The following is a 68,344-nucleotide window of genomic DNA, read 5'->3' as shown; positions in this document are numbered from 1 at the left end:
CCGCTTTTTAGGTCGGCCGCTTCCTTCTTTTCTTGTTACACTGCCCGTTTCACGAAAAACATTAACACAACGCTGAACTGCACTTTGAAAAATTTTGTACTCAACAACGCCGGGAAATTGATTTTGAAATTCTATGAAACATTCCTCAATAGAATACTTCCATATTCCATCAATCTTGCGTCCATTTCTAAAGTAGGACTCTATGATAAACACTTTTTGTTCTTGAGAAAACACCATTTTAAACGCTTTTTAAAACGAAAATATTCAAATTGATAGCGGCGATATAGCGCTTTGACAGATGACGTTTAAGTTCATTTGCTATACGCTACGCCCTACGTCCAAATTTTCAGAACCAACTTGACCACGTCTTTATTTGAACGCTCGTTAGAAGAAGAGAAAAGAGAAGATTTTTAACTATTTTTTCGATATATCTCGAAAAGTAACAAAGCAATCGATACTTACATAATCACTCCGATAATAATTTCTGTAAGTGCTTCTCTATTAATGCTTAGACTAATAAGAAAGTAGTAGTTTGTAGAAAATTAAAAGACGAATCATTCATCAGAAAATATTCATGTTTGTTACCGTAAAGCAGTGGCTTACTATTTTATTTAGAAAAATATACCACCGATGCCCTGTATCTCCGCCAATGGAACATGTAAATTTTAGGAAAAGCCCTCAGATTTTGGACAAATTTCAAATTATTTCAGTTAAGTACTAGTTTTTAAATTATTTAAAAAAATTAAAAATATTTTTTGAAGTGTAACACCCTGTATCTTTTTAACGAGCGTCCTAGATTAAAGTTTTATAGGAAAGAAAGACTTAAAATTCACCAAAAAATACGAGATTTCATTTTTGGTCACCATTTGTGAATCACCCTGTATAATAAAGGCGTAAAAACCACAGGTGTAACAAAGAACCCTTATTAACAAAGTCAAATATATCAATATTTTTCGAAAATTTTCTATGAAGAGTTTTAACTATTTTTTTCCGTGGGGTACATCGGTTTTCGTGTACTTATACCTATAAAATTACAATTAAATAGAAAACCTTCTATAGGTAATTCAATGTTTCGCTTTAATTCGCCGTAATTTAACTTCTATTCACAATTCATAATGTTCGTATAAGAATTAAGTCTTTATTACAGTTATAGTAATTATCTCTATACTTAGGTACTTATGAATATCGTATCGTATTGACTGTTATGACTGTTTGTCCTCAACATTTGGTACACCATTCCAAGAAAAAAAAGTTATCTTGTAGACCTCAGTAAACAGCACAGGTACGCTTTGATGCCCGTATTTGGTGTGTAACCCTCCGGCAATTACTGGAGATTTCAACGCTAAGTCAAAAGAGTGGCTTCCTTTGTAAAAAAAGTTAACACCTGGTGATTGTATCATTTGATATGTAGAACTACCTGTAACTTATAAAATGAATGACTGTACTAGGTATCGATTTCGAATCCTGTTGCTTATTATGTTGTACAAAAGAAAATTCTTCGATATTTATCGAAGGGTATACGACCATAACGAAGAGTAGAGTCACCAGAAGATAAAACAATAGAGTCTTCAGTGTCAGATAGAGACACGAGCAACAGCTATTTGTAATGGGTGTTCATTATCATGAACATAGGATCTTAAGGATTTTATCTGTTGGATTCACGTTTCTTATACATTGTAAAAAAAATCGGTGTGAGTGAAAGCAACAAAGGTATCTACGAAGTGATTTCATTGAGTGAAATTATTGAGTCCATTTTCACTCAATATGAAGCATTTTGATAATTTTACTCATTTGTGATATCATTCGAACTAAAAATGACTATTTTCACTCAAATATAGGTACCCGTTAAATAAATTCTCCAGATAAACTCGTATTTGGTGCACTTGTAGGTAAATCGAAGTAAATGTCCTTATTATTGAGTGACCCCACCCCATTCTATGGTTGCCGTGCGTTGTCTTTGTCTATTCCCATCGTCTCCATTAGGTCATCTCGTGGCGTGGTGTACGGCGTGTAGTGTTAGCGACAAGTATCCGTTTATCCGGATTATTTTAGTGACAATTGTGTTTAAATGCAGTTGTTTGATGACAATAATTAAAAACAATAATATATTTAGTCTCGATTACCTAATACATATTTGGTTAAATAAACGGATAGTTAGACTGTTACCTATACTTGTTATTTATTTATTTATTTTAATTACAATATCCAACGGGCAATGCCCAGTTACAGGATAAGGTTACAAACTAAAAAAAAAGTAATAAAAATAGGTGAAAGAGAAAAAAATTATTCTTAAAACAAAATAAATACCACAAAACATAATATCTAAAACAAACATGTAAAATACAGATAATATTAAAATTTGGATAAATTTGAAGAAGTGGTTTTCCAGATATTTAAAAAAATTGTTTTATTTTTGATAATTTCAACGCCCTGTATCTCATAAACGGTGTTCATAGAGCAAAGTGATGTTAATTTTTGTCGTTTAGTAGGTACTTTCCCGAAGTTTGTCTATTAAAATCTGGACCACCTTGTATAGACGGCGTACTCGTATATAGAGAACACAATTTTTTCAACTTTTTGAATCGCTATATCTCAGAAATTGTGATTCTTAGGAAAAAACTGTAGGGACACTTTTTATAGATAAATGCATGAGCTACAATTTTTGTCGGACCTATTTTTATGATAAAACCTACCGTTTGGCTGAAAAATGGAAAAAACCCATATTTACGAAATTTGACCTTGAATAAATTTTTTTGCAGATGTGGGATCGATGGAGACTTTTCACATTTCATTTATAATAATAAGCTTTATGCTAATTATTGTAACCTTGAATGTCTATTTTCATCGGGCTATAAGTCTGTTTTGGACCATTTGATTACCTACATCAAAGGAGTGTGTAAAGATTGTAAGAGCGAAGGTGTTAATAGTTTCAAACAGCTTTTTGGAGTTTAGTTTTGTCTTGAGGAACAGGCACAATCCCTTTTTGTATTGCTATTCAAGATCTTTGTTGTCTGTTTTGATTATTACCATTACATATTTGTCTCTTTGTTATTTCAGAGTAGGGCAGCCTTTCAGGACAGAAGCCTGCAACTGGTACTACAACAACTACCCCTCGCCGGACACCGTGTTCCGCGCCAAAAGATTCATGTGAGACGAAAATTAAAAGGGAAGGCAGTCGCGCAGTGACTGCCTTTCATTCTGACACCTTGTCAAAATTATTCGAAAAATTAACCATTTTTAAATTTTCGTGGAAATCATGGAAAAAATCGCTACGGAAAATTTATTTTTGTTGGAATTCCTCGTCGACAGCGTGGACCTGAACCCAAAGTGCGACTGCGGGGAGGGCGAGAGATGCGTCTCCTTCCAATTCCTGGACAACGCTCCCCTGGACGTCTGCGAGGAGGACTTCACCCCTCCAAGCAAGCAGCAAGAGAATGAAAAAGATCAACTCAAAAGCGGCAAATCCTGCCTGTTCTCCCTATCCCCGGACCAGGCCAACCGAGCCCTGAACCAATTTGACATCTACGTGACCATTCTGAAGAAGATGCCCGCCGGGTGGTTGCCCGAAAAAGTGGAAATTGGCGAGGCCTTGATATCGATCGCTAATCTCTTTTCCGAGCTGATAAACAGCGTCGAATCTTCAGATGGGACTACTCCAACCGCAAAGACGCTGAAAGATTCCTTCGATATAGTCAGTTCCACTGCAGAAAGGATAGGCAAGATTGGGGTTTACATCAGGATGTCCTGTTTCGGGAAACTGATAGTCACCCAGTTCCAAATGAACCTGGGGGACAAGTCTGTCCTGTTCAAGGATAAGGAGGGGAAGTCTTTGTACAGATACAAGAAGGCCGGCAAAGGTAAGGGGGTTTTATCTTTGTCATTTTTAGGGCTATTTTACAAAGTATATGTCTGTCTTTGCTCGCACGAAATACGTTTTTCAAAACTAACGAAAAATTTGCTATTTTTGGATTAAAAAAAAATGAAACATCTCTATGTTTTGTTGTCTATCCTAGAAAATTGTTCGGTGTTTATTTAGTGAATCTTACACTTTTAAGAAACAGGTTTTCTTTTAAAAAATGTAGGCGCATTTTAGGAAACACGTATAATACCGAAAATAAATTAATAAAGAATTTCATATTTGGAGGTTATGTCCAATTTTATGGTCTAGTAATTATAGAAATTAGGTTGATAAGACTGAGGCAAAAAGATATTCGAGATCTTATCAATTCGACTGTACTGCAGAAAATGGTATGGTAGTGCAGGAAAATTCAGTTCGCTCTATTATTTTGCGATTTAGCAGACGCAGAATTAGTGATTTTTAAGGTCTAAATAATCACTAATTATTCTTAAATACCTTAAAGCTTTTAAACAGGTTTAACTTGTAGCAAAGAAATGATGAGATTAATTTTATGAAAAATTACACACGTCCATAAGGGGTGACTAACTTTTTAAGGAATCAGACTATGCTTTCTCGACGCGTTGAATCATTAGGTTTTAGAGATATCCTAACCTAAGAGTGCGAATCGTAATCAGCGACCTTGAAAACCTGAAGAATCAGTGTGGATTATAACCTCAAATATAGCGAAAATCCGTTTTCCGCACTTCTAGGTTAGGATATCTCGAAAACCTGACGTTATGCAGCGATTCTGAGATCGGAATAAGTTTATGTGCAAGTTTAAATTAAATCCTACTAGACAGGTTTGCTTTCAATTAATGAATTTGATGGAAAATCTATTAAACTTGTGTAAACTTGTTTGGATTTTAACATTATCAATTAAAGAGTATTACTTAAATAGTTTTATAAATACAACCAATCCGATTTTGAGGCTACTGTTGTATCGGATGCATTTTTGACGCAATATTTACACAGGCTACTTAAAATTTGAATTTAATATCATTATCATACCCAGAACCGTTTTGACATTTTTATTTAGAGTTTAGATTTGTAGATAAATATCTTCAAGATATTATATTTCAACAAAGTGTTCTTCTGTGTGTTCGCTTGTTCTTTTTCTATTTTGTGTTATGTGTAAAGTGTGTTTCTCAAATTTTGTTAGTGAAAATTACATTAGCAGGCAGTAAGAGTTTCTAGGCTCTTATTTTAAAAATATATACGGTTCTAACATAGTAACTATGTCCAATAAAAATTAAAAACAAAAAATGGTGGAGGCGCCGCTAGATGTACATTGTGACAAAATCACAAATATTTCCTAAACTGTTAATTTTACCGAGTCGAACCAAGAAGGTATTATCGTTGGTAAATTCTTCAGGGAACTTATTTTTGATACGGGCAGATTGTGATCGTCATCTATGCAAAAATTCTGGGTTATTAACCATTGGGCATAGTCCGTCCCTGGCGTTCTGGACATAATTAAGTTTCACTTACAACATCAAAAATAAGCTGTACGCATGTGTTATCAATCACCAAATTTGCAGCATGCTGAAGTTAATAGTTTAGAGACTGTAAATAAAAATAACTTTAATTTTCATCTTTGAGGGCCCGTAGCTTGTTAACGAAGGTCCGTATGAAAAAAAATTATATGAAGAACTGATATTATTTGGACCTCATCTATCTGTACTTCGACTTTTTTGTATCAATTACCGGGACACCCTGTATAAGCTATACACAAAAGACAGAGGGAAAAAGAGATACCACCTTTCTCTTGGTCTCTTCCGGATCATAGACTTTCTGTTTGAATAAACTAATTTATAGGTAAGTTTGTAGTATGCTACCCTCAGTTTTATACACAGTTTCCATAAAAGTGTTTTAAAATTATTAAACTACTGTAGTTTAATCATAATTGCAATCTTATCCTTTAATGTATTAATATCTTCATATTTAAGTTTGTACCTATACACTTTTTACTTCTCACATATTGTCAGGTAGTAGCTTCCATCAAGTTATATAGGGTGTTTCTGAAATAAGTGCGTGGTAGGAGACACGAAAATAAGACTATGTTCTAAATTGAAAAAAAAAAATTCATATGAATGTTTAAACAAATTTAAAGTCGTCCTTGGTGCGGCAACCAGCTGTACCTTTGATATCGAAACTGCCGCGCGAAGCAATGTGAAAACGTTGATGGCGGTCTTGACGGTTTACATTTTGCGTTCGAAAATGGTGAAATTTATTAAAATCTTGTTTAAAAGTAACACACAAATTAAACGAATAAACGAATTACTTACCAATAGACGATATGTTCTACAAAAATTGTTCAAAATTGTTTCCATGCGCTAATAAACATGCTTCCAAACGACTGTCAAAATTAGTCCGCATGCGGGCAAATGCGCAAGTCTCATTTAACACCGTATCTGCTAGTTCTTGATCAGAAAATATTTTATACGCCGGCTAGGTAATACTGCAATACACAACGCACGTGCACAAGATGCACAGAGTCGGCTTACATTTATGGTTAATTTTCTTAATTAATTATCTCGAAGACTTAATAAAAGGTGTTCAATAACGATCAAAGTTAGTGACTAAGACGTACGCAAATAGAATTTGGGTTTCCGTACCTACTTGTTTTCCTATTACGTTAAATGTATTTTGAAAATAGCCCTAAAATTATAGCCCCTTGTGTGCAAACAATAAAATAGTATTTGGTTAAAGGACGCAAAGGCAAGCAGGAGACTTGCACTCCAAGACAACCACCATCAGCGGGAAACAGCAGGATGCAGGGTCAGCATCCGGGCATGGGTAGAGGTAACATGGGTAGCGGCGGGAATGTACCACCGTGTCCCATTTCTCCTTGCGTAATGATTCAGCCGCCAGGAAATGGTATGGGTGGACCCATTTGTCCTTTTACACCGTGTATGTTAGATCAGCTACAAATGGGGCAGTATGGACAACCCAACGGAAATCCTAGAGATCGATTGCCACCTTGCAAGGAATGTGGAACAGTACCAAACGCTCCATGCATCCAGATGCAAGGTAGAAACATGGGAATGGGCGCAGGTATGGGTGTGGGTATGAGTATGGGAATGGGCGCAGGGATGGCTATGGGCAGGGGAATGGGTATGGGTACGAACGGAGCCATGTCGCCCTGTATTGAATGTGGTAATATACCCAACGCCCCTTGTCTTCCACAAGGTGGAATGGCTAGGTCTGGGGGCATGACGCCTTGCGTAGAGTGCGGCAACCTTACCAACGCCCCTTGCATTGCTCCACAAGGTGGAATGGCTAGGTCTGGGGGCATGACGCCTTGCGTAGAGTGCGGCAACCTTCCCAACGCCCCTTGCATTGCTCCACAAGGTGGAATGGCTAGGTCTGGGGGCATGACGCCTTGCGTAGAGTGCGGCAACCTTCCCAACGCCCCTTGCGTTGCTCCAGGAGAATACCCCTATTCAAGCCCGAACGTATCCAATACCCCTTGCCTAGAATGTGCCGGTCTGGCAAACCCCCCCTGCGCCCCTCAGCCAGAACCCGATGGGAACTACCAAGAAATAGGCGCCTCCATGGGCGGCAACTCCCTCACGATCCGGGTGCACAAGGACAAGAACAAAGTCGAACAGATAGACCCGAATACTGGTGCTGGAGTGGCGTCAGATACGAACAGCGAGACAGGGTGTTGCTGTTCTCCAGGAAAAATGGGGAAGAAGAGCAGACAAGATCGAACTTTGAACATGAGGCCCGGCATTCAACAGGGCAACCAAGATATGCCGTTCGCGTTCAAGATGGGAAAATCCGGAGACGGGGGCAGTAATGTGGTAGTGAACCCTCCGGTCGCAACTGCTCCGGACGGGACGAAGTTCACGGAGTTCTCGGACCCAAATAAAGAGCTGTTCATTTTGAGGGTGGGCAAGAAAAGCGAAGGAATTGACAAGAAACAAAACCTAGAGTTAGAGCTGTGTACACCGAGGGGAAAAGTGATGTAAGTTTAATTTGAAGCCTAGAAGAATGTTATTCATTATAATAAAGTAAAAGTTAACTTACGTAATGTCAACTGTTTCACAGAAATAAATTAATAAAATAGTGGCATATCAGTTGTTTTATTAGTAGACCAGGGCGGGTCTGTCGAAATAGCCCACTTCTTGGATATAAGAGGGGGCAAGCTAATTTTTGCTGGAATACCTTCAGTACAACTCATCTAATAAAAGTGTAAATCCCTAGATCTGGGCGAGGTCCGGAACATTTTCAAAATTGCAAAAATGTTAAAAAAAAATTAAAAATAACTGTTTTGTTTGAATTTTTTAATTATATCTTGGAACCTATGCATTTTGGAAGAATATTGGAGAGGAAAAAAAGTTAGAATTGAATTCTGTACAATATACTGTAAGTTAAAAATGTATAAATTTATTACCGATGTTGCACAATAGCAATAATTGATGAAAAAAAGTAAAATAATCAAGTTTTTTGGATAATTTTTTAAAAATACTTTAATTGCTACGAGGGCATTCTAATTTTGATAAAAAAACTTTAGAGTATAATAAAACAACACACTAAATTTCATTAAAATCGGTTCGATAGTTTTTGCAAAATAATTTTTTGAAAAAAATTTTGATAAAAAATGTTCGGGTTTTCAAAATATTGCACAGCCTCAAATAAAGCATCTAGATACTTGAAAATTGTTTCAACATTTCAAATGGTTATGAAGGTATGAACAAAACTGCATTATCTCGGCTACTAATGAACCAATTTCGATCTATTTTTTAAATTAAATAGAGAAATGAATAACATAAACTGTTCTTCCAAAATGAAAAACATAGGAGGCGTTTCATGTAAAACATTTTTAAAAACAGGGTTTTTAACATGTTTCAAAAACTGCTCCTTATTCGAGAATAAAATTTCAACAACCAAACTAAACACATCATACCTGGATCATAAAAGCTCTTAATTAATCTAACAAAGTAGTATGGTCCTGCATTTACGTACGTTCTTCTCAAACATTGAAATAGCCAATGCAATTCATTAGTTTTCAATTACATCTTACAATTTTTATGACAGTGTGTAGATACTGCATATTTTTAAATTATGACGTAATATTTAAATAAGTTCATGGCTAATAATTTGCAAAAATTTTTAATTAATTTTAATTAAGTCGTTAAATTTATATATTTCTTTGCATGCATGGTTTATCATTGATATTCCGGGTGTGTCGAAATGAATTAGCTTAATCTATATTTAGATAACAACAAGAGGTCAGCATTTTTAACTCTTTTGCATACAGCTTTTACAGCAGATACTGTGCGTTCATAAAAAAAATTGACAGGTGTAGGTACGTTTTGTGTACTAAAATTACTTCTTGAAATACAATTGTTTTTTTCTTACTTTATATCCTTAGAAACTTTAATAAATATGTGGAGATCGTGGTGCGAATATGGTACGGTGTGCTCGTCAGCCGATTCACTTTTGTCCTATCGACGTATGACGTCAGTAACGAGATACATACTTTCATTTTAATCAAAGTGGAGGGTACAAATACCGCACAAAAGCTGTTGTTTTCTGCGACTAGGTACGCAATGGTGGGGGGAAAGAAGCTTACAGTATGGTATGAATCGTGCTTCAAAAGTCAGTATGTGTAAACGTGAGCATAACGTTAAATATAGGGCCAATTTTGAAATTTTAAGAAAATTATCTGTTTTGCATAATAAAATTAATTATGTGAAATGCTCATAGTTCAATAGCTCCAGAAATTGATAGTTGTTAGAAAAACGACTGAAATGTGTTGCATTTCCATGCCAATACGTGCCTTGATCTCGTCAGTCTCAGTCGTTCATGTAGACACACCGTATTATATTCATACCACGGTACAGACTGAGATTAAAATAAATAAACTTGTTATTATTCAGATCAATTCTCTATAAAAATGCTTTAACATTTACGATTATTAATAAAGACCACTATTAATTTAGAAATATTGATTACATTTATTCATTTATAGACAATTAAAATTAATCTCTGTGGCAGACATACAATTGTTAGACGGATAGAACGTAGCGCATAGTATAAAAAGTTATATCACGAACGAATTAAATTTGGTACTACCACATATCTAATCTACTACATCAAATGTCTCTAGTAGTCCTTAATTTAAATTGCCCATAATGCTAACTGAAATCGCGAAATAGCCCTAAAAATGACATGTTTAGTTTAAAATGAATGCTTAGGCTTATGTAAGTCGTATATGGATTAGTCCAGATCTACATTTCCTGTTTGTTTACTAAAAATAAAAATTTGAATTGTATCTAATTTATCCTGATGACTGATAATAATTCGAGTTTATTAAACAGATTATACTCAGTTTGTTTTAAACACTTGAGATTTTTAGATAATAAATAATGAATATCTATGAAGAGAAAATTTAAAAGCATGTCTTTTTCTTTTCTAAGTTATTATTAATTACGTTAAGTAATTACTACTAAGTTATATTAATTAGTATTATTTTGTGTCAAGTGAATTTCGTAAGTTTACAAATGTAGAGCTACGTTATTTTCAAAGCTAATAAAATGAAGTTATGTACACTTTTGAATGGGAAAATAACATACATAATTACATATTATAAACATTGCGGTAAATTTATATGTTGTCTCATGAATGAGTTTGCAAAAATTTAGATATTTTTGTTTAGTTTTAGTTATCTTTGATAACAAGTAATAACAACACAAAGTATATCCATCTTTAGACTTAGAATGAGTTGCGATATTGAATTATCAGTAGACCATGGAAATTGAATATAAGTAATGTAGGTTAGTTTATTTTTAACCATGACAGGTACATATTTTAGCCCCTTTGCAATAATATAAGTCATAATAATTTTAAATTTACGGTAGCTACATGAGTTTCGAAACATTTATTAGAAGCCAAGTTGACTGCCAACAGAAAACAATAAAATCAATCCAGTTTATTAAAACACTTTTCCAATTTGGATTATTTTCTATCTGAAACAAAGCATTAAGAAATATTTGTATTACGATAAATAGGTATATAAGTGTTATGCATATTATTTTCAACATAATTCTCTGTGCAAACAAAATATTTTCAACATGCCTTATTTTGAAACCTGTTTAGTAAATTGAACAATCTTATGAAGATTTATGTACATGTTTTATCCCTCACTTTTTTTTTAACAACTTTAAAATTATCTACTAACGAATTTCTTTAGTGTATAAGAGAATGACCATTAAAATTACCTGGTCTCAGTCCCAGTCACTTTTGTTTATGATGTTAGCTTTCGAAGGAAAGGAAGTTTGAGTCGATGCCTAAGACACCAATTAAATTAATTTTTATATAAATTACATATGTACATGGTGTACATAATTTTATGTGACAAAATTTCAAAATCAAGTTACAAAATTGCAAAAAATATGATTTCTTTTTGTCCCATTTGGATGTAGACAGAAATAAACTTTGTATCAAAGTGTACTAACATAGATTTAAAACAAAATGACACTTAATTCAAACATTTCTGTATATTGAATCATTTTTAAGGAAAAAATCGTCAAGATGTGTGCACCCCAAGGTCTGAGGCAGCCCGAGCAGGATACAATGCACCAGGAACAAATTTCAACATGCAGAACCCCATGAGTCAATTCGCAGGCAACGCTGGTGGTTTTTACGGACAGGACCAAAACCAGGGCGGATACAACTTCCAATGCCCCACCAACCCTTGCATGGGCGACATGAACATGATGCCAGTTATGCAAACGCCCTGCAGAGAATGCGGAATGCTCCAAAACGCGCCCTGCCTCCCCCAAACCCAAAATTTCCCTTATGGCGCCTTTCCAAATACGATGGGCTACTACGGTGGACCCGGCGGTCCGCATATGCCTTCCTGCCTGCAACCTCCGGAGCCAGCGGAAGTCGTGAACCCCCCCAACACCCCCCATAACGAGGAGAAACTTGAGGACAACCCTCCAGATTCGGGCCCGGTCGAAGTGTGCGGTGAGACACCCATCGACGAAGACAAGGAAGTGTTCGTACTGAGAATTGGCAAGAAAAAGGAAGGTTCCGACAAAAACCCTAAGTTGGAACTGGAGATGTGCACGCCGAAGGGCAAAGAATTGAAGCCGATTCCCAGGAAAGAGACGAGGGACACCCAGTATGACCCCGCCGACGCGGCTCCCGAGGTGAAGGGTAAGAAGGGAAAGGATAAGGGCGGCAAGGGTAAAGACAAGAAGGGTAAGGGCAAGAAGAAATAACGACGCGGTGTTGCGTCAGGCAGTTACATCAGCCGGATAGACGCATTACACAGCGGTTTTACGTACCTGAAGAATGAAAGAAGCGCCGACGCCAATTGATGGACCGGGTAGGAGTGGGGCTCAGAAACGTGATCGTAGTTACTGTACCTTGTTACGTTCGTTCAGTTACATTCAGTCCAGTCTTTAGCATGGTCGGTGTTGGGTGCGTGTAACTTTTACCAGTGTTTCATGAATTAAATGGTATGTTTTTTTATACTATATTCACTAATAAAAACAATCTGACGGCTGTTCAATTTGCTGCCTCATTATTTTCGGCCATTTTCAACTTTTTCAAAGCACGCGAGGAGTTGGCGCCAAATATTTTGGCCTTTCACATAATACACATATCTTCACCGAAGGGTTTTTCAAGTAATTAGACGGAAGCAAATCCTTCAGATCATATCCACGTCCTTTTGAGCTTTACATTGGAATTGCGTCAGCTTTAGCGTGGCCATATCCATATGAAAGCACGTTTCAGTGTTGCGTCATCCTGAAAATTTATTTCAAGGGGGGAGCTTACACTTTAATGAATGATACATCTGTAAGATGAATAATATATACATCGATTTGATGAAAATGACGCCAGATTGTGTCTACTACTACGTTTACGCTATAACCGTGAGCACGTGGCCGGCTTCTTACGGTGCATGTCTAAAATAAGCAACTCGCAAGTCTATCTCGCTATATTTAATTTCAAACACACTGACACATATTTCGGGCGTGATTATTGGAGTTCTATTTATTGCATTTGTGGCTTCGCGATTTTGCAAATGTTGACCGGCATTTTTGACTGTTTCAGGTTACACTTTGTTCGATGCTCCCATATGTTGATAACCTCACTTTCCAGGCGACCATGTCGCTTTCTTTGGAATCACTATCTTTTAACGGCAACTTATTTTCACATTAAAATCACCTCGCAAACAAATGTTTGTATCTACCATCGTATAATGTCATATAAAAATTTAATACGATTAAACTCTTCGTATGAGGAATTTCTCTGAATAGTGTAATGGAAACCTCATAAAAATGTATATTTGTTCAAGGTTACTGATTTTAAATGCAATACAAATATTTGCAAATGCTTTAAATCTGAAATATGGGACATGGAAAATATGTTTAGAGTTTCGTTTTTCATTCTTATGTTATTCATGATTTTTCAGTTATGTTCTTTCTAAAGTAGGTAATCATGATTTGCATTGTAAAAGCAAAGGGGTTATTGTCATCTCCACCTCGGTTTCAACCTCAATACAGTTTTCATAAACTGACCTATACCAACAAACATATCGGGGCATTATGATGCAATACGTAAGCAAAGTTTCAGTCTGATTGTGAGACTTAATCAAACATTATTTCATCAAAGTTACAAATAGCAGTGTACACACAGCATTATTTCCCTTATCTTTTTTACCTTTCATTTGTAGGAAATTTTCTTGCGATTATAAGGCGACATATAAAAAATTTTTCATTATTAAACTACCTTTATTTTTTAAATGGACACCCTGTATATTTGTCGCTTATTGTCTTTGATATCACAAGTTTAATCTTATAAATTTCCTACTACTTTGGTCTTTACCATTTCTTCATAGATAGAAAAATTTAACATTGGTATAAGAAATGTATACAATTGATTTCCTCACTGAAGTCATTTGTATGCAACTCTTGAGATTGCAACACGACATATATAGAATTTTATATTAGCTCTCTAATTTCCTTTATAAGAACCATTGTACTCTATTTCTATTAGTTGTAGACGATTTCCATGGGATTTTCTTTGAGTCACTTGTTGTGATACTTTCTTATAGTGAATGTTTCGCGTTTTTGAGGTACAAAATAATTTTTTATTATGGGATTTTATGGAATTTGAATATATTGACACTGTTTAATTATGAGGAAATACATTTTTTTCCGAGGCGTTGCCCCGGTTTGCCCTGCTATATCTACGCCACTGTGCCGGTATAAACGAAATAATAAACTGTAGAGCTCTCACGTTTCAGACAAAATCAATACTTTTACTTCTGAAGAAGTCCACTAGTCTATACTACGCAAAATGAGTATGAGAAAATCAATGGTTACATATGTTTTGTATAATCCTTATAAAAATAATTCCCAAGCAATAATTTTTAAAGTAAAGTAAAGAATAAAATAGGACAGGAAAAGGAATGATGTTCGTTTGGATGTATTATGAATATCTAAATGTTAAACGAGTTATCACGATTAGAAGGAAAGTATATCGAGGAAGCATTATTGATTCGACGATTCGACTAAATATTCAATGAGTATTTGGAAAAATTAAAAATAGATCAATAAAAATGATACAATTAGATGTTGATAAACTCTATTGACTTCTGCGTATCGTAATTATTTAAATTGGGGGATAGAGAAAAATACAAACAGAAAAATTTAAATGAGGAGTTGCAAATCCATTTACATAAACTAAGACTAATTAGAAGTACAACATTGAAAAATTTGTTTCACTGAATTATAAAAAATTATTTACAAAAAAGTGCAGAGATTATTTTGTCACAGTATTTACAGTTGTGAGTATCTGAATCTCATGGTAGTTGTGGATTTGCAATAACGCTTCTCAAATCATCTGTCTTTAATCCTCAAATCACTAAGACGTAGTAAGCACGGTTCACCGAACCTCCAAAAGTCGTTTCAGTTTACTGAACTGTTGCAAAATCTTTTGTGATTCATTGGAGCATTGTAAAAAGTAGACAAGTGTTACGTAATTAACCAGAAAAGTTGTAGATATACAACGTTTCTGTTAATTATAAAAACTGAAGATTAAAAATACTAGTAGGTATTGAAAAATGGTAGGAATCGTGATTTGTCCGTCCTCTTGCATATTGATACTTCTCACAATCAGTTTCACTGACAATAAAATTTTATTATCAAATAAGTGGTATCAAGAATATTTAATTTTCATTGCATCATCCGTAAAAAATCGACGATTCGCAATAGTTACCTGAAAATATAATTTTTCATCAAACGGAAGACTTTTATGGTTCCCCGAAATCCTTTTAAAATTTTTGCAACTCATGTAGGCATAGTACGAATAGTTGCAGCAATCTTAGATAAATATTTGCTCAAGATATTAAGAGTACATACAAAAAGATATGAGCAATTTGTATTATTAATTTCGTGACCAAGAAGTAATTATTTCATAGAAGGTTTACACTGATGAAAATGTTAATTGATAAATTACCAACACGACAACGTACAAACGAAGAAGCAAAGAAAAAATATTTTTTTTCATTTAGTTAAACAAGCGAATAAAGTTTCTGGAAATGCCTTATTTAAAGCCTTGGCATACAACCAGGTTGATTACATCATAGCAGATAACAGAAAGATAACCATTGCGGTACCATCAAATTAACTGATAGAACACTGTTTGTCATAATATTTAAAACAGTATATATCCAAATAGAGGCTGAAATTCCGATAGCGTTACAAAGAACTGACCACAAAATTGATTAAAAATGGTAATTTCAGACTATCTGCGGAAATTTTGTCCCGTATTTCTTGATCTTTAAATGGCGTTTATACTGACAATTTATTTATGAAGAAGTTGGACACTTCTAATGTACCCAATTTGTAATATCAATTCATGAATTTATTCATACGTCATCAATTTCCATGTGAAAGCAGAATTATATATTTCTTTCATGTTATTCATCTAACAAAAAATATAGTAATTAACAGGAAGTAAATTTTCTTTGTAAACGATGTGTGACTTGTAGCGATGTAGAAAATATTAATCATCGTTGTAGACGACATCTATTAAGTAAGCGTGATAGAACATGATTTGAAGGCACATTTTTTAATCCAAATGACATTCTGATGAACTCCTAATATCTATTGCTATTGCCGGTTGAGAATGCCGTTTTCTCAATGTATTTAGAATCTATTTCTACTTATTGCTATTCACAGACTAAGTCTAATATTGCTCAGCGAAAAACACTATAGGGCTCACTTCATTTTAGGTTTAATTTAAATGGTACAATATAAACTATCAAATATGGAATAACTGCCCTATTAGAATTGTTTGAACAATCTGAAGCAGATCAAAGTCTGTTATAAAAAGTCTCTATACCTTGTGCAATTTGCGTTTCACATTAATTAGGTACCTCTTTCAACGCATATAAATATTTTTGTACAGAAGCAATTCGCGTGTTTCGCTTTGCCAAACTTTCACCTAACAATTCCGTGACGTTTTCGCGGCGCCCACAGAAAAATCATTGCCCATAAAATGTCCGCCACGAGCTCGATAAGCTATCACGTGCGTGGGTTAAATGAAGATAAACTTGTAGTAAAACTATTAATATTAAATATTTGACGAAATGAAGCGTAGTATAAAGCCGTCATTGGCGTTAATTGCAGGCGTAAAATGTTTCTAGTGCATGTTACTACAATTTTTGCTGATTGCAAAATAATTATGTGTACTGCAAAAGCAAAATGCAGTAATTACACGATGAGATAACAGAACTCTCAAATAAGTCACAATATTGTATTTGCAAATCCGCTATCCCAAAGCGCAATGTCTACGTCTTATTCCTTCTAACTGAATGCCTTCTTTCTCAGCCTCGCGCAGCTTTGCCCGAGTTAAAAACGCAGACTTGTGTGCGTAAAAGTCTAAATCACCATGCAGCACGAAATCAGAACATCTTCATAGATTTTTCAGAACAAACATTAGACTTTTTCATATGCATACCAGCTTACTCGATTGTTTTGAAATTGTGAAAATTGCTAATGTCAGTTCTAGATTAACAATCAAGAACCTTCTTCCTTGAATTTTTGAAGTGTCATTTTTCGTTTTGCAAGATATGTGATGTTATGATGGCAGATACTGATTTCACATGCTTTTATATTTGAGTAAATTTTGGTGTATTGGAAATATTATTCAAGAACAGTATTATTTGATTAGTCTTTTTTTTTCTGTATTTAATTACTGAAATTTGCAGCTCTATTAAAATCCATATTTACATATTTGTTTTCTTTAAGTTAACAATATATCAAGTTCTGCGTAGTACCTAGTAATAGATACCTAGTTGTAATTTTATCAACGACAAAGGTGTTTATCAAGGTTAGAACGCAGTAAACGTGGTGGTTCTAAATTATTAGTATCTTTAACAGGAATGCGTGAAAATATGGAACTCCAAATCACGCGGTTTATTAAACAATACTTGAGATTTGTCTGACTTAAATTAAAATAGTTGCAAATGTTTTTTATTGTAACAGCACGTATCAATATCTTCACTATTCCAGTATTCTAAATAAAACAGAAAGTTGTATCCAGATGAAGAGTTAGAGAAGATTTTATTCGGTAAACATTATATTTTTTACATTCTTCCAATCCAGCTAAAATATACATACCTACTTCTACTTTCAACAGAACAATAAACCTACGAAGATATCGAAAATATATTTCGTTACGATAAACACTTCCTTTTTTGAAATCATATAATTTAATAATAGAGCTTTCTGACGCTTGTAATGTTCCCTAAAGCCAATTTTATGAAACCCTTTAAACCTCAGCTTCTAAGTGACTGGAACCGTTACTGGCTTCTACTGGACCCTAGATCAATAATAGCTTTTTACGTTTTAAATTACTATGTCATTGGAAAGCTTGGCAAATGGGTTTATTTCGTATAATTGATATAAAGCAAATCTTTGATCACTGACCAGAGAACTGGAAACTTTTAAAAACTGTGTATTTTACACATATTAGCATCAATTAAATGTGGAGAGCTAGTTAACCATTTAACTGATCTTTTCCTGTTTAATTCCGAAAAACAACAACTCACAATAATACAAAAGTATGGGTGATTTTGAGTAAACTCGCAAAAAGTACCTATAACCTATTTCAATTCTAATAATATGTTGGAAATATATGTTAAAATATGCCGACGTAACTGATACATATGCATGTTTTAGCCATTATTGTTTGCCTATTTATAGAAAAAATTATAACATCGCGCTCTTATCTAAAAAGTGTGGTATTGTGCAGCTAAATATAGTGCTACAATTCTTTTCAAAAGCACACTATTTTTTCTAACTGACATTTGTCTGCTTATTAATCACTAATCAGCAATAACCACAAAGAAAAACATCAATATAAATATGAATTTGTTTTGTGAATTTTGTACAAGTTCTGGAACTGGGTGTTATAAATTCGTTGGAATGCATAATACTGAGAAGTCATATTTTACATATAATTATATTTTCTTCTCAAAATAAATTTCTACCTATAACCTCTTATACCTAACATACATGTAATGTACATATCCTACTTGAGATATATTTACTTCTATCAGGTACTTGCTCACGTTATTATATTTACTGTTTAAATAATTTAATAAAGTAGCTATCGACATGAAGCTGTATTGAGATAAATATTAGGTGAGTATATAATTAAAAATATCTACGTCAGTGGTTTAGAAACAAGGAGTAATTATTATTATTACTATCATGTTTTCAATATTAAGAGTGTGACCATACAGCCATCCACAAGACAATAAAAGGTAGGATCAGAAAAACGTAATTTAAATTGAATGTAATATTTAAACACTTTAATTTACAACAATTAAAATAAATTGAGCATCATTATTTAGAAATAAAAAAAACTCTGAAAACGCTGAAAGTTTTAATTTCACAGTAAGCAAAACAGGAATTATACAGGGTGCTTCATAATAGTATGTCTTTATTCAGGGGGTGAATCTGCGCATAATTTTAAATAAAAAAGTTCATATAAACATATGTCCATGCTTCATTACCACGGTATAGTCTTTCCGAAGTTAGTTGAACATGTATAAAAACGCGTATCAATAAAATTTAATGAGTTTCATAGGCGTCCTTAAAAAAGTTTTCTGCTAAAGGTAAAAAGACACGGGTCTTTTCAAGAACAAGGATTTAATTCCCTGTTCAATTTAGAAACTTTTTCGTCCCTTGCAATGTTTTCGTATCTGCTGCCGTTTTCGAGCAAAAAAATAAAAAATGATTTCCTGTAACTCGCTAAATTAAAAACCGAATTTCAAAGTATGAACTTTTGTACTTAAAACCATACACAGATTCACCCCCCTGAATAAAGACATACTATTATGAAACACCCTTTATAACAATTGTTAAAAAAATATATTAGTTTGGTTCCCTTATGCACCAGTTAATAAATTAGTGTTATGGGTACGAATGTTTACGAAGAAAATATACTCATTTATCTGCGGTATAATTGAGGTTAGTGTTTTCATAATATTGAATATAATAATAACAATAATAATACTGATTACGAGTGTGGTTTTTCTAAAAAATAATTGCTCTCTAGTAACTGCTCCAATTTTTTATTTCTAAATATAAATTTTTCGAATTAAGGATTAATAAAAAAAAAGTGTATACATGGTGTTTATAAATAAGTGCGAAACATATTAGGGGGTGGTTGTCGAAGTTATTTTGTGAAAAAAAGTTCGTATAAACGTACGTTGAAATATGCTTTGTATCCGAGATGTTTGAATTTTAATTTTTTATTTATTTTTATTAGAATTAAATTAGTTGAGAATAACTTAAATTAGCAAAGCAGGATTTTGTAGGACATTTATTATAACTTCTGTTAAGTTTAAGCTATCATGAAATCATGAATTTTTTTAAAGTTTAACTCCGAATCTGTAGAAAAACGGTGAAAATATGGATTGATTAATAAATAATTTTGCATACAATTATGTATTCTTTCTGCATTTTCTGTGGTTAATGTGAGTATAAAACAAATTTGAATTTTTTGTTCGCGAGATAGGTAGATCAAGAAGAGAGTCCGCTGTAAGAGCGACAAAGACAGAAGACTTTAATAGTAGGGCAAAAGATCAATTCCGTTGTGAAACAGCAGATGTAATTCAGCATCTCAAACATATAAAACGTTAGTCTGTATATATTTTTAAACGTGGTAGGTAGACTGTAAAACATTTAACGCGACATTCTCTTCTTAAAAAACGGACATTGACTTGGATAAACGAGTTCGCCTTAGCAGAACTATTAGATTGCAGTTTACTTTCATAAATTATAATTATAAATTTAACCCGAACATATACTTCCAATAATTGTACGGCGTTACATTCTAACAGGTACGATTTCAGGTTAAAAATGCGCACACGATGGTATATTTTTACACTTATCACCTTGGCGCTAGACCAAAGCGAAGTCTATTTATTTTCGCTGCATTTGCAATTCATTTAACACACTCATGTCTACTCGTATATACTCAGTGATCTGTTCCAAAATGGACTAAAACCCTGAATTTACTCGGTACAGAAAATAAATAGGTACTTGAAATTTTTTACATAAAAATGTCACGGTAAAAGTCAAGATTTTTCTACCACTATGTAGGATTTGACAGAAATGTCAACTTGTCAATGTAAAAGATTCCTTCGGGCATATGTCCAAAAAACCTCTTCAAAAAACCTTATAAAAAGAAGTCTACTGTTTCGACTGCTGTTGCTGTATGACATGTTGAAAAGTTACTAAATCATTGTTCGATATCGAGCACCATCCACAGTAACAACGTTTCCAATATCTTTTTCGTGGAGGTATGGACACTCCACCAAACCAAAAACCACACCAAACAGTTACTTTTTGTGGATTTATTGGTTGTTCCAATTATTACTCAAGGGTTTTCTCCACTCCAGATACGATAATTTTGTTTGTTTACATATCCACCAATTTCAAAATGAGTTCCGTCACTATAGAATTTGTTACATTAACAAATGTACAACGTAATCCATGATCAGTGGGCAATAATTCTTGTGTTAACTGTATTTTGTAAGCCTTTAAGTGAAGATCCTTATGAAAATATTGAATAATAATAATAAAATAGATTTATAGGATATTTATGAGTTCTGCAGTGATACTATCATTGACAGCTGCAATATTTTCTTCTGAACGACCACTACGACTGTAAATTTTACTTTAATCTTGAATTGAACCAGTTTCTTTAAATTTATTTGTAATATTTTGAATGGTGCTGTTTGTTGGACAATTTGTTTTTCCATAGTTTGCACGATATTGAAAACTCGCTGAAACCATCTTAGCGAAGGACATTTGTTGTTAAAAATGTTAAACTTCAATTAAAAAATTCCCTTTTCAGCATTTAATAAGTACATCATAAGCATAAGAATCGTCCAGTGCAGTTTCAGTAACAATTAAACATTTTTTGTACTTCCTTTCCCGATATATAGATTTTTCAATTTTATTGACTTTTTTTAAACAATTTCGCAATTGAAAAACAAAATTCAACATTAATAACCCAACCTGTCTTGTAGAAAATTTGATTCTGAACAACTTTTTCCGCCATGTTTCTACTTAACATCAGCTCTCAAAAAACCAAAACCATTCCTGTGCAAGAAACACAACTCAGATTCGAACACCCGCTATAAAGACCTCACAGTCACCGTTAGGTTGGGTTACCCCGTACAATGCAGTTGATTGATAAAATTAATTTATTTCTCGATTTTTGTTTGGCAATTATAACGCGTGTCGAGGTTATATGCATGTTTAACATTTAAACTAACACGACTGAATGATATCCGTGTTGTTTTCAAAGGATAATTCTCACCAGACCTAGTTAAATCGAAAAGGTTTGTAAATAAAAATAAATAATATTTATAATTTCTGACCTCTGCTTTTATATATAGCTATACAGTGTGTATCATAAGATATGTAAATAGGTATATATAAAGAATATTTTTTTAATTTAACAGATCTAGCAAATTTTTCTAACGACTCAAAAATATTTTAATAATCTTGTAGTAGGTACAAATCTATTTAAAAAATGTAATCATGTCTGGCACCAAATAATATACGTGCGAATACTAATAGTTCTTTGCATATATAGAGACTCCATTGTTGTATAAAATTGGCAAAGCTGATATAAAACTATTTTTGACGCCCGCTAGAAACAAAAATAGTTATCGAGATTTGAAGTTGGCCCATATTTTTTTAAACAACCAAAAATAGAGCTAAGGTAGTGTGGGAACTTTTGATATGGATTACAAAAAACGAAGTGTAAAGAAAATGTATCAACGCGTATTTAACTTCCTCCAATCATTAATTTTACTTCTACATTTATCTTGTTTAATACGGCATGAAGTTAAAAGGAAATGATATTCGAAATTACAAGTAAAATTTATAATTTGTTTCTTTACTTCATTTAACTTTAATCATTATCTAACTAAATAGAATTTTGCTTCTACCATGAATTTTCACTAATTCTTTATTATTAAACCTGTCTGTCGGCTATTATATTTCTTAATTAATCTGAAGAAAATTATATAAAAAAACACGCTTTATATAAAATAATGATGCAGAGAGATCATTAGCCATGTGTTAAATTTGATCTGACAAGGGAAATTATCAATTTAACTGTTATTTATAGACACTATTTCATAAAACCTTATGAATATAATAAAAGCACGTGCCGTAGACTCCTACACATTTAGGATGGTCACCATTTTACGTCATTTATGTATAAATAAAATATTGATTAAAAAGTCACGTCAGTTGTACTTTTTATTTAAAACCATTCATAATAGTCCAGGCGCTAGAGCAGTAAAAGTAGGCTTTAGCGTTTGTTTGAAGTAATCTATTTTGTTGTACAGAATCCTACATATTAAATGTAGATTAAGAATCCGAGTTTGCCTATTCCAAAAAATCATTGCTAAATTCAGGGGAACAACAAACATACGAAAAGAACGAAAAATCACCAGGTTTTCGACAAACTTTTTCCTGTAACATTGAAAGTAAGCCTTAAATAAAAAAGTCATTTTTTGTTTACTTAACGATTTTCAGTTATAACAACTGCGAATCAAAAAAGTTGAATTTTGCATTAACAATGGGCGAAAAATAGAAAATCATAATTATGTATATTTGTAGCGACTTTTAAAATAAGTAAATATTTATAAATATGATCGATCGTTGCAAAATTTTTAGGGTGGAATTGACATATGTTTTACTATTTGTTCACAAAGTTTCAACAATATTTATAAATATTTACTTATTTTAAAAATTGCCCCAAATATAAAAAAAATCTTTATTATATTTATAATTTAAAGTATATGATAATAACTGAGATTTCTCTACGTATCATGTTGATAAAAGCAGCACAATAAAGGTTTACTAACATATTTTTGCGATTGTAAATCTCGTCACGTTAAAAGATATATTTTTCTATCTAAACGACACCACTTGCAATATTTGAATTTGAATTAAATGTGGAGATTGTAGAATATAGGACAGAATTCCTCTCAGAGGATAAACATCTTTAAGTGGCAAATGTTTTTATTTTTACACTTTTATCGCATTGAAAATTCATTTTTATGGCAAAATTGTTATATGTATAAGTTCTGTGAAGTTCATCATAATATAATTGTACATTTAATATGTTTTACAAATGAAGAGGTGGTTTCCAAAGGAATTTTAAATTTCAATACTTTAGAAGCTTTGGAGCTTAAATTGTTAGAAAGTTTATTAGTTAATTCGCTAATTCTTTCTGACAAAACCAAAACGATAAGCGAAATCTGTAACCTGTAAACTTGTAATCTGTAACCTGTAAACCTGTAATCAAAATTTATATTGGCATATTTCACATGATTATCGACTGTTCGGTCAATAATGTTAAATTTGGAACCATGACCTTTTAATTCCACTGGCAAAGAAATGAAGTCCACATTCCCAAAGCCTGACCTTGATAATGGAAAATCATTTGTCCACTTGGAGAAAGAGTTTGATACCTATGCCGGTTATAAAACCCACACTATTTATATATCCGTTGCCAAATACCGGTTGTAAAGGTGAAGGTGTTGTCGTAAGTGCGGTATCTACTGATACCGACCATATTTCCGTCTGACAAGAGAGGGAACCTCAGTCCATAATTAAAGCAATCTTAATTTGGAATCAAGCAATTAAAAATATGTAACATTTAATCCCTAAACTAAACATTCCACTTATCACAAAATCTCATATTAACTGATAATGGGAAATCCAGTTTCATGAACTTTATCAACTAAATTTATTAAAGAATAAATTAATTAATATATATATATAATAATTATACCGGGTAGGAAAGTACCGATGGTCTATCTGAAGTTACGTGAGAGATAAAGTAAGCCATAGAAATCCATGCGATAGAGAAGGATGGCTATAATGAAGGCGTCTCATAGTCACCGCCCGTTTTGCCCTTCCACAAATAAGATCCACTTCTTATTTGTGGAAGGGCGAAATGGGCGGTGACAATTAGACGCCTTCACTATACCCATCCTTGTCTATCACATGGATTTCTATGGCTTACTTTATCGCTCTCACGTAACTTCAGATAGACCATCGGTACTTTCCTACCCGGTATAAAAATATTATTGCAGTGTTGATATGGCAAGGTAGTGTTCGCTTTCCTCATATAAATATTATACATATACAGGGTGTTCCACCTAAAAGGGATTCTTCTGTAACTCTGCAACTGTAAAATTTATAAAAAAAATTGTTTTAATAAAACTTGTCTGGAATCATGTGGGCCATACAAAGAAAATATTTTTAGGTTTACATTGTGTTCCATTTCGCGTGAGCGGTACATAACTTTGTTATTTTAAATGGAACGCCCTGTATATTATTGCGTTTTTGAATTCTTTGGTTAATATTAGGTAGAGTTTATTAAATGTACATGGTGTTTAAAACTTATCGTTTTCGAGATAATCATCAAGATAGTATGGACATCCTTATATCAATCGAAAGGGCAATAGTTACAGCAATAATTAAAATATTATAAAAAAATATCGAACCTGACAGTGTGTTTTTGAAAAACTGATATTATCACCGTTTCGTGACAAATAGGAAAATACTTATTTTATTTATATCAAGATGACTTTGAATTTGAGTTACAATGACCTAGAGGTTATGTCCTATTAAGATAAACCATTAGAAGTATCAAACACTTCCAAGAAAAGAAGAAGATAGGAGGCACTTAAATTATCCTTTACTGCAGTTCTAAAAAAATAATTTGTTTATATTTAATACATTTTCCAATAAATATAATGTAAACTGCATTTTAAAATATAATTTCCAGATAAATTAACATATTTGTATCATTTTAAGACTGAAATAAATGATTTAATACACTTTTTATATTGGTCTGTAATTTGATGAAGGGTGATCCTTTGGTTAAATTGAAAATAAGGGAAAAGGTTCATCTTTTTGTTTTGATTTATTTATTTACGAATACACTACCTTACAGTTACATGCTAAAAAGTTAATTAATTCTTTTGTAAAGTATTTTTTATTGATTTTTAATTCAAACTAAAATTTATTTTATTTTATCCCTATAAGAGCTCTTGCAGATAAAGATGGACAACAAAATGGATCTCATGGAAATTTTGTAAGATGCTTGCCTACGCTCTGTCACCAAAAATAACGGGTTTATTGCACTACAAATGAACGTCGTGTCTTGTTTTTGGTATTGAATTTTGAACAATTGCCAACCCGTACACAAGAACCCCTACGTGTTTTCTTCATGTAAGACGCTCGTTCACATCCAGTCAGTTTTAGATTTTCCGAAGAGGATCAGGTCGGAAACCAGATCTAATTCTGTGATCATCTTGTACAGGGTGTTCTGTCAAATCCGTAAACAGCGCGCGAATAAGTCGCAATAAAACATTAATGAGTTTTAAATAGACTTCTAACAGGTCGATTAAATTAAATTGTACGCTAAACTTTACTACAATCGCTGTTGATTCGTCAGTGCCGAATAATGCGCTGGCGAGACTGGATCCCACAATGGAATACTTGAGACCAGTTAAGTCAATTGCGAAAGATTAAAAGTATCCGTACCGGTGATTGACAAAGGAATAACTCAATTAACTAATTATAAAGATGGCACTGTCCGGGGATAAATATAGCGAAACGACATAATTTGACCTGTTTCATCAGCTGACACTGGGTCATTTAAAAATGGAGGTCGGTCCGAAGATTAGATTGGAGATGGGGTTGTCGAACGAAATTGGAATTCTATTACGCATAGAATTAGTTCATTTTCTTTGAATATTTACAAAAAAATCTAAAAATTAAAAGTATTAAGTAGTTTGCCCAAATAAAGGCAATGTTCTATACCAGTGGTCTAGAAATACGGAAAATATTCGACTAAGAGATTTTACGTATTATTTTGCTAAAAGTAAAAAAGTACAACCACGCCAGACAATAACAAAGCAAATGATGCATATACGTATCTAATTTTTATCAACTGAAAATAAATCGTCTATATTTAATATTGTTTACTTTTCTTATCTGTGTATGTATTTGCATACTGTCCACCGTTTTGAAACGTGAATCAAATTCCCATACAATCCGATTTTTCCGACATTTATTTTACATTTCATAATTCTAAAATAATAAAGATTATAAAATGTAATATAATCGTATACGTTCGTAAGTAAAGCACAAACTATAGATTGTATTAAGTCGGGTCCATTTTTTAATTTGAATTAATTCAAATCCAATATCTTCTGTTTTTGTAGTGTTTTAAAGTGTAGTATAGCCAAAAATTCTTATTTTAGGTAGGTGTCTAAACAATTTTGTATAACTCTTTAAAAATTGATTGACAATAAAAATAACGAGAGTACATATTTTCCAAAATTTGACACGGAAAAAGCAAACAAAATAAATTCTGTGTATTTTTTGTTTTTTGTTTCATTGGCTGCTCATTTTGGTGCAAGAGTTTTTTATAGGTGGTATGAAAAAGAAAATCAGCGGAAAACAAAAATAATGACACCAATAAATCTTCAGATTATCCTTATCCTGCAGCTTACGCTTGCATCCTAGTTCTGCTATCAGGAACCCATTCTAGTATGTAAACAAAGTTCAATGTTAACTGATTATACCCCCCGTTAACTTCACTTTTATTGTGACATGGTCTTATCCTATTTAATTATCCCGAAAGGTTATCGGTACTTGAAATGAATTTTGAACTGAGTATATATATTCATAGTGGCCACATGATTTCTTCATTGCTCTTTTCAACCCCCCTTTCCCATTTGTAAATAGCATTTATTGCAAGCAGGTTTAGAATATTTTCATACCGTTTTGGTATTTACAGATATCGACTTGAGCATGAGTTACTTATAAATCAATACTACCACATATAACAATAACTTTAGAAACTATGCTGTCAATTCTTGTTGGTACAGGTGAGTACAAGGGGGGTGGTTTTCGGTAAAACATTTTTGTACGGCATTTCTCAAAAATGTACCAACAAGAATTGACGGCATAGTTTCTAAAGTTATTGTTATATGTGGTAGTATTCATTTATAAGTAATTCATGCTGGGTCTAATGACCTCTTGAAAATTTCCGATGGGCTTGTAGTCTATTTTCATTTCTTGTAACGTAAAGAAAACATTTATAGGGTGGTGTAATATATACATTTATTTTTTGTTTCAGGGCCAACAGTCAACCTAATATCAAAAATATTTTGTTTTTATAAGAAGACGTAGAAGTAACAATTTCTCTTGACAATGGTGAGTATTTTTTTAATTATATTAAAAATAGTTGTTGCCGAAAATACCGCGAACTGGAATACCATTAGGTAAATCAAACGAAGAACTAAAAAAAGATATAGAAAGTAAAAATAATTGCATATACAGTCTGGCCCACTAAGAATCATTATACTAAATTTTTTGGGGCGAGTTTTCGAGTGAAATTTTATCACCTCAGAATTTTTTTTTGATAAAAAAACTGGCTGCGTAGTCTTAATCAAGCCCGATATAGAAAATTTCAACGATTTATAAAGCAGATCATTTTTTTATGGCCATAAAGTTTCCGTTTCAGTTTAACAATCTAGGAGGCACTGAAAATGCCTGAAGATTGGCCAATTACTGACCCTGCAGTCAGCATATAAATTATTGTTACAATTTTCACTGATCTGAAAACTTAACTATACTTTGCTAATGTTAGTTTTTAAATTGAAACAAAAACTTATCAAATTTACTCTGCATTGTAAATTGTCGAAATTTGAGATGTGATTTTCGGAAAAAAATAAGCAGTAGCCCATGGATTTGCACTTTGAGGATTGTAGATATGTTTCAAAAAAAGGGGGTAGTCTTGGTTCTTAGTAGGTCAGACTATGTATGTATGTGTAAAAATGTCTCACAATGTTCAATATTACTTTCATTTCATTCAGTATAAATCAAATAAAAAACTGTATTATAATAAGAATATAGCACATTGATAATAGAAGTACAGTAGGTTAATGCCTACCAGTGTCAGATTTTAAAATGTTGTAATATTATTCCGTATCATAAAAGTCTTAACCTTGTTTTGAGCGGTATTTCCATTTCAATAAATATTAATGCGCAATACATAATACAGTAAGGAAAGTACGGTACACAACACGTAGTACACATAAATATAATGGTTCTAAGAAGACCTAATATAATTTTGTACATATAATACAATCTTTATTAATGTGCTTGATTCACTAAAACATTGAAACAAAAATATAAACTTGTTTGCACCGACACATTTCTTTCTGTAAATGCATAAATGAAAATATATGTCAATGTTTGCTGAATTAAAAATTGTTTTTATTTATGCAAGAAGCTACATTGTTATTTCTCTGAAATCAAAATAACGATCGACAAAATTAGATAATATTCGTATCCATGAACTGTTTATTTTTTTTTAACAAAATGTGTCTTCTTGCCTTGTATGACTTACATGTTCATTTTTTGTCAGCTTTCTTACGGCACTATCACTGCCCCAAAAGTTAAAGAGCATCAACCGCTTTTAAATAAATTATCCTCATTTGATACCCCTGATCAGGAGAGGAAATTATTGTTAGTAACTGATAATGAGAAAAAGGCATGTGAGCCTGTTCCGGTAGGTCGAATCAATGGCTATTTATTCCTAAATGCTGCTGGGGTACATAACAGAGTGTCATTTTTACTTTTCAATACTTTAGTAGCCCCCAAATTGCTTGCATTGGCAACAACTCATGCATGTTTTAAACAGTGTTTTAAATTTAATTTCATTAAATTTAAAACACTGTTTTATATCTGGTATCCCATCGTTATTTGAGATTTTGGGATATTGCTTTAGATTTTGCTCGATACTTTGTTTTTAAATAGGCAAAAGAAAAATCTGCCTGAGGTTCAATTGAGGCTCATTGTTATAAGATATAAATAAATCAAAAAAGATTTTTTTATTGAGCATTTTTCATTTTTTTAATAAAATAAATTACATCTTTTTTTTCTGTCATTGATGACATATTATGGCTCTATTCAGTTTACTCAAGTATTGACAGTAATGTTGTTAAATGACACTCTGTGCAGATATAAATTTACTATGTGAGTATTAACAATTTTGTATTTTTCATTTTATAGACAACGAAAATTGCAAATGGTGCAACAGAGTTGGATACTTTCCTCCCTCAGGACAATTCTACGATAAATGGTGTAACAAAGTAAGTTTCAAAACAGAAAAATTTTGTAAAATTTCATAAGTCAAAAAGAGTTTACTGAAACCACTTTTCGACATTTGCATACCTAGATTTCTGATATCGAAAGATCACTGACTTTATTTGATAAGCCTTTTTTTTAAGTTTGAATTTATTTAAATTAATATGTTTACAATAAAGTAAAAGTATTCTTCTCAATGTTCAACCAGAAAGTTTTGAAACTAGATGGAAAACTATATATTTTGGTGCGCTATTTTTATTTTTCAAATTTATTGCACTTTGTAAACAAGATTATTAATAAAAGTCGACACTAATATATTTGGAACACTCAGGAAAAGGGAAGTATTTATCAAATAACTATACAAATTACTTATAGATAAAACTCCCTAACGCATGCATCAAACTCAATCAAATATAATGGATGTTTATAATTGCAAACGTATCAGTTGGATTATTTTAAAAACATTTTAAACTGGTAGCAATGTTCGTAGTACCTACCTAACAATACGATTGTAGTAGCGGAAATGGATTGAAATCATCACGTGTGTTAAAATATACGATTATAATTTTTCTATAATTTTGCGGTGTGAATAGAAATTATTTTGGTGGTAATTTCTAGAGCTGTAAATATTGTCGACCGAAATTATAGTGGCAGTTTATTCTCTCAACATAAAATTTGTTTGTAGTATTAGCGTGCTGTTAGCAAGGAAATAATGGCAGAATTGTAAGTAACAATTTTTTATAAATATATTTTTTGATACCATTTTAGTGAATATTTAACTGTACATTGCTTTTTTCAGTAACTTACATTTCATATTTTGTTGAAAAAATTCAATCTCTAATATCAGCAGTCTCTATATGACAGCTATGTCTTTTTTCAAAAGCAAAGCATACTGAGCCACACTTCTGAGTGTTTTGCTTAATTTACAGAAAGAGACTGGCCACCAATATCATCAGACCTCAGTCGTAAAACAATGTATACTTTGAAACCATGCCAATATACTAAGGTTTTTTTAGAAAAGAAATCGCACTTTTGGTAAGACAATGATAGTACATTAGATCCATCCAGGAAGTGACGAAACGTAACGCTAAACTAAAGCAACTTCCTTTAAGTTTTCGTTAAAAAATTGCTCATATAAACGCCTCCCTCAAAGATTATGTTTAAACATCGATTTCTTTACATCGTTGCATGCAGTAACTGTAAGATAATTGTTAAAAACTGTCTAAAACTAAAGTGATGCAATTTTCTAATAAAGTTTTGTCAATTGTTAAGTCATTGACCTAAAATCAACTTAAAAGGTAATCAAAATAATGTATGACCTAAGGTAAATAATTCAGTTTATATACAATACATATTGATAACACTGGGAGCTATGTTAAACAATAATATTTACAGTATAAGGAAACTATACTTATGATGAAGTTATTAAGCTTGATGCAAATGTGGTCATTTGTTGCTGTTTATAATATCAGTAGGTAGTTGAATTGTTTGACTATCATATTACACCTCTTTATTAAATATACATCCAAACTGAATATTGAGCTTATATGAGGGTTTTCCGATGTGATCTCCTCATTAAAAATATCTCTGAATTCGATTTTTTAAAAGTAACGCACTTTTTATTTTACATGTCGAAGTCATATACAATTTTTACAAAACACATATTATATATATTCCAGTTAAACTGTAACTTTTCGAAAATATTTAGCATACATTTTAAAAAAGATTGTCTTTTATAGGTACAAAATATCCAAAGGAAATGACCTGGAAGCAGCTAACGTCGACTTCGACCCGTTCAAGGCCAGGCAGCTAGAACACCCCGTATCGTAAGTAGCTATTTACTTTAAATTTGCTTATCTCAAATTTCAAGGTTCATAATGGTATTTCTTGAGGTTGTAAATATTGTGCATGGATAAATATGTCCTACTTTTGAAATTAAATTGACATTAAACTGTTATCGCTTTGCATTAATTAGCGCAATTGCTACAAACAATTCGCCTCAAAAGGTACCAATTAAATAATTGGACATAATGAGATTAATAATCTTCCTAATTCGTTGTGAATGTTAACTGAAACGTAGTGTTTTGTACATTGCCCAAATTTAATAAAAGAATTGAGAATTTTATTTCAATGAAATGTAACCAACACTAAGACACCCCTATATATTTTTTTTTGGGATGCATCATTCGAATGATTTTTGATTTAGTGAACCAATTATTGCGACGATCCAGTTGGCAGTGCATGGCCTGCTGGTTATGAATTGTCAACTGCTCCCCAAAAAAAATGTTAGAGGGGTCTCCTTGTTCTTAGTCGAGCACATCATCTAAAATAAAATTTTATAGAAACACTAAACTGAGCTATATCTAATCCCGACAAAGTTTTAAATGAAATAACAATGGATATATTTTCGAAAAGTTAAATCGGAAAAAATCATTTTTCGTTTACAAAAAGATATCAGATGTCATAAATATAATAAATTACACCGGATCTCCCACTTAAAACTCCTCGAGCTTCGTCTGCTACAATTTTTAACATGTAAAAATTGATATATCAATTTGTAGATACTTTCAAAACCTTCCAAACTAACTATTTAATATGAAAAAAAATATTTTCTATGATTTTACTGCTTAAATCCAATTGATTAAAGAAATAGAGGTTACCTAGTGCTTTACATAAAAAATGATTATTAAAAAGATAATTTTTTATACTTATTGAACTTAATATTTACATATTTCTTAAAAATTAACAATATCTCTTAGCGGTGACACTTTTCAATACTTAAAAAAATTGATTACTATGCTTTATTTTTTAAGTAATAACATTTTTAAGAATTCGCGGATAGGCAGAAATTTTTATACACAATTACGTTTTCTCATAAATGTGCAAATAAAAAGTTTCTCCTCTTCTGTACCCAAACATGGGACACTCTGTATATTAAAATGCAAACGTTTTTCACTAACAATTTTTTTTACAGTGATGTGGACACGCTGACACATCTCCTCAAAGCTTCACTGGGTACAGGAATCCTGTCCATGCCCGCTGCGTTCTATGCCTCCGGCTTAGTATTGGGCATCTTCTCGACGATCCTAGTATCAGTTATATGCACCCACTGCTCGTACATTTTGGTAAGATCTTAAATTAAACGATAAATATAATAATTTACGCACACTATTTCGTCTATCCGAGGCGTTAATTAACAATAATTTTCTTTGCTAGGTTGTTTGTGCCCATGAACTATACAAAAAATCTGGGAAGTCCCAAATGAGTTTCGCCGAGGTAGCTCAGGAGGCATGTCTACGCGGTCCTAAGTGGGGAAAAAAGTTTGCTGGATCAGCAAGGTACGTAGAGTGACATGCACCCAAAATAATAAAGAGTAAACTAATTAAATTAAAAATGAATTGATTAATAATAATTCTAAAATTGAACTTTCTGTAATATTATTATACAAAGTGGCAAAATCCATTCTACATAATCCCTGAAAAACAAATGAAATAACTTAATTAAACATGATTAATATTATTCCTCAGTATAGTTTCTGATATAAATATTTCTTTTCAGGCAACTAGTTTTAATAGGAATTTTCGTAACGTACTTCACAACATGCAGCTGCTATTCCGTTATCATCGCAAGAAATTTCAACTACGTCGTCAATCACTACCTGGGCTATGAAGTTCCAATCAGGCTAACGATTTCTCTTCTCCTGATACCACTGATACTTTTAGCTTATGTACCAAATCTAAAGTATTTAGCACCGGTTTCCATGGTTGCTAACGTATTCATGGCGGTTGGTTTAGGTATCACGTTTTACTACCTCGTCGTCGATATGCCGCCGATTTCTTCAAGAGCCCTAGCCAATAGCGACATCTCAAAATTCCCTACATTCTTTAGTATCACTGTTTTCGCAATTGAGGCTATCGGAGTGGTAAGATTGCTCTCTTGAATAGTCAACAAAGGATTATATTAATTTTTTTATTAGGTAATGCCCTTAGAGAATCACATGAAGACTCCTCAGCATTTCACAGGATTATGTGGAGTTTTAAATCAAGGAATGAGCGGTGTAACTCTAGTTTACATGCTGTTAGGTTTCTTCGGATACCTAAAATACGGGGAAAACATTCAGGGATCTGTTACTCTTAACCTCCCCCAGGGCGACTAGTAAGTATAAACATTGTTCTTATTTACAATCAAATTTTTATACATACTTGATGTATGCCTGTTTTGTAAACACTAAATACGTTTATTTTTTTCCAGTGCTGCTCAAACGGTGAACGTTCTCATCGGCTTAGCAGTTTTCTTTACCTTTGGACTACAGTTCTACGTGTGCATCGACATAGCCTGGTGTGGAATCAAGGAACGTGTTCAAAAAAACAAAGTCGTCGCCGAGTATATCCTACGCACTGTAATGGTAATAGTATGTGTAGCACTGGCCATAGCGGTACCTACAATAATCCCGTTCGTATCGTTAATCGGTGCTTTTTGTTTTTCAATCCTGGGACTGATGGTTCCAGTCGGTATTGAAGTTTTAACGTTTTGGGACAAAGGGTTTGGGAAGTTTAACTGGAAATTTTTTAAGAATGCTATAGTCATATTTATAGCACTTTTAGCTTTAATTTTTGGTTCGAAATCTGCCATTTTGGATATTGTTGGTATGTATGCACCGGCCGTATCTAACACTACAGTACCAGTAAACACCACCGTTAGTTAGGGGATTTTTGTATTATTTAGGTTTTAATTTTAGTCTAAGGAAATTAGGTTTATTTTTTTTTTAATCAGGGTCTTTATATGTAAATATGTTACAGATCTTTTTTTTTATTTTTTTTTTATAAAATTAATTTATTACTGATGCATTATGACTAGCGGTTGAGACAATGTGACTTGTAAAAGAGTCATACTGAGTTCATTCTTCCAGTTTTCATTTCAGTTGTTTACTAGACGTTGTTCATTACGGTCAGTCGGCTGTTCAGTGCATTTACGTTGTTAATTGAGAGCGCGAGTTAAAATAGTAGAAAAAAAAGAGGAATTATTTCAAATGTGGTTTAATAGTTACCAAGAAGGGTATAAGACGTACGTATCTGAGGAAATGACCTGTTTTTTAATGTTTATGAACGAATCTTCAATGGAGACGAGGCATTTGAATAGACGTACCTCAATCAGAGCTGAATTTTTGCTACGAATTTAAAGAAGTGTTTCTTGTAAGTAACATTCCATTAAAAAATTTGAGAAATCCATGTTACGTAATTTTTAAAAAAACTACTTGGACTGAAAAATGTTAGTGACAGCCACGATAAAGAATTTGAAATCACATGGACTTTTGCTAAATATACATTCAGTGAACTGTGTTTAACAAGAATTCAGAACATGTTAGAAAAACTTCTGGATACAAATTTTTGGGAAACGTGACAAGTTTTAGCATTATATACTCTCTACTCGTACTATCTTTTGTCAAAGTAGACCTTGAACAGCTATTTTCCTTGCACAAGTGATTATGAAATTATAGAACGTTGAAATTTTACTTCAGGAAAGCACATATTTTAAATACTGAAACTTTGTCTGAACTCTATAGTTTATGTGGTAAGTTTTCCTTTTTTATATATTTTGTTTTTAGCATTACTATTTAGCATTAATTGTATTGGGATGTATTTTCTGTGAAAATGTTCATATTTACATTTAGACCAGGGCGGATCTGTCGAAATATATCACTTTTTTGATGTGGCTAATTTTTGCTGGAATATCTTCAGTACATCTCACTTCCAGAACATTTTCAAAATTGTAAAAATACCTATTTTATCTGAGCTTTTTACTTATATCTTGGAACCTATGGATTTTGGAAGAATATTGAAGAGGAAAAAAGTTTTAGAATTGAATTTTGCAGAATATACTGTAAGTTAAAAATGTTTAAATTTATTACTGATGTTGCAAAATAGCAATAATTGGTGAAAAAAATGCAGTTTTTTTGGATAATTTTTAATATATTTTAATTGCACCGAGGGCATTGTAATTTTATCTAAAGAGTTTAATAAAACAAAACACCAAATTTGATTAAAATCGGTTCGATAGTTTTCGCAAAATAATTTTTTTAAAAAAATTTTTCGAATTTTCTAAATTTTTTCACATGGATAAGACCGCTCATCCATTCAAATGGTTTTTGAAAAATTGAAATCGGTTGATTAGGACGGCCAAAGCAAATTTTTAAAGTTAACACTTTTAAAAAAAATTGCTTGCTCCCTCTCACATCCACATCAAAACAGATCCGCCCTGGTCTAATTAGTAACTGAGCCTGGTTCTGTTACAAGCCGCAAGCCCCAAACACCAATTAAAACTAGAGTGTAAATTTAAGGTATTCATACAAATCGCAGTTTTTAAACATACCTGGAATTAAAGCAAATAATATTGTATATATACACAATTTTTTGTGTACATTTATCAATATTTTGAGTACCTAATATTTACTTTCTACAACTAGATACTGTAATTGGTTTATTTTAAGTTATAGATTATATTTTAAGACAATAAGGTAAGACTTTAATATGTGGGACTACAGAACTATTCGCAAATAGCTTGTTAGTAGTTTCCTCAAAAATCAAACTTAATTCATGATTAAGGCGTAACATTTTTAGTTCGTTTTCATTAACGTACGGCAGGGTGGGTGAGAGAATCAGAAATAATCGGCATTCTAACGGCACTAGTGGGTAGGTAGTATCTGGTTACGTCGCAGCATATCAGATATGTTTTTTGTTCTTTCTTTAGCGACAAAACTTTTTCTGTCTTAAGAAGTAAATACATAGGTATGTCGAAATTAAGTACTAACAAACGAGTGTTTCTGCACGCATTAATCTTGTCGTAAAAACAATTCGTTGGTGTTACCCAAACGTAAATGAATTAATAGCACAGACCACAGACCAACGGTGTCCTGGCATTCCAGAACCTCCACAAATCCAATCTTATGCGATGGGGGACATGGTTAGAGGCATCATTTCATTATTTTCAAAAAAATAAAATCCGTAATTTTACAATTTAAACTGAAATGTCATGCCTTATTCATGAACAAAAGTCCAAAAAATGTTTTCTAAAAAAACATGTTTAAAGTTTCTTGGCAAAAAGAATTATAATAAAAAAGAGATGAAGATTTCGTTTTCTAATTTGTTACGTAGTGTCTAACAACATATCCTTAGTTTCCCACTAAGGCTGTGATCACCTCGCAAGCATTCCATTGCTTTGTGTAATTATTTTTTACTTTTTATGTGTACTTGTGTAAATAAAACCGACAATACTAGGAACAACTACTAATAAGGAAGTCGATATATTTCTTAGTCCCAAAATTAAATTGTTTATCTTATGTTATGCACAAGAAAATCATGAAAGTATGTGTAAAATTTTATAGGCTATCTTAGTAAATTATTTTTGTTTAATGAAAAAATTCTGTGATTTTTAAATAAATGTCTATATTTATTTATTTTTTAAATTAGGCGTGAAATCAATATATTTATTGTTAGATAATTATGTTTTACCAATTTGGAAATCGGTGTCAGTATTTTTCTATTTACATACGTTGAAACCAAGTTTTTATATAGTTGGACATACTGATTTACTAGTTGAGTTAGTTGAAGCGATGGAAAGTGTATAACAATTATTAATAGATTATTGTTGATTAATTATTATTTTGAACTAGTTTGTATCTCTTTATATCATATTATTTACAAATTGCATTTATTAATAACTGTTATATATTTATCTATTTTATGAGCATCTGCATGACTAATAAAAACACTCTTCGAGTGTTTTGATTATTTAATGCCGATGCTGAATGTTTAGAGGATAGACAAAAAGCATGACTCAAAAAATACAATTTATGATTTGACATTTAAAGACCAATTTTAATATTAAGGATGAAGAAAAACATAATTTATTTTACCGTCAATAGTTAAAATTTTTATCTAAAATCGTGTGCCTGGCCTTTTGTCCAAGTAAAAAAAAATGAAAAAATACTAGTAAATTTCGTTACATTCTGTTAAGCAATAATTTTGTTGTTGATCGATTTTTACTATTGACGGCAGTATTATTGCAATTATTTAACTTGGATTTTAAATAATTTTTGTAAATATTTTTATTGAGCAAATTTTGTGTAGTATTTAGTTTTGAATATGGAATTTTCAACTGTATTATTCCAGAATGGATACACTATATTTCTGCAATTTGAAAAATTTTATATTGAAAAAATAAACGAAGTAAATATTAATCTTGTGTTTGTCTATAAATTCTATTGTATATATTATACTTCGTATCTCATAAATTTTCGAGTTAAAGGAAAAATTTCTTCATAAACAGTTTACCCTGTATGGTTCCTTACATTGCAAGATTTTAATTTTTTATTTTATTACTGTGGTTAAGGGGGTAAACAAGAATACGTAATAACAAAGAAAATGACAAGTGATGCTTATACTATAGTATGATCACATTCGATGCAAAGTAATAAATCATTGCCTGTCAAGAGATCCAGTGCAGTACGGTTTTAAGGGGTTTAGAAATTAAATATTTTCTTTATGCACTATGAAGGGATAAAGGGTTCAGTTCACACATTTTACCTCTGTACGCGCCACTGTTGTTTACTTGTCGCTCTCTGATTTACGACCGAGCTCGCCAGGTTAGTATTTGGCATATAACCGACCACTTCATACACTCGATGCATCTGGGCAACTACAGCTACTACCAGAACATCTTACGCGTCCGAAAAATGACGACACGATTTTTCTTTGATAAAAGGCTGACAATTTTTTGCTCTACTTTGCATGGAATACTATAGACCACCCAGTATCAAACCTGGAAGACGCAGTTATGTTTAAAAAGCAATAATAAGCAACATACTCAGGGCAGTGAACATCCTTTTTCAGTAAAAGTAATATATTGGCAATACAACATTAGAAACGAATACCAATATAAATTCAAACGTATGAAAGAGGAAAATGCTGAAAAGAAACACAACTATAAAATATGTAAATTTTTTATTAGAACCAAGACAATGGAAACAAAACTTCAAATAACAATATGTGAATGTTTAAAAAATATATAATAATGCCTAGGCACTGTATCATGAGAAATGTACATATTAAGTAAGATACAGAAAGTGCTATTTTAAATTTAGCCACAATCTTTAACACTGGTCTATGAAGATCTTGTTCTTTATAATGATAGCATCTTTTAAGATTGCACATTTTTTTTTAATTCCTACAGAAATTATTCAAGCTGGGAACTTAAGTAGATAACTGCAAATTCAAGGAGCAGTAGAGATGTACAAATAGAATAATTGGAAGTATTATCAGTAATGCATAAGTACAAAGCTCATTGGGTGATTTTTGAAAGTATCCAAATATTTAAACTTCCAGATCATATCAAATATGCATAAAAATTTTTTTCTTTATAAAATTGGTGACTAATAAAAGTACAAATGTTTCGTTTCATATCAAATGGGCCGCAAATTTAATATAACGAATCTTCTATCACGCAACAAATACTATATCAAATTTTAAACAAAAAAGTTAAACACTAATTACTATGGAAATAAACCTATGCATCAATGAGATACACTTCATCTTATTGCTGGTCTGATTTTGATAATATTTTTTGAATAGATTTTATCTCCGAAATTTGAAACACTCTGTAGGGTACAGCAACTACAATATTGAATAATTTTCAAGTCGTCTACAAATATTGTCACCGATTATTGGTGAAATTTAATTTCACTGTGTATTTCAATTAATAACAGAGATAACGACGTCAGGCCAAAAACGAATTGTTCAGAAAAGACGATTCAAGTGGACATTTGCTGTTACAACTGATGTTTCAAATTTCAAGGAAAAAAATTGCATATTGCATATTCCGAAAACTGACAATTCAATAAAAATTTCTACAAGCCGTTGGCGAGAAAACAACACAGACTGGGGCCTATTTTTAGTGGTGCGTTAATTTTTATGCAAAGTGTAGTTCATAATCGATCAGTATGTCTGGAATATTGCAATATATTTTTCGTATTTGAGAATCAATATCTTTAAAGTAAATAAAAATACTTGACGTTTTTAGTTAAAACGCTTAAAATTCATTAGTCATATTCATTTACAGAGGAAATTGACCAAATGAAGGTTTAAGAGAACCATAACTGCTTTTTTAATTCTAAGAATTGTTTTCTTCCATAAACCGTCACTGATAATTTAAAAGGCCACCCTGTACAGCAGGATTGGGATGCTTCTTTAATAAGTATTTAAGTCTTGATAATGCAGAAGGAGATTGGAGAAGAGAAGATGTGGAGCTTCTAAATATTTTCAACTAGAACCTCTCGAATTTTTCGTAATACGATTTGATCGATACGAGAGACTAAACATTTTATTTTATTAGAGAAGCAAATTGACATAGACCAGTGCGATCACAGAAATTTATGGTTGTGAGAGATATAACCAAAGAAAAAACAAACAAAACTACAATATAATCATTAACTAACAAATTGGTCATATATGAAAACTATTTTGTACTCTCATCTGTACATATGTCAACTGCCAGCACATACATAAAATTAAAATGTTAAATTGGCTTCCCTTCATTGTCAAAATATCACCAAAGTGTTCATAATATAAGTGAAGGGACCATTTTATTATATATAATATATAAGATACGATTTTCGATGAATACACATTTCTTTACATTTGGTTTAAGTTTCTTCTGATTGCAATTACAGGCACAATAAAGTAACTAATACACTAAGTTGCTCAAGGGATTGGTTTATATCACAATACCAAAATAGATTTTGCGTCTAAATATTTATACACTGCTAGTGGTGCACAAAATCCATTTTAATTTCAGTAAGGCCAGGTGTCACCTCAAAACTACATCAAATTTAATTCATATAATAAGGAAACCTTTTAATTTTAAACCTATCTTAGAAAAAAATTGATAAACCAACAGCCGTACCACCCTCAACAGCACAAGTTTGGTCTAAGAGTGAATTAAAACATTACTTGCCTCTTGATCATAGCATAATCTGGGCAGACAAACGACTTATTTCTTTCAGATTTTCGTTTCAGGAAAAAGATACTTTTACTTTTACTTTATTGTTTATTGAAATACATTTGATAATAACTAGTATTTTTATGTACTCGACTATGTCATGTTAAGAGAGTTTAAAAAGTTCTCAATTAGTTCTATTACTAAATTCTTCAACACCTTTTCATTAAATGGAATATACTAATGATAACTTACGCACCTTTCAAAATAATTAATAATGTAAAAATTTATATTACTTTACTACTCTAAGTAATAAATATGTTAATAAAAAAAAAACAATAAATAGAAAAAATGTAGTTTCCTAATACATGCATACAATTGAACAAAAAAATGTCTTTTAATAAATTATATTTTATATGAGGTGTCCCGGGCCTCAACGTCAAGCTAACAATGGGTGATGGGTGATACCCAAGTTAGGCCAGAACGGCTAAATTTCACCGTAGTAAAAGTTTTTTCAGTTTTCGAGAAATGTAACTTTTTTGAAATTCACGAAAAACTCTACTCGAGGTCGACGTCTTGGGTGTCCCACAGCTACAAAATTTGGTATTTTCCAAATCTGTTTTTTTGCTAAATATAGTAGAGGAACCTTATTACAGAGCATTCATAAATATTTACAAGTCACGTGACCACCGAATTTAAGGGGTTACATCACTGTAACGGTGTTTTAGACAATTTTTATTTTTAATAGAAGGAAAGTAATAGAAAAAAACTGTTTAAGTATGTTTTTAGGCATGTACTGTGTACCGAAATTTTTTTCTTTTACAAATATTTCAAAATGGCGGCACTGGAGCCATTCTCCCGAAGCATGTTGCCGTCGAGGCGTTCCCCGGCACGCACTAGAACTAGTGCAAATTTCAAGGTGGAACAAAAAAAAAATTGCTCTTAATCTACATGAGTATAGCTAGAGAAATAGGTACGGGATTGTAAAAATATTGTTTTTTTGTAAAACTGGCAAGTGTTTGAAGTAAATCGTTAAATTTTTGACGAAAAAAGGGGCAGTTATTTGTTTATAACAATTGTTTCAATTAACTTATCGAAAAATCCGTATGTGTTTCTCTTGAAAATGTTGTTTTAAATATGTGGTTAAAGTTTCAAAAGAAAATATTGAAAATTGAGTTATGGTGCGTGTCGTTTTGAAAATGCGTGTTTTGAGAAAAACGCGTTTAAAGTTTTAAAATGAGTTTTAGACATGAACGCGCAGTGACGCTACACTAACATTCTTTTGTTTGAAATGTAACGAAATCTATGAGTGTATTAAAGAAGTTATAAATCAATAGGTAAGAAGGTACGCGGTACCTTCCGAGCGAGTATGTTAATAGCGCAGGTAGCCGTATAAGAGACGCACGACACGATTCTGGAAAAGCGCAAGATTACAAAAAAAAATATTTTTTTTAAAATTTTTTTTTGCCTCATATTCTAGAAGGTTCAAACTATCTTTTGAGCAAAAAAAAACGATTTTTTGAAAATTCTACAGTGGTGTAACCCCTTAAGCAACCCAACATTGCACGATTGGTTTCCTTAGAACATGACGTCACCAATATTAATGAGTCGTTTACAATGACCAGTGACAAATCGGTACGTCTACGTTCGAGATAATGCAATCGCTGATAGGTTGAATAATATACCGTGAAAAATTACACCAATCGGTCAGCGAAACGGAACATTGTCTTTTAATGTAACCTTGATCTTATCATTTTAATAATTTTTAACTATATCCAAATTTAATGGCTAACATGAAGGTCTTTTAAATGATTTCGCGGCTAATATTGTAAAAATGAATGTGTCAGGACAAACAAAAGATCATTTTTACCGAAATTTAACGTTTTTTAAATAGTCTAAATGAGCTCTTTTGTAGCAAAATCTTTTTTGTTAGGTGAAACCATGCTAAAATTTGTATAAAACACAATTTTTTTAAGACAAAAGGCCAGTTTCATCCAGTACATTTTTTAAAACACCAACTGATACTAGTACAGTAATTTTTTGGATTTTATAACAAAATTCTATATTAAAAAAAAAAAATTACAATACACCTAATTTTGTAGCTAAGGCCTAGGGAAGTGATTTTCGCAAATTTCAAAGAAATAATATCTTCAAAATTAAGAGACCTCAACTGTGGTCAAATTTCATTATCCCGGCTAGCCATGGACCGACATCACTCCTCGGTGGTTTGACGTTGATTATAGGATTTGACTGTATGCAAGAGTACCTGCTTTAACACTTCATTTAATGTAGCTTTTTGACAACGTGGCCTATAGGGTTAAATAATATTGCACGCCTTGCAAAGAGATCTTTTAAGAACGAAAAAACAAAAAAATACATAAATGCTGAGCATTAAGCAATTCTTTAGTTACAAAATACTTTATAATACTATATAACCCTGGCGAAAAATTTACCATTACAAGGGGCAGCAGCACCTACCCAAATTTATCTATTCACAAAGTAGAAATAATAAAATAATATTAATTTAAAAAACAATAAATTACTTTAATTGAAATAAGTATTTTACAACAAATTCTAATTTTTCCAAATATTGCTAGATGAATAATAATACATTAAAAAATGATTTCTGTTCCTGCCAGAGAACAACAGTGAAACAACTAATAAAATACAAAGATTTAAAAAGATATTGTGCTCTTATGTAAAACAGATAATAGATGGCGATTGTTTCCAATGTCTTCAGAAATTTGTGATGTTTTGGGCGATAAAACTAGCACACACTTATTTGGCGGGTAAATAAATATGCTTATAAATACCATACATAAAATATATAAATAGTACTGTTGCACAGATGTTTCCATTAATTATCTCACCATTGTTTGCGGGCAGTTATTATTGTTCTAGATTTTACGGTAGAATTATGATTAAAAATGTGTTATTTTACAAAATACTATACATCATCGGTATGGCAAAGACTCAACATACTTTTTAAGTTCCCATATGATATGTAGCGGGGATTGCTCACACTTTATCTTTCTCTACTTTTTCTTTACCTGTAGATCCTGAGTGTAGGGTGTGATCACCTTCTTTGCTTCTGAAGAACAAAATTTCAATCTCTTTATTTATACAGGCCGATTCAAAATTCAGTACAAGGAATTTAGGGGCGTATTGTTGAGGTCAAAATGAGACTTTTTTTTCTATAAAAGTGGGTCCACAAATGCTTAGTTTTCGATATACTGGATGTTCAAATTTTTAATATTTTTTCGATTTTTTAGGAATAATTTTCAAACGGATTTGAATGTTTGCATAAAACTTGGGGTACGGGGGTTTTGATACAACTAATCATTTTCGAGAAAGTCACTGCTGACTAAATGGTAGTATTGTCACTAATCAGCAATTTTCTCGAAAACGGTTAGTTGTAGGAAAAAAATGTAGAGCTAAAATTCAAAATTGGTTGGTCTGAGAGATTTCGACCAAGTATATCTTTTTTGTCTAAAATTGATAAGGGAATAAACGCACTAATACGAAACATCAATGGGGTAGCAAAAAATTAGGTCCAATTTAATTAAAACGTACCCTTATAAGCGGCGTCCTCTACAAGAATCGTCATTAGCAATAACATATTTAAATTTAGCATCCTAAAAAACCCGCATACCCCAAGCTGAGGGTCACTTTCGGTTGAAAACAAAATTAGTGAAAAAGAAGTGTTGTAGGGGCGAGCATTCGCGGAAGAGTCGTCATGGTGTGGAGTCGCTCGCAGGTATATGTATCTCGTGGCTGGCGCCATCCTGACATGGACTTTTTCTGGAGCCCTGGTGCGTCCCGCGTCTGTTCTTTGTCCTTGCATCTGTTAGACTGGTCCGGCTCTTGACGTAATACTTAAAATGGGCTACTTGAGAACATGTGTACCCACAATGCCAACATTCAAATCTGTTTGGAAATTATTCCCAAAAACTCGAACAAAATAAAAAACTTTAACACCCTGTATATCGAAAACTAAGCATTTGTGGAACCACTTTTATAGGAAAAAAAGTCTTATTTTGACCTCAAAAGTATGCCCCTAAACCCTTTGTACTGAATTTTGAACAAGCCTGTATAAGCTGTGAATACATTAATCATTTGGTTATTGCTTTTAAAAGCGAAAAAAATGACGAAGAAACAGCCAAGAAAACTCTAAGCTCTCTCTAGATATTTCTTTAACTATTCAAAAAATCATGAAACTAAAAATTCTACATGGAAAAATCATCGTACAGAGTTCTGCCGGTACCTTTTGGTAAAATAAAATAAATCTATAATCACAGTTCAAAAACATGCTCAAAAACGCAGAAAAAGCAAAAATGACTATTGCAACAATGAATGTTTCAGTAACTGTTGATGATTTACTGAAATTTTTTATGTAGAATTTTTTTTTGAAAAAAGTGTTTTGGCCCGGAAAAACTATGTTAAAAAGTGACGTCTACCAAAGTTGTAGATTTTTGCATGATCTACAATTTTTGTATTGTTTTCTTTGACACAACTTTTGCCGGATATCGCAATAATGTATTTCACTCCCCCAAATCAACCCTCCATCACCCGTTTATTATAAGCAAGCCCCTTTACCATTTCCACTGATAAAAGTCCCGGTAACATTTTTTTTTCTCTGTGTAATTCGTTTGGACTATTGGTGCACACAAACTTATTTCGGGAACGATATACGTAATACAAATGGGTGTACTTTTCACATAAATGTTAGTAAACATGTTCACTTACTTGGACGGTTCAGTAACAGCAGCGCTCGATGTCTTCTGATGCCCCGAAACCAACTCTCCTCCTTGATCGCCAGCTGCACTCTTAATAGTATCCGGCCCCTCAGACTTAACGTCTTCTACTTGAGCAACTTTATCAATACTATTGGTTTTACTGTCTTTGGAATTGTCCGTTTGGCTATCAATACTTTCAAGTTTTAAGTCACTCTCCACGATCGGTTGCTTGTTCTCTTTATTTCCAACGTTCTTTTTAATTTTGCCATCGAAAGAGGCAAAGTTCGCGTCGAACTGTGCCGAACTGAAATCCGCCCAACCGCCGACGGTAGCATCCGAGCTGCCAAAGTCGCTACCCCACGGGTCGGATCCAACAGCCCGTGCCGGACGACTTTCTACTGGTTTCGGTGATGACCACGCTAAGGAAAATAAGTCAATATTCTAGCAAACGTGTTTAGTGAGCTGACAAATTAAAAAGTATACAGGGTGTTGCGAAGAAATAAGTTAAGCCAATAACACGAGAATCTTGTGCAAAAATTAGTGTTGTAACATTCTCAAGACATAAGAATATTCATAAACTTTCGTATATAAAAAACCTTTTGCTGGGACAAGAAAAAGTGAAAAAGTCAGCAGAAAAATTTGATTTAATCAAAAATTTTTATCAATTTAATGTAGCGTAATACGCTACAGAGGAAACATTGAGGGGTGCGTAGCATGTACAGGAATGAGTTCAGGGGCCAATAACCCCTTTACTCTACTCTTGCTTCGACGATACTAAAATTAACCAAAAAAGTGTGCTAGCATTGGATAAAACTGTACAAAATTTCACCCTAATATCTTAAAAATTAATACAGTTATTTCTTTAAGAGGGCTCTATAGCAAATAGGCAACCAGAAAAACATTTTTGTAGATTTTATTACACAGTTTGTCTAAATATGAATCAATGCACAAATAACAGACTTTCCTCAATTCTAACACAGATTTTCTATAAAATGGAGTTAGTTTGAAACTCAAAATACTTTTTGTTGTAAAGAAATTTGTAATCTGCTTCGTAAATTACAAATTTCTTTACACCAAAGAGTAATGTAAGTTTCAAACTAAGACCATTTTATAGAAAATCTGCGTTAAAATGGGGGAAAGTCTGTTATTTGTGTATTAATTCATATTTAGACAAACTGTGTAATAAAATCTACAAAAATGTATTGCAGGTTGCCTATTTGCTATAGAGCCCTCTTAAATCTTGGAGCGTCTAAACGAAAAATGTTAAAGTCCCATTATTCCCGCCTAAAGAAACGCATAGTTAACAGCTTGACCTATTTTATTTATAACACTGTATAATTAATAAACGTTTGGAGTTTTTTTATTTAGTTTGTCATTACTTACGGTCAACATCCATATTTTCATCGCCGCCCTGCTCGTCGTCACTGTCGCTACTATACACGGCCTCATTTCTGTCTTGTTTCTCAATAACGGTCTGAAAAGTGTGATCCCTGTCCTCAAATATCTGATCATCCGCATCATCTAACGTATTAATATTTTGGGCGCACACTTGCTTAAATATCTCATGCTGTTGGACTAGATCTCCTTCTGACAAATCAAAGTTCATATCTGTTCGATGATCAATTGTCCTGAAAATATACAAATACATTTTTTTCCCTAAGTTAATCAACAAGTTTTTCAAAAACCAAAAATTTTTTAATCAATTTGAATTTTACATCTCGATTTTGTACGTTTCGTATTAAATTAAACGCAACTTACTGTAACGTATCATCTCCGTCGTTAAAAGCATCATCGTTAAATCCACTATAACCGTCTATATACTGCGATGTCAAATTTTGCATTTGGTACTGTGAAAACATCTAAAACAAACAAAAGACCACCAAATATAATTTGCCTCGTCTCTATATCCGTAATTTTAACCCTTACCTGTTGTTGCAATGCACTGGACTGAGGGAAAGGTATGTCGCCGTAATCATCATTATCCTCAACCGAACTGTTGGGATGGGCACCCCCCTAAAAAAATTAAAGCATGAGCGTATTACCCCCCTTCGATCGAACTCCGTTCTTACCAATAATGTTTCCTGTATCTTATTAGTTTCGCTCAGTGTGGTGTCTTTAAAATCGTTCAGAGTTTTTGCCACGTCTGGTAAATTGTCTTTCAGATATTGGCCCAAGGCGGTATTAGAACACAAATCAACTATTTTATTGACTATACTGATTAAGTGGCCCATGTAACCCTGTCGGATACCTTTTTCCTGAGCTCTGCGAAGAAAAACGATCGATTAAGTTTAAATCTAATAATTCAAATTAGCTTTAATGGATTTATATCAAACCGACCAAGCGTGTGCGTTGTACTTACTGTTGCTCGTCATTTTCCTTCCATGCTCCCAATATTCGTTCGATTAACTTACAATTTACTAATAACTGAAAATAAAAGAGTCACAATTAATGCACGAGTCATTCGGCTTCATTCACTCGCTCTTACATGTTTAGTTAAGGCATTTGTGTCATCAATTTCCTCAGATACGTGTGTCTTGAGTGCTGATATAAGGCAATTTTCTACTTGGGTGTGTAAAAAATTGTTCCACGGGTACTTAAAAAATAAATCTAACAGTACAGGGAAAGTTCCTATCGATTCTAATTCATTTAACAGCTCTTCATTATTGGACGCTATGACCGTGGCCAACAGTTTCGTTATCTGAAGTCGAGTATTACCTAACGGTGGATTTAGCGTGCCTACTGTGGTAACAATCGGTGTCGTCTGAAATAACACATGCTCTGTATTTTTTTGTTAAGCATAAACGCTCTGACTTACATTTGGTGGGTCGAGCAGTATGTTATGAAAGTCTTTCGCTCTAGCGCAGAAAGCTCGTGTCGTATTAAAAATAATCTTCTGCTTTTGTTCAATATCACTAGCCTCTTCGTTTATATTGGAATTATACATGTTCTGGGAGTTGAATTTTGGAATGCTAAAAAGTTTAAGTACAATTTTGGTATAAGTTGTAAATTATCCGCAATAATTTTTTCCTCTCACCTAGACTGATACACATCTAAAAGAGCTAGAAGTACTTGAATGCCGCCTACGATAGCAGTTTCACTTTTCTCTTCCTTTAATATATGATCCAACAGCAAAGCAACTGTTTCCGGTCTACAATGATATTTATGTTTTAAAAGTGAATTAAGAGGAACTATTTTTTCAATAGTTAACTTTATTATAACAATTAGACTTACGAGCAATTTTTAAACAGAAAGTGCATTCTTTGTAGTTTTTATTAATTTTTACTAATTCAAAAAAAACGCTTATTTACTAGTTGCTAATAATAAGGCATATATTTTAGATTTTGTCATACAGCAAGCGATAAAATAACACATTGGACAAAAAGCCCCACAGATGTTCTACAAATAAAAAATCCATATGTGTGTTAGATCGTACTAACTTCAAAAGAAATATATCAAAATTTCGTGATATTTCGACGATATTGGAGAAATATTGAAATTTTAGTGATTCTACTTTCGACATTATCAAAACAATGGACAAAACGGTTTTTGTTGGGCAAACATATCGTTCAAGTTTGACAATGGCTTGAAAAGTGTTATAAGGAATCTACCCCATTGAAAACAACCATTTGTCTGTAGTTTACCGCCTTTAAATAGGGCCGGGGACGTTCAAATGAGGTGACAACACCAGAAAACAAAAAAAAATCTTCAAAATTGTGGTCGACAACTGTAAAGTGAAGTTGTTAGAGATAATATACACTATCTCTTGATATCTTTAGATTGTCACTTCATTTGGACGTAACGAGCGTTCAGCATCATCGGTGTCTGTACGGCTTCATTTAAACTCAGTAAACCAGCGACAAATGGTGGGGCAGATCCTTTGTAACACTTATCAAGCTACTGTCGAGTTTGAACGGAATTTTTGCCCCACAACAAAAACACACAAAATCCTGTTTTATCCACTGTTTTGAAAATGTCAACAGTAGCGTCACGAAAACTTCGATATTTCGATAAGTAGTGGTCGAAATGTTACGAAACTTACACACGTTCTTCAGTAGTCAGTACTGCCAACTCACATATGAATTTTTGATTTGGCGTCATCTGTGGGACATTCGCAGGACTTTTTAACAAATGTATTAAGTCCTCAATTATCGGTTACTACAATTAGTGATTGTAGAAAAAATAAATTTATACATGTTGATTATATTCATTTTGCCTGCAAGATGTGCCGATCAAGAAGACAGTCTGCCGTAGAAGATTTTAAATAACTCTCTTAAATATAGCTATTTAATGACGGTTTTATATTGTGTATTTAAATATAAGCAAATCTCGCACACAAAATGAATCTGGTCAACCTGTAGTGACCTATCGAAGAACAAAATTTGTTAGATACTTACGATTCTAAAGTATTAAGTAACGGGTCTGGGTCAGCCCTCTCTGTTGAATTCCTCTGAGTATCACGAGCTATCCTAACGAAATCACACAATAATTGAGCAACATTATAGTGCCTCTCCTTATCGATTTTCGGATTCAACAGAGATACTAATGACTGCATTATTCTTTGACTGTCAAGCCACTGTAAAAGATACACAAAAAAAGATGTGAATATCGTTAAAATGGCAAATGACAATGTATTCTTCTAAGATTTAAAACCATTAGATGTACAGGACAAGAGGGTCCATCTAATTGTTGACATTGTCCACAGTTTTACGGGAAGACAACTTTTACACAACAGCAACCGATTTCGCTACTTTGTCAACTTACAACATTATTCATTTTGAAATTTTCATTAAATGATCATAAAAGAAATACAGTGTGTCTCATTTAAAAAATAAAAAATCTCATACAAGATGTTCAATTGTTTTCTTCTAAAAACAAATTTTTTGTTGAGCCTACAAAAAAACAATTTTTAAATCTCCGTTAAAGATATTATCTATTCCCCAAATATCCCAGGAAACCTGTTCAATACATGAAAATATGTTACAGATAAATACAAATTTTCTTAATTACTGTTCTGTAATTTCGTTTTGGCACAATTTCACTCTAATTGTAAGTAAGGGAGCACAAACAGTGCTTTTGCACCTCACCGATCAATTTTCATGTTTTCATATCACCAAATAATGACTTTAATAAGTTCAATCGAGCGAAGGAAAATAATTTAAATAATTCACAAACTATGGCGATGCCTACAATTATTCATAATACAACAGGAAAATATGAATACTTACATTTAAAATATTCTGCCTCATTTCAACCCCTTCAACTTGTGTCATAAGCTTGAGCATGAGATCCATGATAGCCGAAGTGCCTAAGTGTTTGAGCAGTAATGATATAAAGGTGTCCTTAGCCTTTAAAAAGTCTAGGACCTGTAAGCAAGTGAACTGATAGGATAACCAGTTCTGGTGGGCCAAAGAATGGACGAATCACCGTGGGATTGGCCAAAGAAGGAAGGAGCACAGGAAAGAGGGAGAAAAATTCATGTTATATATTACCATTTATTACTATAGTACTAAGTAAAAATATAAATTCATATAAAAGCTGAAACTTGCATACTAATTGTATAAGGTTTCCACTATATCTTACTTTTATTCCAATTCAGGTCACCGAAATTAAGAAACATTGATGTTAGTAGTACACTCAACCCTTGTACACACAAATACATGAGAAATAAAACCAAATATTAACAACTTTGAATCCCTTCAGAATTCCTGGAAATCTTTGTATAATTGAATGCTAACAAATAACATTAAGCTAATTCCATTATACAAATTGATGGAATTATTTTAAAGTGGTCTTAGTTATTGAATCTTTGATAGTGCATGTCCAGATTGTGACAATTTCATTGATTCTAAATATTTCTGAATAAAGAATATTTTATAGAAATATATTGAAAATTTAAACTGTTGTATGTGTCAATCTACCGACCTTAAAAAAGACCTTTGTTGGAACACCATTTTCATTCACAAAATAAATTGCAGGAAGTTGAAACTAATCTTTAAACTGTCAATACTTTTTTATTAAATGTGTTGATTTATTAGATTTCACTGTCACAATGCAATAACTATTTATTTTATTTAAATGGTTACAATCATATTTAATATCACCATTTTTTTGAAGAAAATGGGCCAAAAAAAATTGCAGCTTAGAGTAGTCCAACAAATATGGCAGTTCCACATCAAATATTTTTCAATTAATTCTTAAGGGTTTGTAAAAAGAAGATTAAAGTCCATTTTGATTTTTTGGAAAACATAAATGAAGATTCACAGAAAAAAATATAAATTTAATTCTCCACACAGTGAAATGAAACAAAATACATATATATTAATACTACTCTGTACATATAACATCCGGTTAAACTCGTATTTCCTGTTTCATTCACTAAAAGTTGCCCAAAACACATTTTTAATTAAAAAAAAACTGCATGCATCTTATTTTTGTATACCACACATGTATAAAAAACTTCAAATTATTATTCATATGAACAGAAAACTTTCGGACAGAACTAGGAGACCTCCTAATATCTAGACAATAATTACTGATACTGGATAAAGTAATTCATAAGTATTCAATAGATGGTATACACAATTAACTCATCATCGGATAGTAAAACGAAAGACCTTATTTACCAATGATTGTTCTGTCTCAAAAACATTGTCATAAAACTTCTTTAAGTGGAAACCTTATAGTGCTTATCTTCAGGAATAAAAAGGACAGTTAAATTAGTCTTTAGATAAAATTTTGACAAAAGAGGAACTTACATGGGATTTGTTAATAAGAGAAATCTTGATAGTTTAATCCACCTCAAAATGACCAAATTAATAAATGTATAACTCCCGTATAAAAATGTTTTTAAAGTAACTAATAATGATAACATTGATAACTTTTATTCCCGAGAAAAGGTACCACATTTTATTCATAACATTTAAAAAACCCGCTGAAAATTTAAATGTAAGTTTAAAAAAAAACAAAATGATTTAATTATAGCACAATCCGGAATAATAGTATTACAAATATGAAAGTAGATAGGAAAAGGTTTACTTTCCAAATGTCATTTATTTTTTAAGGTGATAATACACCCAGAAAAAACTAAATATATTTATTAAGCACAAATAAAATTCAACAAAAAATTAAAAGTATACTCCTCCAGATTTAGTAAAATAATACAATCTTTATGTAGATTTGGCTATAATTATATAAAATGTGGTACATAACGATTCATTTCTCCCACACAGAACGCTAACAAATTAAAAACGTATACATATAAACACGTTTTACCTTTACCACAGAAGCATTAGTTCAAATACGATATGCACTAACCTGCTCAGTCTTTTTTGCAATAAGGGCACCCATTATTTTACTAAAGTAGGAAGCCAATAGCGGATTCAGAGGAGGATCGCATTCCAAAAAAGAATAAAGCTTATCTAGTAGAACTTCATTACCAGCCAATGTTTCATTTAAAGCTGGTACATCACAAGTTAGCAACTCACTTGCTATGTTTGGGTACTTAAATCTAGATCTTTCTTCTATTTCAATTGACGGTTCTTTTATAGTTAACGTTACTAATTCTTCCATCACGTCAGGCTTTAATAGGCTAAAAAGAATATTTTTAGTACAAATATAATTCACTAAATTAAATGATTATGGAAGACAGAACTTACAAGTCTATTAATGTTTTATTCTGAGCCCTACATTCATTAATAATATCGTCGGCGTCCATAACTTCTTGTAGTGTAACATCCTATAAATAAATATAAAAAATTTCAAGTTTTAAATAACTGATACCAATCATTGATTTACCTCTTTGCCTAGAAGACCCTCAATTTGTGAGGAAGATGAGGTATTGTATTTCCAAAACATAGTACTGAATTCTAAAACAGACGCAAAAACTTATCTCAACTGTAAATATGGACAGGAGTAGTATTTTAAAATACGCATCGCATGTTTTGAATAAAAAGTAACAACTGTATTTCAAGCATATTGTTATAAATCCGCACACCTTTTTTAAACTTTACAGAAGACGTTGGGTTAGGTTCATTTGAGATGACCCCGTAATAGAAATTTTATCAAATTTCCATAAGACACACACACTAATTCATTAATCCTAAAGAGCATATCACAAATTTCACATTAATTAACTTGTGGAAGTGGTATATAATTAGTAATTGTCTAAAATTCAATAAATACTTTTATACAGTGATAAAAATGACCACCATTCATAATCCCACAATGCACTTGTTGAATTTATAAATGACGGATCAAAGCGCGAAATTTGAAAAACGTGAGTGATCTTGGAAGCAAGCTCGTATATTAAGCTTATATTTTACTTACCGGTATGAAACTCAATCATTTTAAATCTTTTATAATTTGTTTTACCTCAATTGCTGTTTTGGGAGTTATATTGTGTCAGATTTAATTAACTATAGAAACCAGTGCTGCTATCAATAGTGACACTGACATCGCTCAAGAGGGAATTACGTTAACTAAAATATTTTAAATTAAAATTACGGTAGATTACAATCCATACTGCATTAAGCTAATACAGTTTAAGTATTAATTACTTAAATTATTTAAGTCAAATTCTTTAATTTTCTTTTTAATATACAGGGTGTTCAATAAGTGACGTGATGTCAAGAGTAGGGGTGAAAGGTTAAGATAACACCTCAGTCTTTCGATGTCGACCATATTTTTTGTGTTGGTAAAAATACTGCAAAAATATATATACTTTCTGAGGCACCATTTTATTTAGATTAATAAAATTTATAACTGTTGCACGTCGTTAATCAGTTACGGGCATCCATATATTTTGGGGTAGTCTAACACAATTGACTCACTAAGAATAGACTTTTGAATACCACAAGGTTAATTTACAGGGCCTATACCAGACTAGAATACCCCTAAATGCTTTTGGTACATCTACCAATCAAAAAAAAAGAAAAAACAGAAAAACTGTTTCAGTGTCCTGATCAACTTTTATGTTTTAGTTAAAAAAAAAACTATTTAACTAAAAGGGCTGAAAATCTATGTATTTTTTACAAATAAGTGATTAGTAATAAAACAACAATTTATTGACGGAAACTAATGTGATAGGTTTAACTGTATTAAAATATTTACATACAATGATTTCCACAACAAAATGTAAATGCTAAAAATGTACAAGGAGGTCCTTAAGAAACCCTGCTGGCTTCCCCAGGGAGAGGCAGTGGTTTGCCACCAATAACAATCGATGGACCAATATAATAACGTATGAGAAGACTAGAACCTCGTTTGAGTTGGTTTCGGCCTGCTAAATCTGCCCAACAATCGACCCAGGTTTTGTAATGAGGCATGAAGTTCGGTGACCCGGCTATCAGGCCTGAATTTGTAACAGCCATACAGTTCGAAACAACTTGGAAGGGATAAGTTATTGCTGTTGCCAAAAACTAAAAAAAAAATATAATCATGAAAATACAAGAGGCAAGGCAATACAAGTTTTAAAACTTACAGTCATGGTAGCTGAAGTATAAACTTTTAACTCTCTTTCTTCAACAATGTAATGGTTTATGGCATAAGTCAAACTGCTAGCTAATAACAAAGAACATATATCTCCTAATAGTCTAGGTATTAGACCACTGAAGAACCCCAAAATCCCATTTTGCGAATAAATTTCTTTTACCGAACTAAATATCCCACTAAAAAGAAAAATTGTGGGACATATTCTTTAAAATTGTAATCATACACTTACTTATATTTTGTCTCTCTTCCAACAAATTGTGCCATCATTCTCACAGTTATTACATGAAACGGTTGACTGACAAAAATAGCAGCTGTGTGAGTTATAATGTCACATTTTACAGACCTAATAAACCTTTCTTTTCTAAAAAAAATAAATAAATATATAAAACATAAAAAGATTTTCAACTTGAACATTAGTATCAGCTTACTTCTGAACTTCAGTAGGTTCCTCTTCCAAATCGTCATCGTCATCTTTGGGGGGCTCTAAATAGTCTAAAAGCTTTTGAGTTGCTATTGCACTTAATAGATTTCCACAAACTTTTGGAGCTAAACCATTGTAACAACCAGCAAATCCATCAACTGATTTAATGTGTTTCACTAAAATAAAATATCTAGATAAATACGTTCACTACATAAGATAAGCTTACGTACCATATTCAAAGATATTAGGCAGCTTAAGGGCTGGTTTACCAAAGAAGGTTTTGGCTGGCCTAGGTGGAATAGGTTCATGACCAATCTAAAATTTTTCAAATACCGTCAAATAAGATTACGTCAATATTAAAAATTTACTAACCTGTATCAGAACCTTTGCATACTCAAAAGGGTGTGATGCGGTATTTACAATAATTCTCAATGCATAATTAGACCATTTGTTTTCCTTCTGCTTTGACATAATTCGTGTGATATCAGAAAAATTAATTTTCCTTAAATTTTTTAAAACAATCGGTAAAATAAATCAAAATCCGAGCCGTCAAATTAGGTCGCCAACTGCTTTTTTTATAATATTTGTTACAATCGATTTCATGATACCGAATTGCCAATAGATATAAATTCCAAATTTGTCGTATAAGCACAGTATAAAGTATCCGCGATAATTTAAAGCAAAGTTCATATATCTTTGATATTAGTAAGAAAATAATTTTTTCATAACCGTTATTTAGAATTATAATTATTAATTAATAAATTATTATTAATTAATATAATTATAATAAACAAATTACAAAACCTAGTATTCTTTGTCCTTAAGTTTAAAAAGTAATAGGTATAGTCCATTCACTGGGCTTAATTTTGTGCACCAATCCATCAATAGAGCCGCTTTGCATGTCGTTCAACTCGAGTGTGATAATTTATAAAATCAATAGCCAACCGTACACGACGATTAAATCGATCTTCTACGTGCCAAAACAATCCTATAGATTAGATATCATACGATAAATCTGCAAATCTTAACTCTTGTGCTTTAGTGTGAGCATTATCTGGGAGTCATAGCCTTTCCCATTATGTGTATTAAGTTGTAATTCTACATGTCTTCCTACTTCCTTCCTTACCCAACGCAGGGATCACATAGAAATGACAAAATAATTCAAATTTCTATTACAAATTTTAGACTTGCCATGTGAAGACAGTGCGACTATATACTAAATAGGGAAAAATTAATATAATATAAAAAATATACAGAGTGCTTTACAAAGCACCATCATTATAATTCGAGGATAAGTAAAAATAAATTGGAAACAGACATAGAAAATTACTTTATTAAATAATATTTTGACACTTTGTTATATTACATTTATGCTCAATAATCAAAGTTGTATTCAAAATATGATGAATCAAAAGTATGAACTCGAACGTAACCATCTTCACCACCAGAGCTATAGCTTTTTCCATCAGGATGAAATGCGACACTGTTAATGGGGCCGAAATGTCCTTTCACTCTTCCAAATTCTTCCTCAAAGACCATGTGGAAGAAACGGGAGTCAAATTTACCTACTCTGGTTGAGGTAGTTGTTACATCCATGGCATCCTGTCCTCCTCCTACAACCACATGTTCTAGAATGGGGCTAATAGCCGCAGAATTCACCGGTCGTTCAGTTTTGTAAGTTTTTAAAAGCATCAGGTCCTCAGCATCAAACAGTTTGGCAGTGTGATCCTTTGAGGCAGTGATAAACATCGTTCCGTCCTTGTTCCACTGCATATCATTGATTAAGTTATCGTGTTCTCTTACCGACATTATTTCTTTACCAGTCTGAAAAAAAAATATTTATAGAATACCTAATTCATGATGTGAGAGATTTGTAGAAACCTTATTATACAGGGTGCGGCAAATTTCCAATTAACTAATAAACTTCTTTATTACCTTGAGATCCCACTGAGTAATTCCTCCATTTTCATGTCCTGTAATAATCATTTCATCTAAATTATCCCACAAGATGGATGAAACTCTAGGTCCTTTAATAGGTATCCTCAATATAGGATCCTGTTGTCCTATACTATCATCGATTGTTCTTGTATCAATAATAAACATTTCACAAGGTTGTTTCATGGCTTTGTCAGTTGTATAAACTGCCATATTTGCTGAATAACTGAACATGCATGTTCTTACGGATGAAGCAGTGGAGATATTTCCTATTTCTTTTCCCGTTTCACAATCCCACAATTTACAGCTATTGTCTCCAGCACCCGACATGAATTTTGTTGTAGTCCAATCGACATCAATACACCAAACAGCACCTTGATGTCCATTAAACGTACCTAACCGTTCTCCATTCAGGGCGTACCAAACATTTGGCTTATTATCTTTTGACGCTGAGAATAATAGGTCACCCTCTCGATTATATTTGATTTGGGTTATGGCACGTTCGTGCCCATGTAACATTATGGGTTTCTAAAAAGATGAGCATTAAAAAATATTAGGTTAATTTCAATATGTCACATTCAATTCCTTAGAAAAAAAAATTAACAAGGATTGTATTCAGTTACTTTTACAATACTTACCATCGTTTATATTGTTACTTATATTATCAATTCAAATTTTGTTGTAGAATACACGTTCCACACAAAAAAATAACCCAACAAATTTAGCGATTGCTTAAAAATTGACAAACAATTGACAATTGACATGACATATGACGAAGATAGGGATATAGGGATTTTAGATTTTCACTGACTATTACGATCACAGGAACAGTCCACTACAAATCATTTAAAATTGTTTTAAAATTTATAAGTTTTATTTACAGTTTAGTAGAGTAAAATAAATACCGAGGAAAGATAGAACCAAAAATATTTTATTTGTATTAACATCATATTGTTATGTATTTACTGTATTTAATTATAGCAAAATTATCAACTATTAAAAAAATAATCTCTTGGGCAACGTTGCTCCTTCAACAGCATCTAGCAGTTTCCTTTTCAAAGATGGTTTTTCCGTTTCCTTTACCTTTCTAATATTTTTAGGTAATGGCAATTTAGGACCTAAAGTTGGTGCAGGTTTGTTACTGAAAAATGGCATTTGCAGACACTCAGAACATTCTTTCCGTTTAACTGGACTTAAAACCAAAAGACATTCAATCAAATCTAATAAATCATCTCCTGCTGCAGTAAAAATATTCTTTAATGGGATGGATTGAAACGGTTTGAATTCTATATAATCTACTAGAGATTTAACTCCCGGCCAGTTTTCTTCAGTGGGATTTCCAAAAACTCCAAATATTTTAGTAAGTTGATCCAAATCAGATTCTCCAGGGAATAATGGTACTCGAAGTAATAATTCGGCTAAAATACATCCTACGGCCCACATATCAATGCCTGTACTGTACTGTTTTGCTCCAAACAATAACTCTGGAGCTCTGTACCACCTTGTAACAACTTGGTGGGTGTTAATGCGATTCGGTGATCCATATAATTTAGCTAATCCAAAATCACCTATTTTAAGAACTCCACTACAATTCACCAACAAATTATTTGGTTTCAAGTCTCTATGCAATATCCAGTTTAAATGTAAATATTCTAGTCCTTGCAATGTCTGTAGTATGTAAGACTTTATATTCGCAGTAGTAAGTATTATTGTGTTGTCCTTAATAATAATTTCCAAATCGGTATCCATAAAATCAAAAACAAGAGACACGTTGGACATATGTCCAAATACATCTAGTAAACCTATTAAATTTTTGTGGTGTAGTTCTTGCAATAACTTAATTTCTCTTAAGGCCGTTCTATTAATTCCATCTTGAGCTTCTTGTCTAGTACCTATTTTAATTTTCTTTACAGCCACTATGACATCAGTTTCTACGTCCCTAGCTTTGTATACAGTAGCAAATTGACCTTCTCCAAGAAACTCAATTTTTTCATATCTTTTTATTTTATTTTCCATGTTTACTAGTAAGTGGATCGAACATTAACTATTTTAAATTTGATTCATATTTGTAAATTGTAAATGAGGTTATGCGCTTTTGTTAGTTTTGTTGACTGATGGAGTCGGAGTGATGGATGTCATGGAACATAACCTATTCTGATTTAATGTTCAGTTTAGCAAAAAAGAGCTTGATGACTTTCTAGTTTACAAGTGACAAAGGAGTAAGTTCAAGTACTTATTAAAATAAATTACTCTGAAACTATTTGAAAACACTGCTTCGAACAGTACAAATCTTTAAAATAAAAATACCACCGACATTAACAGGAATAAAACGTATCCTTTTTGCTTAAAAATTTATTGAAAATAAAATGATTGTAAGTTACGAGACATACAACTTTCTTCACAATTCTTTTTTTATTTTAAACCACAGCAAAATAGTTTCAAACCGTTTTAAAAATAATGAATAATATACTTACTGATAAATGAAATGTAATATAATATGCATAATGATAGTGTTCATTTATGCAACAGCTAATAGATTTGTTCCTAGTGCATTTGAAACTGTTTCCAACAGTCTGAGGTCAGAGGCAGTCGCATTTAATTCCAAACAAAGAATTTTGAACCAATATGTCGGAATGCGCACATGGGCGTAGCTACAATTTTTGTTTTGGGGTGGACCCACGGCTGCAAAATCTATGGAGGCCTCCCAAAAAAAAAGAAATGTTGCGCAGTCCCCGTCCGACCAATATGACAAGGATGATAATATTAGAAGTTTTTTTCTGGGGTGAGCACACCCCTGCTCCCCCCTATGCGCATGCATCTGACTGTTGGAAACTATTTTGGATTGTTCTGGGAACAAAACTAAAGCTTCGTTAGAAAAACCAAAACGGAACCGCAAATTTCTGGTTAAACATTTAATCAGTTGCTGAAAATCGGAAATAATAGATCACAATTCTTATTTTAATTTAAAAAGGGATAAATAATACACAAATTGGTACCGATCGACCAGCGACAATTTTATTTTTTAATTCACAAAATAAAAATTATTTACAGTTCCACTTTACCATGCACAAAAAATTTAAAATAAAGTCTATGAAAATAATTTAGATTAACCGGATCCTAACGAGCTTCTTTCTCTTCATCTGAATCGGACAATGGTTCCACACTGATTGCATCTTCATTCTTATCGTCTATTTTTTTATCGTTAGAACTAGGACTTAATACATCGCCCAGTCCTAATATTTTTGGCAGTCCAGATAGGATGGAAGAACTTTTGTCCTTGTTGATAGTGCTTATGTTGTGCGTGACTTTGATTTGCTGATTGGGAAGAATAGGAAATGAGGTGCCGTTGATGGTGGCTGTTCCATTCTCATTTAGATTTATTTGCCCTAAATTTGCGGGCAAAATCCCTGTCACGGATACGCCGCTAATGTTGGTCTGGACCGGAATTGGGATGTTGGACAAGTCTATGATGCTGCCGTTGTGTCCCGGGTCAAAAAAGGTTAAGTCTACTTGTTCGTGTCTGAAAATAATAAATATTTGGTGTCCTTAGAGACGGCATCTCCCAGAGTTTCCGCTACTGGTTGACATATTTGTCAGGGTAGCGAAGTAGAAATAGACAAAATCAATTTGACATTCATACAATGTACATCCTCACCTCAAAACTATTTCATTCCTGTACTTACGTTTCATTTCCTTCTTCGGCATCTTCGTCAACGTCTGTCAGTATTCCAATTTCATACACCACAGACTTTATAACGTATCTAAAATGAATGAGAAAATACGTAATATTTTATTTACATTCTACAGATGCGGTATATGTTTCCCTATATTTCGCATCTCTTAATTAGAATTATTATTTTTGAGATAGAACAAAAAATCTTCAATAAAACTTGCTTGAATTATGCTGAAGTGCCAAAGTTTATGTCAAAATCTATCAAGCAGTTGTTTACGAAGACAGAACATTTTCTTAAAATTATGGCGACACAGGTTTAATAAGTGTGTCTCTAATAATAAGGGAGACACAGCCAAAAGAACGTGTCAAAAGCTCATTGTATAGGGGCACACAGAGTAGTACTAATTGTTTTATGTGCCTGTGTTATTATCTACTTTTACCTACTTTTTTCTCTTGAGTGTGGGCAATACCCAATCAAATAAAAACAGATTATACGGGGCGTTTTATAATAAACAAAAGTTGCTTTATTTCAAACAATGTTCATTTGTTTTATTGTTTCTTTCGATTTTTCAACTTGTGTGTACTTCTTTTTTTAATTAAGCAGCCTCTCAAAAAATATTCTACAGAGATACGACTGAGTTTCTACACACAAAAAAATATTTTTCGGGAAGCACACAACAAAAACGATTTTTTCGTGCCTAGTTTAAACTGTTTCAAGATACAAAATATATAAATATATGTGATATATAGACTGAATTGATAGTTTAGATTAATTGCATGTTAATCGCTTTGTTTTAAAATAAGTACCCAAAAAAATTACAAATTTGCTATAAAATATATAAAATCGTACACTTACAAGTTCTGAGAAGTTTCATTGCCGGATTCCGTGGTTGTGTCCTCATTTGCTACATTTTCCTCATTTTCTATAGGGATGGAAATGCCACTGCTCAACAATAAGAATAGTCCAAGAACGTATGGTAAGTGAAACATTTTGAAAAACTGAGACATCGTCATGGGTTTTGCTTATATATACAATAAATAACTAATTAGCACGTGTGACGTTTGATTTACAGTAAAAATTTGTAGATATTATGATAATTCGTTTTAATCTTATTCCTTTTAAGTTTTCGAATATAATTCAAGGCGTCTGTACTGTTTACTTATGTGAGTCAGATTGGAAATTTAACTTTTCTAGAACTGGTATTACTTTATATTTACTTTAACTGAAATTTAAAAATGTTAAATGTGAATAATATGTATCGTTTTAATTTACAATAAAATGAGTAGATAGATTTTAGTTTTTTAAACACTTTGCTGACCTTTGTGTACCTTACCTTATACCTATACAAAATGCATTTCTATACTTACCTTATTACCTCTTGCCTTACCTTAACTTACCTTGCCTTACCTTACCTTATTATACTACTGATATCTACTACCGTCATCTTTTATGTTGTTTTAGATCATTTATTTTATAGGCAAAATAAATTTATGTAACTTTTATAGAACCTATAAAAGGTTTGTATTAGAACTGAAATTTAAAATTTACTTCAAACACCAAAGCATGTTTCAAGATTCAGAAAGATTCAGACATTTGTATACAATTAGAGAAATAATATTATTAGGCAAACATACTGGCATAATAGTTTGAAATAAATATTTGTATTGCGATTGTAAAACAGAAACAATAATTATAATAATGTAAAAATTATATATTGACATTAGTAATTATTAGAAAAAAAATATTTTTCCATTGAATAGAGAAAAAATGAAATGTCATGATACTTCTGTTATTTATTTAAGTTTTTAAATATATACCTAGGTGTATAAATTATAAATGAATAAATAATATTTTCTGTATAATATCAGAAAACAATATGTATATCTTGAAACTAATCACGAATAATGTTATATCCACTTGCACTTATTTAAATGAAATTTTGTACAAGTTCTAGATTATATTTCAAGTGGATTCTTTTATAGATAATTCTTTATCTGTAATATACGCGACGGCTCGCGAAAATTAGTTGGTGTAATTTTTCACGTGATTCTATTCAACCAATCAGCGATTACATTGTCTCAAGCGTAGGCGTAACGGTTTGTCATTATTCATTGTAAACGAATCATACAGGGTTTGGCGTGTATAATCTATAAAAATTAAACTACAGCTTCCTAGCGATATTTGTTAATAGAAAAGTCTTATACGAAAAAGTTATATTTTTGTTTTCTTTTCGTAAATTAAAGTTCAATTATGGATCAAAATATTTTCTCTGGAACGGTCCTGTAAACAAATCATTGTTGAACGATAGAAAGATACTTCTCAATTTTTGGGGAATATTTCAATACAAAAGTACAAACCCAGAAAAATAGATATTAAAAAAACTGATATTTTCATATTATAATAATTAATAGTAATTACTATCTTAAATTGTTGTTACTGCAAGAGTTCGCAAACAAAACCACATCCGTAAGCATCTGATAGTTGCCCACTGCGTGCACACTAAACAAACTCCATTAAAATATTGAATAAAATGAAATAAAACCTACCATTTCTAGAAAAAAATGTTGAAATTAATTTCCATTAGCGCATATACAGGCATGGCACCAACGCATCCAATTTTGGCGAATAATTTTCCAAATTCCAGGTATCCCCTAACTGTGTCAGCAGCTTCAAGTATACGGTTTCGCAATTCTTCCACCGTAGCAATTGGAGTATTGTAAACCAATGACTTCGAGTGACTCCAAAGATAAAAGTCCATTGGAGTTAGATCGGGTGACCGATGTGGCCACAGCACAGGACCAAAGCGTCCAATCCATCGCTGAGGAAACATTTCATTCAAAAGTGTCGTTCCTCTCGTACTTGAGTACTGTGTGGAGGAGCCCCATCTTGAAGACAAAATATGTATGCCCGAACTTGTAATGCCACATCGTCCAATAATTCAGGCAACCGGTTCTCCAAAAAGTCAGCATATGTTCGTCCATTTATTTAGTCGTCCTTCAAAGAAATAGGGACCCACAAGTACATCGCCTATTATGCCAGCTCAAACATTTACCGAGAACCGATGTTGAAAATGAGTTTTCCTAATCGCGTGAGAATTTTCATCGGCCCATATGTGCATATTATGGAAATTCACTTCATCACGGGTAAATGACGATCATCTGTTACACAAACATAAGCAGGAAAGTCTGCTTGATTGGCACATTGCCGTAAAAAACCATTTGCAAAAAGGCATTCGTTGATCACAATCCGGGGGTAAAATCTGTTGAACTGGTTGCAGATGGTAGGGGTGCAACAGCTGGCGCCTGTACGGTTCGAGATGAGGTTCCTACTTGCTGTGTGAGTGATCGAGTACTAATTGTGGGGTTTTCGTCAAGATTTTCCAACACTGCATCTTCAACATTAAGGTTCACTTGCTGATCACGTCTTTCTCCTCGAGGAATAACACTACCCAAACATTTCCAAAGTTTTTAATAAAAAACACAGGATCGGCCTGCATTTTCATTGAATAAATGAACTTTAATTTACAAAAAAAAACGCGAAGATAGAACTTTTTCGTATAAGACTTTTTTGTTACAAATATCATCAGGATGCAGTAGTTTAATTTTATATAGATTATACACGCCACACCCTGTATATTGATGTCGCCAAGATTTAGGAATTTTTCGTTACCAACAGTACCAACCGTTATAATGTTGCTTGTCTATGTCGGAGGTCACGTGGATTTTAAACATTTATTAGGGCTCTGAGTGCTGAATACATTTGATCTATATGTTCTTTGATAAATATCCCTCTTAGCATCTTCAAGTTTATACTGATTAAAGAAATTATAGCCTTATCAGGAAAGTAGAATTATTAAAACATTACAACGATTTGGATTTGACGATAGGTATAATTAACAATACAATAAAATCTACATTGCAAGTGTAAACCCCAAATAAAGAAATTGAATAAATATTAGTGCAAGTTAACTCTACTGTGTACGGTGTTAAAAGTTAAAAAAAACGCGCATAAATTACGTTTTTCTATAGCTGTTTACATTGCCACACAATTATCGTCTACAGATGATATTTGTTTAATAATGTTACCAATTATGACGAATTCGCAAATAATTATAAATAGCTACCTTAGCACGTTAAAGTTTTCTGATTTTTAGAACAGCAAAATAAGTTCACGCAGATGTCTCACTCATAAAGCTGGCTATGATTTTCGCAATGTAATTGTATATGCGTAAGTAATCCAATGTTGTATAAATATAACTAGGTTTATATACTTACTGAGATCCTTTGGGAAAATTATAACCAATGGGATGGCATTGTTTTGAAAACAATTAAAGAATTATTATTCTTTGAGAAATGTGCTTTTTGTATAATTTTTAATACATTTATTTGATTATTTATTTTTTAAAAGTTTTCTCATTTATATATTTACCTATTTGTAGCATTTCTTAAATAGTTTTTACTTTGTCATAATTTGTTAAACTGTACAGACGAAAACATTAACAACAAACAATAAACAAAAAATCAGCTAAAATAAAATTAGTATTACTTATACGGTGCGAGGTTTGTCTTTTTTACAAATAAAAATGGACGTAGGTAATACTCAATACTGGCATTACATATTCTTATTGTTATTATTTTACGATCACGATATTAACAAAACAAAGTTTCTAACGTATTTTTTTACCTTATGGGAAATACAAAATGATTATTGATAATTATTATTGATAGCCCGTGTCATATACATACGGTCCTATACCTATAGTAATCGATTTGTGTTTTGCTATCAGTTCTTAAGCCCGATAAAAAATGTATCGCTTATCTTATCGCTTACATTTTCATTAATTATATTCTTTCCATTTCGGTATGGGACACGCGGATTTTGACAGCAGCGTATTAAGCTAATTTAAATTTTGAATATCAACAAAGTGCTGTGTTATGTGTTGGCATTCTCATTTCTCGATAGGAATTGCAGCATCAGTATGGACAGTTGTAAGGATATTTTGATAGTTTGTAATTTTATACCGAGTTACGGAATGAATAAATCGTTGATATTGTTTTGCGTTCAGTTTTACTTTGGATTTGTGAAATGTTTAGGGTTTAAAGGCTTGCTTCTTCTGGTATTAATTCTTTTATCACTAAATTCCAAGGCATTTAAAGTATTGGAATTAAAGGATCCCTGTCTTTTGGCGATTTACTTTAAAAAATATGGTTTTTAAAAATTAACGTCTGTTAGAAATATATGGATTTTCATTATCGGCATTTTGAGAATTACATTATAAAAAAATTGAAATGAATCAATATTTATTTAATTATATATTTGATTTTAATTCAAATTATATTTTTTTTCACTCTAAATGGTAGCCCATGGCTATATTTTAATGCAAGCACTGGTAATAGGAAAAAAGATATCAACAATCGTTATATTAAAAAAATAATACAGCTGTGTGAAAGATTACCAAAAGGCGAAAAATGAGACATCTGAAAAACATGTTTACATTAAATTTTCAACTATTTTCTCTCCCACTTCAAATATTTTTAATATCGAATTGATTATTATTGATGAATCATTGATCTAGACTTTGGATGATCATAAAGGACGAATCAAATTTTTTTTTACTGAAATCATTAGTACTTTAAATGTCGTCAAGTGAATTGCAATTTTCTACCCATCTGACGTTGAGAAAAATGTTTTATATAGGGTGTTTATTAAGTACTTTAAATGGAGAATAGGTATGTTTAGTCAAAGATGACAAACAGTGCGACACAAAAAAGTTATGGTTATTTAAATCTAGGTACAACACTGTCCTGTGGTGCACTCTAACATTAAACAAAAAACTAAGTAAATATTTGAATTTCTCATCAGCAACACTCCCAGTTTCCCCAATTTCGTCAAATTGCCGTGTTATTGAATAAAAATATATTCAAAATACCAAACAAAATTTTTTTGGATGTTCTAAGTATATCTCAAGAACCATGTCGTTGCGGATCCATGTTCATATGAACTTTATTTCATAAAATTAGTCAAAGATTAACCCAACAAAATTTGTACAAGTACTTAATAAACACCCTGTATATTCGGATTTAATTCAGAACAATTGTCAACAATCTCTTTAGAATCATCGCCAGATCGTAGATGAAAACCAATATAATTAATATAGAAAGTACTAATATAGTATATAGAAAGTAAAAATATTTTTAAAATGTTGTACAGGGTGCCCCATTTTGTGTGGGCTTGCAGATTACAGAGCAAATGCAGATGAATAGAAAATACTAATAGAGATGAATCGCGCTTTTTCCGAGCTTAGTTTGGGAGGCATAAACAAATTTGACGTTATTATATTGGCATAGTACATATAAAACATATTTAAGAAATATTTGAAATAATTAATTTTAATATAAAATGGGATAATCCTCTGTATATTAAAAATTAAAGTTAGCTCAGGATTTGTTTGCATCATCAAACTACTTTGACCTATTTGATAGCGCATCTTATAAAATAGATGGTTTGGCCTACGCCTTGCAGTACCACCAAAAATAGATCACCCATTAGTAGTATCATTTAAACTCACTCAGATTTTTGTACCTTTTATTACTCATACTTATTCACGTGCATGTAATTAGGTACATTACAATAATGACAAGAGAATCAAATTATAGAAATGCAAATTGTAAAAGTTATGAGTAATCACCATGAAGTCATATTGCTCTTCAAATCGCGTTTTTAATTTTTATATCTAGTGATTATTATTAAGTGCTTTCATTACATAGGTGTTCTCAGTTTCGAGTTTGTTTACAAAGATCTTAATTCAGTTAAGAAATTAAGAAAATTGTCTTTGATTTCCATTGTGTACAGTACGTTTAACAAAAGAAGACCGAATATTGAAATACAGACAACATTTTAATGAATGTATTCACTTTTTGTATAGCAATAGTAAAATTCAATAACCTCGTTGCTAGTGACAACAAAAGATGATATATTCGTCCAGATTAGATTAACTATCACAAAAGCAAAGTCACTGCCTGGGGATCTATTTAATGTTGGCAAATATACACTGATTGTCGCTCTCAGTTTATCAAATGAGCGGATCTCATTGATGTAAATCAAGTTGCATCGAATTTAATATGTATCGATAAAGGCACAAGAGATATACTGGTTTGTGTTTTTCTGGTTGATATTTACATAAGTATGAAACGACATTCCATTCGCTTATCGAGGTTTATGATCGTCGAAATAGAGAAATTGAATTGCCCGTAACAATTTTTTACAGGATATTTAATTTGGATGTTTAAATATATTTTAAAATGTTTCATGTCTATAAGTAGGTAATTAGGCGAGCGGTTCACCCCTAAAAAGACGCTTCTAAATGAAGGTAACCGACTAAATTTTTAAAACAAAAACCTACAGCTGAGACTTTCTTTATTTTATAAAGTGTATTTTTATGATAATTTACATAT

The 68,344-nt window shown here is 32.2% G+C and overlaps 7 protein-coding genes across 10 annotated transcripts in view; 2 read left to right on the top strand and 5 right to left on the bottom strand.

The window, feature by feature from the left end:
• Positions 1-12,269: 12,269 nt before the first annotated feature.
• Positions 12,270-35,396, top strand: LOC108908307 (proton-coupled amino acid transporter-like protein pathetic). 2 transcript variants are annotated; one of them, XM_018712330.2, is made up of 9 exons: positions 12,270-12,375; positions 27,632-27,708; positions 29,572-29,651; positions 31,386-31,472; positions 32,621-32,771; positions 32,863-32,984; positions 33,205-33,568; positions 33,623-33,801; positions 33,898-35,396. In XM_018712330.2, exons 2-9 carry the CDS (start codon positions 27,706-27,708, stop codon positions 34,349-34,351), a joined length of 1,440 nt encoding a protein of 479 aa, XP_018567846.1. In that variant the 5' UTR covers positions 12,270-12,375; positions 27,632-27,705; the 3' UTR covers positions 34,352-35,396. The 2 variants fall into 2 exon arrangements, with proteins under 2 accessions (XP_018567846.1, XP_018567847.1); XM_018712331.1 differs by lacking the exon at positions 12,270-12,375 and adding an exon at positions 26,731-26,750.
• A 7,257-nt stretch (positions 35,397-42,653) lies between these two features.
• Positions 42,654-53,580, bottom strand: LOC108908284 (serine/threonine-protein phosphatase 6 regulatory subunit 3). 3 transcript variants are annotated; one of them, XM_018712282.2, is made up of 16 exons: positions 53,365-53,580; positions 53,166-53,236; positions 53,027-53,106; positions 52,686-52,959; positions 50,597-50,767; positions 49,766-49,944; positions 48,406-48,519; positions 48,187-48,340; positions 47,857-48,132; positions 47,731-47,795; positions 47,441-47,633; positions 47,298-47,384; positions 47,130-47,230; positions 46,755-46,999; positions 45,382-45,790; positions 42,654-43,726 (listed from the first exon to the last, which is right to left on the bottom strand). In XM_018712282.2, the coding sequence occupies exons 2-16, from the start codon at positions 53,223-53,225 to the stop codon at positions 43,654-43,656; spliced, it is 2,481 nt and encodes an 826-aa protein (XP_018567798.1). In that variant the 5' UTR covers positions 53,226-53,236; positions 53,365-53,580; the 3' UTR covers positions 42,654-43,653. The 3 variants fall into 3 exon arrangements, with proteins under 3 accessions (XP_018567798.1, XP_018567799.1, XP_018567800.1); XM_018712283.2 differs by having other exon boundaries at positions 45,382-45,769; XM_018712284.2 differs by having other exon boundaries at positions 50,597-50,734.
• An 831-nt stretch (positions 53,581-54,411) lies between these two features.
• On the bottom strand, positions 54,412-55,851 carry LOC108908221 (mitochondrial carrier homolog 2). The gene is made up of 6 exons (XM_018712171.1): positions 55,654-55,851; positions 55,512-55,596; positions 55,289-55,457; positions 55,090-55,221; positions 54,850-55,036; positions 54,412-54,787 (listed from the first exon to the last, which is right to left on the bottom strand). The coding sequence occupies exons 1-6, from the start codon at positions 55,750-55,752 to the stop codon at positions 54,533-54,535; spliced, it is 927 nt and encodes a 308-aa protein (XP_018567687.1). The 5' UTR covers positions 55,753-55,851; the 3' UTR covers positions 54,412-54,532.
• A 745-nt stretch (positions 55,852-56,596) lies between these two features.
• On the bottom strand, positions 56,597-57,966 carry LOC108908207 (eukaryotic translation initiation factor 3 subunit I). The gene is made up of 3 exons (XM_018712153.1): positions 57,855-57,966; positions 57,217-57,744; positions 56,597-57,105 (listed from the first exon to the last, which is right to left on the bottom strand). Exons 1-3 carry the CDS (start codon positions 57,855-57,857, stop codon positions 56,656-56,658), a joined length of 981 nt encoding a protein of 326 aa, XP_018567669.1. The 5' UTR covers positions 57,858-57,966; the 3' UTR covers positions 56,597-56,655.
• Positions 57,967-58,131: 165 nt separating this feature from the next.
• LOC108908215 (cyclin-dependent kinase 7) lies at positions 58,132-59,344 on the bottom strand. The gene has a single exon (XM_018712163.1). It carries the CDS (start codon positions 59,230-59,232, stop codon positions 58,213-58,215), a length of 1,020 nt encoding a protein of 339 aa, XP_018567679.1. The 5' UTR covers positions 59,233-59,344; the 3' UTR covers positions 58,132-58,212.
• Positions 59,345-60,209: 865 nt separating this feature from the next.
• LOC108908239 lies at positions 60,210-61,884 on the bottom strand. Its single transcript, XM_018712198.1, has 3 exons — positions 61,746-61,884; positions 60,900-60,977; positions 60,210-60,736 (listed from the first exon to the last, which is right to left on the bottom strand). Exons 1-3 carry the CDS (start codon positions 61,877-61,879, stop codon positions 60,334-60,336), a joined length of 615 nt encoding a protein of 204 aa, XP_018567714.1. The 5' UTR covers positions 61,880-61,884; the 3' UTR covers positions 60,210-60,333.
• A 3,876-nt stretch (positions 61,885-65,760) lies between these two features.
• LOC108908216 overlaps positions 65,761-68,344 on the top strand; it is a 10,081-nt gene continuing 7,497 nt past the window's right edge. Inside the window, exon 1 of the mRNA XM_018712165.2 lies at positions 65,761-65,878. Coding sequence (XP_018567681.1) covers positions 65,825-65,878 — 54 coding nt within the window. The 5' untranslated portion in view covers positions 65,761-65,824. The remainder of the gene's footprint in view (positions 65,879-68,344) is intronic.

This window comes from Anoplophora glabripennis, unplaced genomic scaffold (assembly GCF_000390285.2).
Source record: "Anoplophora glabripennis isolate ALB-LARVAE unplaced genomic scaffold, Agla_2.0 scaffold18, whole genome shotgun sequence".
NCBI lineage: Eukaryota > Metazoa > Arthropoda > Insecta > Coleoptera > Cerambycidae > Anoplophora > Anoplophora glabripennis.
The sequence above is the reverse complement of the archived record's forward strand: the minus strand, read 5'-3'. Positions and strand labels throughout refer to the sequence as shown.

Excerpts from the sequence above, each read along its gene's own strand:
- LOC108908221 (XM_018712171.1), bottom strand. The coding sequence starts at position 55,752 with ATGTCAAAGCAGAAGGAAAACAAATGGTCTAATTATGCATTGAGAATT. Across the intron at positions 55,458-55,511 it reads GCCTAATATCTTTGAATATG|TGAAACACATTAAATCAGTT; the intron begins GTACGTAAGCTT and ends ATTTTATTTTAG. Across the intron at positions 55,037-55,089 it reads GGAAGAGAGACAAAATATAA|TGGGATATTTAGTTCGGTAA; the intron begins GTAAGTGTATGA and ends TTTTCTTTTTAG.
- LOC108908307 (XM_018712330.2), top strand. Across the intron at positions 32,985-33,204 it reads AAGTTTGCTGGATCAGCAAG|GCAACTAGTTTTAATAGGAA; the intron begins GTACGTAGAGTG and ends ATTTCTTTTCAG. Across the intron at positions 33,802-33,897 it reads AACCTCCCCCAGGGCGACTA|TGCTGCTCAAACGGTGAACG; the intron begins GTAAGTATAAAC and ends ATTTTTTTCCAG.
- LOC108908215 (XM_018712163.1), bottom strand. The coding sequence starts at position 59,232 with ATGGAAAATAAAATAAAAAGATATGAAAAAATTGAGTTTCTTGGAGAA.
- LOC108908284 (XM_018712282.2), bottom strand. The coding sequence starts at position 53,225 with ATGTTTTGGAAATACAATACCTCATCTTCCTCACAAATTGAGGGTCTT. Across the intron at positions 52,960-53,026 it reads AATAAAACATTAATAGACTT|CCTATTAAAGCCTGACGTGA; the intron begins GTAAGTTCTGTC and ends TATTCTTTTTAG. Across the intron at positions 47,796-47,856 it reads CAAATGCCTTAACTAAACAT|TTATTAGTAAATTGTAAGTT; the intron begins GTAAGAGCGAGT and ends TTTTATTTTCAG.
- LOC108908239 (XM_018712198.1), bottom strand. The coding sequence starts at position 61,879 with ATGTTTCACTTACCATACGTTCTTGGACTATTCTTATTGTTGAGCAGT. Across the intron at positions 60,978-61,745 it reads AATGAAACTTCTCAGAACTT|ATACGTTATAAAGTCTGTGG; the intron begins GTAAGTGTACGA and ends CATTCATTTTAG. Across the intron at positions 60,737-60,899 it reads GCCGAAGAAGGAAATGAAAC|ACACGAACAAGTAGACTTAA; the intron begins GTAAGTACAGGA and ends TATTATTTTCAG.
- LOC108908207 (XM_018712153.1), bottom strand. Across the intron at positions 57,106-57,216 it reads TTACTCAGTGGGATCTCAAG|ACTGGTAAAGAAATAATGTC; the intron begins GTAATAAAGAAG and ends TTTTTTTTTCAG.